We start from the raw sequence: 72,089 nt of genomic DNA on the forward strand, positions 1-72,089 counted from the left end.
ATTCCACAATAGGGATGGGGTATGCTTTGCTCTGTTTATGTATCCCAGTCCCTGCAAGTTTCCACTACTGTGGTAGACACTCAGTAAATAAATGAATAGATGGCTGGCTGGATAGATGAACAGAAAACCATATGGCCACTTCTGTCATTTACATTTATTTCAAAGGTAAAGTAGACCAAATTTATCTAAATTCAGGCCTTGCACAGACAGATGCATTCAACTCTGTCATTCTTGTTTTCCGGCTGCCTCTAACACTCTAGTTCTTTTATGTGTATCTCATAGACTTCAACAGTTAGGAAGCCTTGCTGATAACTGGTTATTATCAATGACAGCAATGACCAACACAATTAGAATGTAGTCAGATAAAGAGACAATCAGCAGCCAGGCCTCCTGCTTTGGGCAGGCCTGTAATCCTGGCTACTTAGGAAGGAGGATCAAAAGTTCAAGGCCAGCCTGTGTAGAGAGTGAACTTAAGGTTAGACTGGGCAACTCAGCAAGATCCTGTCTCAAAACAAAAGAGAAAGAGGACTGGGGATGTAGCTTAGTGGTAGAACACTTTGCTGCCACGCAGCAGACCCTGGGTTCAGGCCCCAGCACCACAGAAAGGAAGGGCAACCAGCGAGAAGGGGGCTGCAGTGTAGAAGCAGAGCAATTGCGATCCAGGCAGCAGCCACCAAAGCTCCCATGTTGCCACTCAGGACATCTAGCTCAGGAGGTGTATCACAGGGTGTACTGGGAATGGCATCAGTGACACAGGCTTTTAAATCACAGTTCTAGCTAGCCTGGAATCTCTAACCATCAGCCTGTTCTGGACCAGAACTGAGGCAGGGTATATCATGTTGGTGGAATATCAAAACAGGTGGACGTTAGTTTTTGTTTTGTTTTGCTTTGTTTTTTGTTTCTCTGTTTAATAGCTCTGGCTATCCTGGAACTTGCTTTGTAGACCATTCTGGCCTTGGACTGACAAAGATTCACCTGCCTCTGCTGAAAATAAAGGCATGCACCACCATGGCCCGGCTTAAACATTTGTAGTAGGAAGGTTCCCTGTGTCCCACCTGGTTCCACAACCACTCAGTCCCAAGTAAACATACAGAGTCTTGCCAGGCGGTGGTGGTGCATGCCTTTAATCCCAGCACTGGGGAGGCAGAGCCAGGCAGATCTCTGTGAGTTTGAGGGCAGCCTGGGCTACAGAGCGAGATCCAGGAAAGGCACAAAGCTACACAGAGAAACCCTGTTTCAGAAAACAAACAAACAAACAAAAAGTCAGGGTACTACATAGCCCTGGCTGTCCTGGAACCTGTCCTGGAACTCACTATGCAGACCAGGCTGGCTTTAAACTCACAGAGATCCACCTGCCTCTGCCCCCTGAGTGCTGGGATTAAAGACGTGTGCCACCACATCTGACACCCATTAAGTTTTTAATGTATTGACCCATGAAAGTTTAAACACGGGTGCCAGCTTCAGCTGGTTTGTGGCTGCTAAACAAGAATGACAGTTGATCCTAAACACACAATGTAGAGGACAGGGGAGAGGACTCCATTGGTAAAGAGCTTTCCAGGCATCAGAAGGGCCTGAGTTTGATCCTCCAGAACTCACACTTAAAAGTTGGGTTTTGAGCCGGGCGGTGGTGGTGCACGCCTTTAATCCCAGCACTCGGGAGGCAGAGCCAGGTGGATCTCTGTGAGTTCGAGGGCAGCCTGGGCTACCAAGTGAGTTCCAGGAGAGGCGCAAAGCTACACAGAGAAACCCTGTCTCGAAAAACCAAAAAAAAAAAAAAAAGTTGGGTTTTGGTGGTGCACACATGCTAATTCCAGCAGGGTGGTGGAGACAGGAGGGTCCCTGGGGCTTGCTGGCCAGCCAGTCTAGCCAAATAAGAGAGCTCTAGGTTCAGTGAGAGACCCTGTGCCAAAATATAAGGTGGAGAGTGCCCGAGAAAGACACTGTGTGTTGACCTTCATACATGCACACACACTGTGTGCATACCTATACACACATGACACAAACTGGATTTTAAATGTACAAATTTAATAACCAAGGCATCATTTCAAGCACCAGTGACTGTAAAAATCCCTTTTGGGGCACAAGGTCCTGGTCATCAGCTAATACCCAGGGAACAGCAGGTATCCAAGTCAACCTGGCCTAGAAACTCACCCAGAGCACTTGTCCCTGGGACACATAGGGAGGCACTACACAGTGGCATGTAGAGGTTTTTCTCCACTTCTCTCTGCTGCCAGGGTGGTGGTCTGGCACAGTAGTGAGATGAGCAGGTCTGCACTTTAGACAGAGCAGAAGCAGGAGAGTGCCCTGAACACTGAAAGCCTAATGGGGCCAGTGAAAGACAGGGCTACTGCAGAAGTTCCTGCTAACCTGTGAGGGGAGGCCATGTGGGACTCTGTTGGGCCCCTGCATGTGACGATTTTTAAAAATACTTCCAAGTTGATCATCAGGAAGATGGACTCTTCGCGGTGGATAGTTTTGACAAAGGTGGTGTGTGTAACCTCACATCTATGGATCGTTTTGACAAAGGTGGCGTGTATAACCTCACATCTATGCTACCCCAAAAGGACATCATGCTAACCCCCGAGCCAGACTTCAGACAGCTAGGATCTGCTTTCCTTCCGTCCTTAAATGGTATCATTTGGAACGCAGCCTTTTGAGTCCGGCCTCTCAGCACAATGCATGTGAGAGGAACCTTGTGTTAAGAGCCCGAGAAAGAGAAACTGCATTCTGGGAAAAACAGCTCATCCTCTCCACCTTCTGGCCCTCTGGCCATGTGTCTGCCGGCACACACATAATAAAACACCCCCCCCCCCGCCCCCACCATGCCCAATTCCCCTATCCCATCATGCACGCACACACATAATAAAATTTTGAAAGGGAAAGTTGACATATACCCCTTTAAAAAGTAATTTTTCTCCTATATACACCCCATCTACAAATGCAGAGCAGATCTGCTCATTCAGCAATTCTGAAAAACTAGAAACAGTCCAGAGTTTCTGAAGGAATTAACTGTGGCACACCACACAGTGGAGCACCATGAAGCCAAGGAGAGAGGTGAGGCAGATGCATACATGCTGAATGTGAGTTTCACTCTCAACTGGAGAGATTTTAGCAAAAGAATGTATCATTTTCTTACATTTGCATCATCACTAAGTTTTAGGTGATAGTAAAGGGTATACAGAAACATGAAAAACAGGTCAACCTGAGTAACGGTTAATATGGCTCGGAGGGGCTTTACCTATTAACTTTTGATAACATTTGAACTGTGTACCACAAGCACAGTCACTTGTCTACAGATGCTGGCGGGGTCCTCTGACGGCCCATGTGTGCTGTGGATGGGCTCCATGGATCCTCAGGTTAGCAGGCTCCATGTCATTGTCTCAGAGTGAAAAGCCCTCCTTCCCTTTCCTCTCCAGCCACCCCCAAACCCAGGCATATCTGACAGGCCTGTCATTTCTGAAAGTCAGGACTTCTACACTGGGAAGTGAAGGAGAGCTGGTTAAAAAGTGGGGGAAACCAGGAACTAAGCTAGCTTTCCCAGTTCTTCACGAGCATTAACGGATCCCCATGCCCCTACCTGTGGATCTGTCCAGCAGAGACCCTCCACAGCTGCACAGGGCTGTAACTGAAGACAGGTCTGTGGAGACAGCACATATCCACTGTATACAACACCAGAGCATGTGAATGAGCTATTGATGCTGGAATACCAACGCAATTTCTAGAGCCTTGAATTGAAAAGGGCTCCAGGAAACGCTTGAGAACTTTAGGCCAGTGGTGGGATGAGAAACCAAGGCAAGGTGCTTATAGCCCACTGGCTTTTTAGTCTATGGCCAGTGGCCTGGAGGGCACTTGCTGGTGTCCAGTGGTGGGGTAGGGTGGGATGTGTTAAGCTCTCATACCTGGAGAACTGAATGGATCTGACGTGTGTCCAAAGGACATTGACACCATGGTGGCCCGGTAGGGGCCTGTTATATTCTTTCCTCATAATCACTTTAATACTGAGAGTGTTCACACTTGGATTCACATGGCCATTCAAAACAAGAGGCTGAAGGGGGCAGGGCAAGTGGCCCTTGTGAAGAGCAAGCCTGAACCCCAACCCACTGCCTGCTTCAAACCTGCCCATGACTCTGAGCTCTACAGGCAGTGGCTAGAGGCCGGCCACAGACCTCAGCTGTTTACTTCCTCTGCACAGCTGTTCTGGGATCAGAGGGCTGAGGACATTGAAAAGCACTATAAACTGGCTTTGTTTCCTGTTAACAATGGCTGTTCCACTGAAGCTTCTACGTGTGAGTGCGCACACGTGCGTGCGCTTTCCCTACCTTTCCTGGGGGTCCCAGGACAGGATGAGAAAGAAGCCTCTTTGGGGCTTGATCCCTTCCCTCCCATTGGATAGCAGACTCAACCTGTCTCCAGGACTGAAGCTTTTCTTCAGAAGGGAGTGGGTCTGACCGAGTGCCAAAGTGCTGAGGCATGAGGAAAGGAACAGCAAAGGGTGGCCTCCAGCATCTTCCTGAAGTCACCACAGGAGCATTTAAACCCCTCAGATACTGAGCCACTCCTCATTTGGAAGAGGCAAGGTTGAACAAGTGACGGGAACTGCATCAAGATAAGGCCCAGCTCTGCCCGCCTACGCAGCGAGACACAACGGCATCCTGGCCCTGCTTCCCTCTAGTGAGAGCCTGGCACAAGTGCACCGGCCATTCAGTCCTCTCTGGCCACAGGTCTCCGTCAATGGCCCCTTCCATACTGAAAACTCTCCATCCACTTCTTTTAAAACGTTTTATTCAATAATATATACTTTTAAAATAATATGTAACTGCCCATCATGCCATACACTGCCCCGATCCCGTCTGTGGAGTCTGTGGTCAGCCAGTCCTTGGGATTTGCTGGAGCAACAAGGCAGCCATGGGACAGGGCAAGGGCACGGGGGCAACAGTAACCAACAACCATTTTTGCATACCCTTCACATTTCCCATGCTTTCTGGGTCGGGAGGAAGTCAACAGGAAGCCAAAGGCATGTGAACCTTTTACATTCGGAAGTGAGGTCTGATATACGGTGGTGGGCTGCCCTTCAGGTGGTCTAGTTCGTGCTCGCCAAGCCTGCCACCATTTTGTGTCTGCTCTCGGGACGTGATCTCGCTACACGCGTTAAGACGTTTGATTTGGTTCTTGTTCTGCTTATGGAAAAGTGTGAGGAACCGCAACAGACCTGGGGAGAGATGGGAGGAGGGGAAAGAGGGCATTAATCAATCTGAGCCAGAGTGAGGCAGGCCACCAGGGACAGGGTGCAAGCTTGTCTTCTCCACGTCACTCCATGGGACATGAGCACAGGCCTTCAAGTGTCCTCTTCCTGCTCTTTGACCCCAACAGAGGCAGCCATTGGCCTGCCTTCTGGAGAGGAACTCTGGCCACATCATGCCACCATCAATTCTCTTGCCCTGACCTTCAAGTTCAGGTGCTGATGCAAATGCCTTGACCATTCTGGCAAGCCAGACAATAGGTCCAGCTCCAAGGTCTCTCAGACCTGACATTTCCTGAGGGTGTCTTGAGTCTATTTACTCAGGGAAAGGGCTGAATCCACTAATCACTGAAGGGCAGCAGGCGGGCTCAAAATTGTTTTCAACCTGCCCCTGAAAAGAGCTAGCTGTCTGGCATGACCTCCTTCCATAACGATCACGGAAAAGCAGGTGATTGACAGGCCAGTGACTAGATTCTAGATGTGGAAAGTACTTGGCATCCAGTAAGCTGTCTCAGTCACTTTGTGGAAACTTCCCTTGGGGACAGGGTTCTTTCTACTGCTTATGAGAAAAGCTGCCCATGCACGTTAATTACATTGCATCCAAGCTCTTCAGCTATTGTCCAAGGGTCCAATGCAGAGGTATTAGTGAGGGATAAAAGCACATTCACCCAAGACCCCCACCATCAGCCAAATGATGGCACAGGCCCACATTCACATGCGTTTGCTGCAAGGAGTGGTGGGGAGAGATGATCACAAATGCCCAAGCCTGGGTCCTAAGGTTAGTCATGTAACAAGTCAGTCCTGAGAAACAGGGGTCTTGAGTGCCGCCACTGAGAAACAAGTAGAGAACATGTCCACCATGACACTCCAGTCCCACTCCTAAAGAAGTCGTCACACACAAGTGATGGCCTTAGCCACCACGTAGATCTTCGAAGCTCCAGGTTTATGCCTGCGCTCCCCACCTCCCCCAAGATAGGGAATGCAAGCTAAGGTCCCCAGCAACTGATTTGTCTCCTAGTTGGGAAGGTCAGGCATCGTCAACATACATTTTTATTTAGGAAAACCGGATTTTACATGGCACCCCATGTCAATCATCTAGGGCTACACCATGGAACTGGGTCTGTAGCGTTCACTTGGAAAGGGATCACAACACAGGCAGTGTTGTTCTCCTGCAGACAGAAGGCTCCCTGGTTCTTGAAGATTATCCAAGCTTGCCTCTGGATATCAAGATTTCTGTCCAAAACTTAAGTCACCATTTACAGCAAGAAGAGCCAGCAAGTGAAAAACTTAAATTTATTGATTCAAAGTTTGTTTTTTAATCCCCCAATACATGCAGTTCAGGGTTAAGTGTCACATTTGTAGCACATTGTTGAGTACTGACACAAAAGTATGCATCAGCTGCATAATCCAACCTTGCCAGCTTCTACAACCAAGACTCCCCATCCCCCCACAGCACAAAAGCAAGTGCTCTCGGCCACCTCCCTTCCCCATCATGCCCACACTGGGATTCAGTTTTTAAAGCAGGACACACTTCAGTTTTAATTTATTAAACTCCCCGACCAACTCAGGTTATGTGTTCACAAGATCTGCTTGCTTTTGCTTTCAGAAGGGCTCGCATTCTGCAACCACCTCTCCCCAGCTCTTACCCACTCACTCATGTGCGAGAGGGAGATGCCCTTTCCTGTGGGTGTCTGGGAATCTGAACTGGTATTAAAGCAAACAGTTAACTGGCCCCTACATTATTTCAATGCACACAGAAACTCTTCCTATTGTCCCTGTCCCCAGCCTCTGCTGACACAGCAGCATGCTCCTGGAGAAACTAGGTTGTTTCCCTGAGTAGGCACAGACCCTAAGGCCCTCGGCAACTACCTCTCAAGGACCACTGGACCCAAGCCAGGGGCAGTGTCCTCTCCAGGTACATCTGTGACAGCAGCGTAGTGTCCCCTAAGTGCTCCTTCATTCTCAGGAGTCCGAGCTCTTCAAGGCTTCCCTTTACAACATTTTTCTTACTGGGTTCTTTCCTGTCACCCGTCCCTCCCCAGCCACCCTCTCTAAGCATCCCGGACTCCCAGCTCCTTTCTCTCAGCAGTCAGCCAGAGAATGCTTTCCTTTCCACAAGAGGACCCATGTGCCCTAAGCCAGGTGGGCATGGACATGTTAGAGGAAGGTGCACGAGGAGGCCTGGCTGGAACTCTGCTCCACAGCAAGCCTCAGTAACAAGTGTTCTCATTAGACAGGCAATGGCTTCTACCCAGCCACCCATAACAGCGGCAGGAGCGGGGTCAGCTGACTGGAACCTGAAAAGAACAAACTGCCACCAACACACTTCTAAGTAGCATTCTCAGCATGGCTTTCTTAGCCCAGGCAACCTTGATGTCATGCTCCTTGTGGATACCAAGGAGAGCCACTGATCTGGAGTCAGCCCTGGAGCCTCTGCTCAGCACACCAGGTGCAGGTTCTTGAACACAGGTAGTACCTGAGATGATAGTGCAACACTACCCTGGTCCCCACGGTTTGTTTTTGTTTTTGCTCTTCATTAGGAAATAATCAAGTTCTTGTCATAGGCACTTTTAACTTGTTATAAGGTAATGAAGCAAACAAATGAAAATTACTGAGATGAGTTTAAGAAGTATATATTCACTGTAAAGGATACTGAGTGGGTAAATTTACCAGTTTAGTTTGAATAGAAAACTAGACTGTCACCCCTACACACACACACACACACACACACACACACACACACACACACACACACTTTAAAACTCTCCAAACCCGCCGGGCGGTGGTGGCTCACGCCTTTAATCCCAGCACTCGGGAGGCAGAGCCAGGCGGATCTCTGTGAGTTCAAGGCCAGCCTGGGCTACCAAGTGAGTCCCAGGAAAGGCGCAAAGCTACACAGAGAAACCCTGTCTCAAAAAAACCAAAAAAAAAAAAAAAAAACAAAAAACAAACAAACAAAAAAAAACAAAAAAAAACAACAACTCTCCAAACCCAAGTAAAATCTCCAGGGGGCTAGACCCAGGCACACCTGGCCCCAAGGTAGATTTGGAGACAGGCAAAAGAGGTCTACTAGATTTACTGCAACTTGGGAAAGACCAGCCTAGGAAGAGTCCAGATTCAAATGGAGCAAGCATTAAGCCCAAGTATGCTCCACAGCTAAGGGGAAGAGAGGTAAAGGTACAGGTACTGCTGCATACGAAGGACATCTCGCTGAGCTGTCACTCAAGGACCTCTGTCCTAGAGCATGCCAAAGGGGAGGGTCAGGGGAACATGGCCAACTCTCCTCCCACACCTTTTTAGTGTCTCTGGATGACCCAGGGCAAAGAGGTGGGGCCACTGCTCAATGGAGACCATCCAAGGGGCTCTCAACAACTTAAAAAGAGAAAGAACAAAGAGAAGCATGGGTGATCAAGGAGATGAGGTTAGAAAACAGAAAAGACATATGGTGATTGATACATCCCCCTGACAACCAAGGGCACACGAGAAGGTCGATGGTAATCCCCGACACTCGAGGTTTGCTACTTGACATGTTAACCCAGGTTCAGTCGCATCCATATCATGTTTCTGAGTCTCGGGAAGAACAAATGTTTACATCGAACAGAAGGTGCAATGCAAGGAGGCAGGATCTGTACGAAAACCTTAACTGCATGTCAATGTTCTGGCTTTATAAAGGATCTTAAAGAAGGTTTTTAAAACTTTATTTATTGTTGTGTGTGTTTACATGCCACAGCACACATGTGGGAAGAGGACAACTCATGAGAGTAGGTTCTCCCCCCACCACCACGTAGGTTTCGGGGACTGAACTCTGGTCATCAGTCTTTGCAGCAAATGCCTTTACCTGCTATATCACTGGCCCAAGATCTTACTTTTTAACCTAGGAACTCAACTCCACACTATCAAGAGAAGAGTTACATTTGCCTTTTAAGTTCCCACAGACCAAACGACAAAATAGAATCTGCATTTAGAGATGGACCTGCTACCAATACCAATACAAGTTTATTGGAATTTGGAATGTAAACAGGTGTTTCAAACAAACAATCTAACCTTATAAAAATGTATGGCATTATTAAATAGTTAATGAAGAAACCCTAAGTGTGATGTGGTAGATACCCCAAGCATGTTAGGTCCCCAGAGCTGAGGCATGGCTCTGCAGACAAGGAGAGGGGACTGGCTGGCAAACCACGTCAGTGACCAGTCCCCCAAATGAAATCAGCCCTATAAAAAACAAAAACAAAAAACCCCCAACAAAATCTAACTCTTTGCTCACACAAAGGTCAGCATAGTGGATGGATAAAGCTTTGACACTTGCTCCAGGAGCCCCACTTCCTCCCCCAAGCCCTGGCCATCCCTCTCCAGTCAGCTGCAGGAGTCACAGGACAGCCTTGCCCACAAGCCAGCGCCTCCATGCCAGAGACTTCTCTGCCATCACATTCATGTATGACCTATCAGAGCTGTAAATGCCCATCAGCCCGAGTGCAGCCAGACCTGCTTGTCATGGGGTTAAAAAGAGAGATGATGGCGGGTATGCCTTCTACACGTGAGGGCTTTCCTGAATAAATCCTAATAGAACAATTCCCTCCCTCTTTGACCTGCCTGAAGACAACTTTCCAGCTGCAGCTATGGTTGTGAACAAAAAAAGTCTTTGTTTTCAAGTGGTATATTAAAGCAGGTGCCCACACAAAGATGTGCTGAGAAATGGTGAGGTTTTTCCTTATAAGGCAGGGATTTAAAACAAAAAACAAACAAAAAAAAAAAAAACCTAAAAAAAGCAACAAGATTCAATAGTTAGGCAAATCAATAAAGGTGAGCCCCAAGTTATGCACACAGCATGGAACTATTCATGAGCCTGGGACCTGTTCATGGCATCTCAAGATTTACAGTGCCATCTTCTGACACTACAGAGGACGTGGTGAGAGCGACTGCAGTTTGCTTCCAAATGAATACACTTCGAAGAAAACTGCAGGAATGAGGTACATTTCCTGGAGAGCTCATGTCATAAAAAAATACATAACACATGAATTTGTAAAAGAGCTTAAAAAAAATACTGTCACTGTTTTAATCTTTTTTTTTCCTTTTTCTTTTCTTTTTTTTTTTTTTTTTTTGTAAATGAGGCTGGTGTGTCAGAATAGACTGCTGACTTTTGCTAAAACTCGAGCCTGAATTCTCACAGAAGAAAACCAGACCACAATGGAATAGATAGGAAGTCAGATATTCAGAGCTTGTTGACCGAACGGGTTAATTCAACAGTGGTATCCTGTTAAACGCAGGTACACGTACAACAACTCCGAGCTTCTCATCTCCCATGCATTCCAAAGGGAGAGTCCCTTCCGATCCTGAACTACGCGCACTGCCACACTGCACAGCGCAGCTCCCTGCAGACTAGTACGGGGAGTTTCTTGCTTTTGACAGGCTTTAGGTCTTTACTCTTCTTTGCCTTTAGAAGGAATGATTAGAATTTCTTTTTATCACACTGTAGTTTCCTTCAAGTTTTTGTTTGGTTGGTTGGTTTTATTGGCAAGCATCAGTGCCGCATTACCGTCGATTCCCCAGGCTTCATCGTGCTGCGGTGAGACCACTGGAAAGCACGGTGTTCTCTGCGCAAGGCTGGGACTGCTCCTTCACCACAGGGTCTGCAAGAGAAGAGCCCAGGTCGCCACATCAGCACCGGCTTTGAGGGTATAGTGGGAATGCCACAGCCAACCTGCCTTTCCTCTTCTCTATGCACCGAGACAGACATTTATGTGGAACTCAGGTCCCATAAGAACAGGCACCAAGACAGGATCAGGAAAGAACTCCTTTCTTTTTGCCCTCAAGGCAGGGAATAGAACCCAGTGTCATACATGCTGGGCAATCAATCTTCCACTAAGTCATACCCTCAGCTCCTTCTGAAAACTGTATTTTGTTGCTCAGACTAGCACTGAACTCCCGTTCTTCTTCAGCTTTATCCTCTAGCTCAGCCAGGGTGGCCATCATGCCCTCTGGGGAATTACTTGGAGATAGTTTTTCTACTTCCTTGGAATACAGACCCAGCTGCTGAAAGGCACAGAAACCCTAACTTCCACTGTTCAAAATTCACACTATTCTTTGTGATTTCTTCTCTGAGTACTAACATCATATCTAGCCCCTAAATTCTTTAAAGCATGAACAATAAGCATATTATAAAAAGGGTGAAGAAAAGAGCCAGTGACAGTCTATCAATTTTAAGCAGCAGTGAAATATGCAGTTTGTTTAGAAAGTAAACAAACAGCAAACTATCTGAACTATCCATCAGGTTGTTTTTGTCAGTATTTCTGAGGCAGGGTCTAACTATATACTCTAGATGGCATCAAATCTGCAATCCTTATGCATTTGCATCATGAGTTTACACCAGTATTGCTTTTTACTTTATTGGGTTTTGTTTGCTTGCTTGCTTGTTTTTTGAGACAGGGTTTCTCTGTGCAGCTTAGGCTCTCATGGAACTCACTCTGTAGTCCAGGCTGGACTTGAACTCAGTGATCCACCTGCCTCTGCCTTCTCAGTCCTGGGATTAAAGGTATACATCACCACACCTGGCTATTTTTGTTGTTTTTTAAGACAGTCTTACTATGTATCCCAGTCTGGCCTCAAACTCACAAAGATCTGACTGTCTCTCCCTCTGCGTGCTTGGTTTAAAGGTGTGTACCACTACCTGGGGTGACACCGGTATCCTTAAAGTGGCCTAACTTGAAGGGTAAAAACAGCTTTCTGTGTTGGAAATTAGAAAGCAGACAATGGAATGTCAGCTGTCTAGGGCCCAGAAGGCTGAAAGAGAAGACCCTTTCAATTTTTTGTCGCCTTAAACTTTTGCCCTAGGTTTAAGAGCATAGCAATCAGTCCTTCATATCCGTTAATATTATTAGGAATCAGTTAAACTCCGAAGGACAAAAGGAAAGGAAAAGAGCACCATAGTCAAACAACACACAGAAACTTCAAGGCTTTAAGGACAGAGTCCACCTTGATTTGGAGTGCAGTCAGCCAAGTCACTACTCAGCCTCTTCCTCTGCCAGCCTCTTCCATGCCTGGACTAAGGCACCTCCTCTTTCAACAACACAGGTAAAGTGTATGTGAAACTTTCAATGGGAAGAACTACCCAAACCACATGCAAGTGCAGCAGGAACACATACATGCTCTGGGAGATGTCAGAGGTGAGAATCCAGCTGTCATACCTGCCTGCTTACCTCAGATTCCTCTTACTCACATATTGCCTCCTTTGGAAACACATTAAAATGATCTTACTACCCTTTTTTTTTTTGAGACAGGGTTTTTCTGTATAGCCTTGGCTGTCCTGAAACCTGCTCTGTAGACCAGGCTAGCCTCGAACTCAGAGAATTGCCTACCTCTCTCTGCCTGAAGTGCTAGGATTAAAGATATACACTACCACCGCCTGGCTGATATTACTACTTTTAACTAATTTTTTTTAAAGGAGGAAAAAATAATTGATTAGGTTTTTACACTTGAAAAAAACAAAAAACAAAAAACAAAAAACTTAGAAACCTCCGGTATATAAGCCCATGGTGATGAGAATGGGTAGACAGCCTAGCCTCAGAGGTACCACTAACAGTGAATAAGCAAGCACCTTTGGGACTAATATCATTACCTGTAAAGTGGCCTCAGAGATCCAGAATAATGAATAAAATTTGAAGTCAAATTCCTAGGTTGACCTAATCCAAATACCTAGTTTTCTGACTGACCTCACAGATAAAGGGTGTCATTTTTTGCCTTTTAATAACTCACAGAAGTACGGGTGTTCCATGGCCTCCTTGGCAGTCAGTCTCTGTTGATGGTCGTACCGCAGGAGCTTGTCAAGAAGATCTAGGGCCTCGGGGCTGACAAGGTGTCTATTCTCACTATGGATAAAGTTTTCCCAGCGCTTTCGTGAATGTCTAAAGAAAAAAAAAAAGTGAATCATTAGTATTGAGACTACACAACAAGAAAACTCTTCTAATAGACCTAACATAAACAAACCTTTAGAATACTGCACTTCTTGAAGCAGCTGATCTCATTCTTATCGGTACCTACTTCAAATAGGCTGTATCCCCACACCCTGTTGCCCCCAGTTATAACCATGGCGTACTGACATAAACTGCTCAATCATTAGATGAGCAGAATCTATTTAAAACATCTATACCTGAGTGAGAATTTGTTCAGTATTTCTGGATTATTCTTATGCCTATCTTTTCATCAATTGCAAGTGAGGCCTGGTGGTGACTAATGACGAATTGGTCAGTAGATATATTTAGAAGCTGGCTTTAGAAATAAGTGCTTTCATAAAATAATGTCTGAAGACCACCAGGCAAATATGTACTTGTAATATACTGCACTGAAGCTACAATCCTAGCACCCAGATTGAGGCCAGCCAGAGCTACACAGCAAGATTTTGTCAAACAAACAAACAAAACAACCCACAAAAAAACAAAACAACAACAAACAAAAACTAACCAACCAACCAAACAAACAAACAAAAAACCTAAACCATGAAAACCAGCAGAGTACCTGAAAATTCAGCATGCCTTAATATTTATTATATATAAAACTGACTTCAAAAATAAGCTATTCATTTCTTATTTGAAGAAGCATAGTTTTCTAAAGATTTTCCATCAAAATAAGCATATGCAGGGTGGGGAGATGGCTCAGTGGTTAAGAGCACTGGCTGCTCTTCCAGTGAACTCAGGTTCAGTTCCCAGCAACCACATGGTGGCACTTAACTATCTGTAACTCCAGGTCCAAAGGATCCCTTTTTTGGCTCTGCAGACACCAAAACATACACGGTGCATATACATGCACATAGGCAAATCATGCTTACATATAAAATAAAAAGAAATAATTTTTTTAAAAAGGACATGCTTTGACCAAATAAACATTTTTTTCTATAACATTATGATTTTGTTTTCCATTTGCTTCCACAGGATCTCATGATTCCCAGGCCAGCTTCAAACTCAATGATCCTTCTGCCGCAGCCTCCCAAGTGTTGTGATTAGAAACATGCACATCCACACATGGCTTATTTTCCATTTTTCTGTTGATAAATAGGCCAAGGCAGGTAGATCTCTGTGAGTTCAAGACTCGTCCTGGTCTACATTGCAAGTGAGATCCCACCTCAATAAATAAATGAGTAAATAAATAAATAAATATCAATACTGATGTTAGAAAAGGGAAAGAAATTGGATCTTGTCCAATCGTCCCACTTCTGAAATAGAGCAAAGTGCTTGCCCCTCCCTCCCTCCCTCCCTCCCTCCCTTTCCTTTCTTACTTACTGTCCCAAGATATCATTGAAGTGCGGATCTAGGTCTATGTGGTACTTCTTCAGATACCCATACAGTTCATCTGTCCCCAGAACCTTGGCAATTCGAACAAGCTGAAACACAAAACAAACTGACCAAACCACCAAGCACAGAGCTTCCCATGAGCTTGTGAGGACACTGTGCCTGGGAATCAGGAAATTCCACGCTGAGCACTCAAATCTCTAGGGACCGAACAGAGACCTGAGTCTAGGATAATCAAAGAGACTCAAGGACACAATGCTCACATGAGTGCAAGTTTCTGAACTGCTTTTAAAGGGTTAACCTAATTTAGATGCTAACGTCTTTGGGGACACTGACCAAACAACTGGAGTCTGATTTTGTTAGACAAAGAGGAGCCTTACCTTTTAGACCCATCTTGAAAGTTCACCATAGACAGCACTGTCTGTCTCTGCATGCTTGGAGCCCTCATGCCCATACACACACTCAATGCCTCCTTCCTGTCCCAGAAGCTATTTCCCTAGTGACGAAGAAGCAGGGCTGAGTCTGCTCACCTGGTCATAGTTGTCCTGCCCATGGAAGAACGGCTCCTTTCGAAATATCATGCTTGCTAACATACAGCCCAAGCTCCACATGTCCAAGCTGTAATCATACATCTGAAGGCAGCGAGGACGGTCAATCAGTCAAGGATGGTTAGAAACCCTGGTTCTCATCATATTCACCTGACTTCTGAAGATTAGCCCTGACTTTTAAGGCACTAGATTTTAGAGCCTTATACATATTAGGCAAGCATCTACTATCAAGCTCCATCCTCAGCCTTTCCATAGTTATTTTAGAAATAAAAGTCATTCCTTTCCCTTAAAAAGAAAAGCCATCAAGAGACTCAGTTGGTAAAGGCTGTCAAGCCTACTAACCTAAGTTTGGTTCCAAGAACCAATACGGCAGCGAGAACAAGCTCCTGAAAGTTGTCTTCTGACCCCACATGGGCTGTGGCACAAGTGTGCTCATATATATATATACACACACACATAAAGAATTTTTTTTTAATGTAGCTGAGAAAAACCTTTAGAATAGAAGAATAACTGGGGTTTGAATGCATCCAAATTGACTACAGAGCAACCAGGAAAACTCCTAAGAGAATATAAAAATAGCTCAGAGCAGCTTCACCAACAAGTTCACCTGATAGTCCACAAGGAGCTCTGGTCCCTTGAAGTACCTCGAGGCCACTCGAACATTGTACTCCTGAGCAGGATGATAGAACTCCGCCAGACCCCAATCAATCAGTCGGAGCTATGAGAAAGACAAGACCAAACAGAATGCAAAAGGGCACTTCAAGATGCCCACGCCTATGATGAGGCCACACCACATTTCTACAACAGGTAGCTGGCCACACATAGTATACCCATGAAAAACTACACTTTAGAAACTGCAGATGAAGTCATTTCTGGAGCAGAGTACTTGGAACGGTTTTTACTCTCCAGATCAAAAGCATTCAACCGTTTTCCGTCAACCCCCCATCATTCATAGCTCTTAACATCAGCTCCAGGCACTACTGAAGGACTTATGGTGCATACCCCACTCCAGAAGAGGAGCACTGCTCTAGCTGGTCATTAAGCTAACCCTGGCTATGACAACCAGAGGTGGAGAGACCCAAATGTACTTTTCTTAGGGCTGGTCAGATTGCTCTAATGGTCGTGAAGAAGCAAGGCAGAAACCGCTGCTGTCGTTTCTTCCTGAGACCCTTTGAACACTAAAACCAAGATAAAACCAGTGACCACAGTCAAGGTCACTGTGCACTTCCTGGAGCCTAGAGGAGTCACAGTAACGCAGTCTACTGAAGCGATCAGTGGTGGTCTGCAGACACCACAATGCTATTAGACAATGTTTAGGTTTTCCCTAAGCCTTCAGCAAAGATTTGGTGCTGCCTGGCTGGATTGGTACCTTTTTCTGTTGGTGATCTATCATGACATTGTGAGGTTTCACATCCCTGTGCATGATTCCCTTGCTGTGGCAGTAATCCAGAGCCTAGTAGGTAAGAAAGCACAGAGAAAAGTAAGCAAACCCTCTACCACCTCCAACGCAAACACATTTTTATTATCTGTGACACTTTAATTTGAATAGTCTCAAAAAGGGTAGCTAACTGCCTTTAAGGAGAGAGAAAAAAGATGCTCTCCGTGGACACCACAGCTGGCAGCCAGTAGGAAGGGGGCTGTCGATGATCATGCTGAATGAAGGTTGCTTTAAAAAGGGAATGAGAGGCCAGAGTGTGGGACCTCAGAATCCACGTGGGCATGAAGAATGACATCTTAACGTATCTTTTAACAAGGCAGACTTAAGCTATGTGGGCCATGTGAGTTTTCTAGATTAAGAAGCATTTACATTTTCGTTAAATATAAAACCTGAGCCAGCATTCAAGAATTATCATTACTACTCTGAGAGAATTACTTCCTGAAATATAATCAACATAAAAGGATTTAAGTGTTGAAAGCCAAAGGTCTTTAGTAAACTGAGAGCTGTGTAACCACTGCCACCATGTTTTGGAACTTTCTAGTATCTCCACAGTTCCCTGGAGCTCATTCTTAGTTAATGCCCACACCAAGCTACTCCCAGCCACTGGTGAATCTGCTGTCTGTTCTGGAGATTTCTTTCTGCTGGACATTCCTAACAGCACAGTACTTTGTCCACTTTTCTCACTGAGTTTATTTATTTTTGAGACCGAATCAATTACGAACTTACTAGTTTGCTGACTTGGGTTGTTTCTACTTTTAGCTGTTGACAACACCGCTGTACTGAACAGTCATATGTAGGTTTTGGGGAGGTATGCATCTATTTATCTTGGGTACATTTTTTAGGGGCAGAAGTGCCTTGTTGTACGGTAACTTTACAATTTCTAAGGAACTGTCTGCTTTCTCAAATCCAACACATAATGGTTCCAGTCTCTCTACATTCTCGCCAACATTTGTCACTTTTTTTTTTGTTGTTTTTTCGAGACAGGGTTTCTCTGTGTTGCCCTGGCTGTCCTGTAACTCACTGTGTAGACCAGGCTGGCCTCAACTTAGAGAGATTCACCTGCCTCTGCCTCCTGAGTACTGGAATTAAAGGCATGTACTACCACTGCCTGGCTGTCATTGTTACTTTTTTCTTTTAGTTTCTCAAGACAGGGTTCTCTGTGTGACTGCTATGGCTGTCCTGGATCTCACTCTGTAGACCAGGCTGGCCTCAAACTCACAGGGATCCGCCTGCCTCTGCCTCCCAAATGCAGGGATCAAAGGCGTATGCCACCACTGCCCAGTCACTATTCCTTTTTTAATTCCAGCTATTCAGGTAGGTTAAAGTAGTAGCTCAATGTGTTTCTGGTTTGTATTTTCTTATTAGTGATGAAAAAATTATGTGTCATGTGTTTATTGATCACTATATATTTATATTGCCTTTGAAGAAATGTTGATTTAAATTTTTCTCTTTAAGTTTGGATTAATAAGCCTTTTTCCTTTTTACTGTTTACACAGCTCAGTCAGGCTGCCCTTTACTCTCTCTGTACCCAGACTGGCCTCAAAGTCAATATCCTACCTCAGACTCCTGAGTGTTGGGATTACAGGCATGCTCACCACATCCAGCTTTTCTTTTCTTTTTTTTTCCTACTACACCCCCGACCCATACACTCACAGCTCTTAAGTCTTCTTTCCCATACACACCATGCGCCACCTTTGTGAACCCCACAGTTAAACCCTTTGGCTTAAAAAGCACTGGAAAGCTTCAATAAGCCAGAAAACCCTTCACACGGGGGTTATCCTGTATTCAAGAATGTTCAGCACAACACCTGGCGTCTCCTTAGCCTAAGTGTCCGTTGTGCCACTCAGGCTGTGACTAGACACCCAGTACCTCCTGGCTGGGGAACAGTGGCAGACTAAGGACACATGCCAGGAATCTTTATGCTGGAGGTGTATTTAAGGAGGGGAGGGCGGACCGTAGTGGCGGCGCACGCCTTTAAATCTCAGGACTTGGGATGCAGAGCCAGGCAGATCTCTGAGTTCAAGGCCAGCCTGGTCTACAGAGGGAAATCCTGGACAGCCAGGGCTACACAGAGAAACCCTGCCTTGAAAAACTAAAAAGAGAGAGAGAGAGAGAGGAAGACTATCAGCATATCAGCATGCACAAAATGCTCCCTGGTCTGTAGCAACAATAACATACAAGGTTTGATGCTTTTAATTTGAATTTGGAGAGTGGGCAATACAAAACCTGGGGATAGAGGTGAGATATAATCTCCAAGGAAGGGAATACTAGAGGGAAGGGGCCTAAGAGCACTTTCTGGACATGCAGAATTTCCTCTACCAGCCTTGTCCATCATTCTCTGCAGCAAAGGTAGCAATCTGTAGCTGTGGTGTGTTGCAGAGTAGCTGCTAGCTACAAAAGGCCACTAAGCACTTGGCATGCGACTAGTATCACATGGGTAGAGAACAGAATTCTTAGGTTTTGCTTAAACGTCTAACACAGATCTAAGGACACTTGGCTGAAGGCTTACACATAGAAAGTCTAGTATCATGGAAACTCAAACTTTACTTTACAACAGCTGTAGCAAGATTCCATTGTGTGGTTGTGCCTTCTTTCAACTAGCATTTTGTTTAAGCAGTATTTCACCGTTCCCACCCAAATCCCATCTCAGCAGTTTTCTTATGAAACTAGGGTCCATGAGGGCACATCCCCATGAATCTGAATCAGATCACATAAAGCCCTGGGGGTGGGGGAGGTCACTGAGCAGTCACACACAGCCTTCAGCCTCAATTTCCTTTACATTTGCTGTGAGGTTAAATATTTCCTACTTCCTACTTCCATCTCTTCTTCTCTAAAATAGAAAATGTTGATTTCTGCCATTTTACCTAGTCTTTGTCAAAGATCTAATCCAGACAATACCTGGGAAGTGAGAAATACACGAAGGCCAAGGCTGAGGGAAAAAAGCAGTAGTGATTAATTCTTGGCAGTGTTCACTGGCCAGACACCCTGTGGCGCTCCTAACATACTTTAAATTCCCTGAAGAGATACTTCAGTTATAAAATCTGCTACAGCTTCTGATCATTCATTAGCAGGAAGAAAGAATACTGCTACCACTAGACAGTAGCATGGCCCTCAGCACTGAGGACAGATGTGCTAGGTTCTGTCTTTATCCAGCTGGTACTTGCTAAAATCTACAAACCTGAACACTGACTTCAGTGAGCACTGTGAGAAATGGGCAGTGGCTCTCAAGGGTACATGTATGTGGCTTTCTGGGATGAGCCTCTAGGAAACACAGCTTGCTGTTCAGAGCACTGCAGACCTCTTCCTACTGGACTTCTAGTGTGGAGAAGACACAGTAAAGGCGGACCACATCAAGCTCTAGTCTACCCTTACCAACCAAAAGGAAGCTCAACAGACATGGTGTGAATCCCAAGCCCACCACTCTGACTCCAGCAACAGGCAGATCATTCAAGTACAAGTCTAAGGAGAAGCATTCATTTCATGGAGCCAGTTCTTCAAATTTCACTCCCGAAGTCCAGCCTTGCTTCAACCTGGTATTTTGTTCAAGCAATGTTTCACAGTTCCCACACAAACCCCATCTCAGCAATTTCCTTAACTGAGATCTACAACAACTAACGCCCCCCTCCCCAAATTTTTACAATACTCTGTATTTAGTTATTTCTTTTTCTTGGAGATAAAGGTCTCACTTTGTAGCTCTGGCTGGCCTGGAACCAGGCTTGTCTTGAACTCAAGAGATCCTCCTGCCTCGATCTCCCCAGTGCTGGGATTTAAAGTCATATGCCGCCATACCTAGTCAATTCTTTATTTATAAAGCACTTCTGGGGGTAGTTCACGGTTCTTACTAGGTTCTTAGTGATTCATTACTCTAAAAGGTACATGTAGCATTTTCAGAATGCTTTATTTATGTAAGTGTTTTCTTAGACAAATGAAAACATTCCTCCATCAACTGATAATGCTTCAAATTTTTTTTTATTACTTGGTATTTATAAGCCACTTAGAAGGTCCACCCATCATTTCTCTCGGGATTAAGTGCTAGTCAGTGCCTAGGAATAAGGGGTATATATTCTCATATAGAAAGAGGTAGTAAGACAGTTTGAAAAGAAATGGCTGCCAATTCCGTAGACATCCCTCTACATGATTTTCCCATTGGGAAATAATAACCATTTTATACCCTTTGAGGTCAAGGGCTGGCCACAAGATTGACTTTTGCCAACAGGGTACTGGCAAACCAGCACAGGCCAAGTTGAATTGTTTACACATTGAGGTCTCCATTCTTACTGCTATTTGAAAGACAGGACCTCAACTAGTCCAGCAACTCCAGCCTATATCACAGATACATGAATGAGGCTAACACAGATCATTCTGTCTCAGTCAGGCAGACTTGAATCTAAAAAAGTTACCAGACTAAATCCTGAGATTATGAGCAATAAAAAGCCATTTTAAAGTCTTTAAGTCTGAGGTGACTTTCTATACAGAAAACACTAGGATTAATTAACTGGCAAAGAAAAAACTCAACTGTCACAAAGAGCCCAGAGGGTCGTGAGCTTTGTATAATGGCCCTGTACCCCTTCTGGCCAGTCGTCTAAGTTTACTGAAAATCTGTGAGGTCTCACAACAGAATTCTTATCAGAAGTTAAGTCTCACTAGATTCTCTGGGTATCAGGAAATATTCTGCTTGAATTCCGTCTTTTCAAAAACTTCTTAAAGGAATGAGCCTGAAAAAAAAATGCTACTTACTTTAAGTAGTTCATACATATAAAACCGGATATCAAAGTCAGTCAGGATCTGGTAGAGTTGCTGAAACAGATTTCAGAAAATAGGAAGTTAATTTAGTCTGACTGTATTTGCTATTCTAAACATGGGCATTTCTCCGCAAACTTAACTACAATGGACACCCACGCCTTCATGGCCTGACCTAGAACAGCAAAGACGAGGAGTGCGCCATTCCACCTTGAGTAGAGAGGGAAACACTTCAGCCAACCTGATCCTTACTACTTACTATCCCACAATTCTAACAGCCACTGCCACACTGCTGTGAAGTCTACACTGTCTAGCTGTCCACATCTAGTTGAGCCCACCCAGCACATAGCACACCTGAAGACCTTCCCGCTGATGTGGACTAGTGTCAGGGGAATGAAGTGGTTTGTAAAGGGACAGAAGGAAAATGAGGGACATTTGGAGACACCAAGACTTCAAAAACCTATGTCCTCTGTTCCCCACCAAACAATTCCAGGCTGAAAAAGATTTCAGAGGCAACAACTGACTTTTTTTTTTTTTTTAAAGGAATAGTAGAATAAGGCATTAAAAATAAAAAGGCAGGAGTGTCAAATACAATCACAAGACAAGCTAACATACTCATGGAAACTTTCATTACTGACAATCCAGAGATCCCCCTCACGGGAGTTTGAAATCAATTTCAATTTCTTAGAGCAGAGTAGCAGGACCATTAAAGCACCACAAGTGTAGTCAGACACTATGCATTGCCTCTGATAGTCAGTCAAGTCCAAGTAAATCTTTCCCTGTCAATCTCGGCAGCATTTTCTATAATTAAAGTTAATTGGAATGACTTTTTTTTTTTTTTTTTTTTTTGGTTTTTCTGAGACAGGGTTTCTCTGTAGCTTTGTGCCTTTCCTGGAACTCACTTGGTAGCCCAGGCTGGCCTCGAACTCACAGAGATCCGCCTGTCTCTGCCTCCCGAGTGCTGGGATTAAAGGCATGCGCCACCACCGCCCGGCTAATTGGAATGACTTTAAACTTTTCCTCTATCAGAAAAAAGAATCACACATCACAGGGATGCTCCAAGGAGCACACAATGGTTACACTGAGATTCTATAGAGAGTAAACTAAAACCACTTATCTGCAAATATGACAAAGAAACTAACAAAAAGCACAGGTCTAGAGGAAGAGGCCATACCTCCCTTCCCCCTTTAGGGAAGAGTAACTTGCCTTTCCAGCTTAGTAGGAATACATAGCTCTATCTAGCAGCCCCAGACAGCTGCTGGCTCAGGTCCACAAGCTGCTGAGTTGCTAGGGGCTGAGCTGTACTCAAGCACCCTTACCCACTATTTCTGCCAAGTAGTTTCAGCTTCCTAAGGACCAAACTCCAGGTTTCTGTCTCCCCAGCCCTGTGCTTCAAGGCAGGTTTCTTAGCTAGCACTTGGTCACAAGTGGCAACCAGAATGTATAGGTCTAAGCTTTAGATACCAACTTGGGTGTGAGAGAGATCAATCACAGAGACTGTGCTAAACACTGAACCATGATGTCAATAAATAGCCCAGAAAAAAGAAAAGATCAAATTCGTAAAACCTCAGAATGCTAGGATTTTTTATTTCTAGAAAATCAATATGGGCTATTTTATTTGAACCTTTATCTATAAAAGGCTTTTCCTCTTGTATCATGTACTAGCTATAGCAATCATCGTGTAAAGGGCCTAAGGTATAAAAATAAATGTCCTTGGACTGTCAACAAAGTATTTCTGACTATTCCCACCAGTACCAATTTTACTGAATATGAAAGACATTACCTACACAACAGTGCTTGGACCTCTTCCATCACAAAGCCCTGAATGGCTGGCCATCACCCAGCCTGACCTCCTTTTTTCACAAGTTCTTTGTGGGATAAGATTAAACTACATCTGGACCAAGTAACCTCCTGGGCTTATGATTAAGGCCTCTCCAGGGGCCAACCTGGTTTCTTCTAATTGTTGTTGCTCCATTCTCCACTGCAGGCTTCAGGAATCACTTTCTTTGAAGACATCAACATGTATGTTCTCAACCATCCTAATGCTGAAGCCCTTTTATACACAGTCATTCATGGTGTGGTGACCCCCAAATATAAAATTATTCCATTGCTACTTCATAGCTGTAATTTTGCTACTGTTATGAATGGTATGTAAATATCTGATATGGGACCCCAAAGGGGTCCCAATCCATAGATGAGAACCACTGCTCTAAGGTGTTAATAGCACAGTGAGACTCTCAGTTGCCCTAAAATTAGCACCAGGTACTAGCAGTGATCTGGAGTTCTGAAGGTAAATCCTCACTATTGTAAACGTGAACTTGCTACCTGCCTAGAGTCCCATACCAATGTTGCCTGAGTACCTTGGCTATGTACATATGAGGGAAACAGCTACCCTCAACTGATGGTCACTACTGTGGTGATTCAGGATCTCTGAACTCTCTCCCCACCTTCCCAAGTGTCATAAATCCATTGCACAGCTGTACCCTACACCCATTTCTCCACCAAGCTCTCAAGCCAAACCCTCATATAGCAGGACAGCAGGTCTAGCTCCTCCACTTGCTTTTATAATGCTCACCAGTTAGTGGAACAAAACAGAACCTATCTTCCAAGAATTAGAGTCCATGTTAAATTTCCTAAGAACCACACTTTCCCTCTAGCTATGTAGAGAATACTATTAAGCAAGCAACTGTAGAATACTGGCAGGAAGTAAGCTTTGCTCACATTTGCATAAGAGACTTATCAAAAACAAACCAAGCTATGTTTCCTGGAAGATTATGGGCTCACAAGTAAAGGTACTTGCTACCACGCCCAACGACCTGAGTTAGATTCCCCTAGGACCCACATGGTACAAAAAAGAACTGCCTCCCACAAGTCTGATTTATACACACACACAAATAAAGATTATGAAGGTAGTAAGGAAGAAACCACTTACCTATTCCAGTTCACCTGCAAGGCTTCATACACACTGGTGTTTCCCTAGAAATCAGTTCTACTACAAGAGTAATCTAAGGAGCCTGGTTGAACATGTCTTTGGCTTTTAAAATAAACCCCAAAACATGTGAAGAGGAGAATGGCAAACAATGCAACTTAATAACCAGGCCTGAGTCTCCTGTGCAAAGTACAGACACCCAAGGAATGGCCACACTCTTAATGCATGCATGCAGAACTTCAAAGATGCTAGGGGCAGGGCAGTGCATCACAGCCAGTCAGATCCCACACAAAGTCCTTGCCCAATGGCTACAATTCAAAAGGACTTCATTTTCTATGGACTCTGGCCCAGTACACAAGAGCACAGGTATGAGAGGTATGAGAACACAGAGCAAGCATACACAGCTCAGTCTACAACAAGAAATCTCAGGGCTCAAATGGAGGAAGACCAAAAAAGGAGGAAATACAAAGTGAAAAACAAGTGTTATTTCATGCTGTAGCCACCCATTTAAATACTGCTAACGTGTAACCTTAAGACAGAAAACAAAACAAAACCCCCCAAACCCCAGTGTTTTTGGAAATTTAAGGAACTAGAACACATTTTCAATCTAGCAAATAAATGTTACAACCTGAAAATGTCACAACTCTTACAAGGAAATGATAAAATGTTAATGACTTCTAGCTGCAGTTCACTGGTTCCCCTGATGAGGAACCATCCGGTCTATAAGCCCCACAGGACCAGCCAGTACAGGGTGCTGCTCCTCAAAATATCAAGCTGGGTGAACCACCACCTTCTCAGGAATGAAGCTCAGTTTAGTCTTACCAATCTTCAGTGTTCAAATGATGTCTTTTACTTAAAACTTACGTTCATTTTAATTTATAATCTTTTTTTTTAAATTGTAACATTCTAAATGTATAGATAACTGACATGTCTCAACAGATACCTTTTCCTTTAGACTTGTTCTGAGACATGGTCTTTCTACACAGCTCAGGCTGACCTAGAACTCACTATGTAGCCCAAGTTGGCCTTGAACTTCGATTCTCCTATCTGGTCTCCTAAGCACTGGGAGTACAGGTGTGTGCCACCACATCCAGCTCTCACTTGAGACACTTTCAAGTTGAGGGGTATGCTGTTAAGTGGTCACACTAACTCTCAGAGATGACTTTCCCATTTCTTTTTAAAGTTCTGTCTTTTTAAGGGCCACTACGTTTCTTTTACTGTTTCACACGGACAGACAGAAAACAGCCGGCGGTGGCTTTAAAGGGGAACTGACCAAGCTAGCACCTCTACCGTGAAGTGAGACATAGGGAACAAGAGAAAGGAGCCATCACGGTATGATGACCGTGATCATGACCCACTGGAAGTCACAAAGCTGACGTCAACAGGCTCCAAACAGCCAGCACCATCAGGCTGGGTATCTGCGGTGCTTGGGACCAAAAGTTGTTTGTTTTTCAAGACAGGGTTCTCTGTGTAGCCCTGGCTGTCCTGGAACTCGCCCTGTAGACCAGGCTGGCCTCAGAGATCCCCCTGCCTCTGTTGGGATAAAGGTGGTTGCCACCACCACACTTTGTTTCCAATGTTGGATATGGTATTTTTCAGCTTTTAGAACATTTGCATATAAATAATGATGTATCTTGGTGACAAGACCCAACATAAAATTCATTTATGGTTTTGTTTTGGGGGTATTTTTATTTTTTGAAATAGGGTCTCATGTAGTCCAGGTTGACTTCAAACTCCTAATCTTTCAACTTCTGCCTTCCAAGTGCTAGGATTAGATGTTCCAGCCACATCTGGACAAAATCCAAAATCCATTTGGGTTTCACATACATAGAACGAAGGCAAATCCAAACCTTTTCTTTTCTTTTTTTTTTTTTTAAAAGAGACAAGGACTTACTATGTAGCCCTGGCTGGCCTCAAACTCAGAGAGCTACCTGTCTCTACCTCCCAAGTGTTGAGATTAAAGGCATCTCATGCAGTTCATTCAATATTTTAAATAGTACTGGTCATGAAACAAAACTTTCATGGTGTGCTTCCCATTTTCTACTTTGTGGTGTGATAATGATACTGTGCAGCACTTTGCATTTGAGATTTGTAGACTAGGGATGCACAACCTGGATGTATCCTACTTTCTGGACACAAGTACAATCAAATTAGGAGTCAACGATAAGAGAATTTTTGAAAAGCCCAGTTGATCTTAAACCATATACTCATAAACATATAGCTCTAAAAGTCATGAGGGCAATAGTTACTGAGACAGTTCTGAAAAAGGTCATGGTGTAGATGGATCACAGCGTAAATAACTAAACTTCTTGGATACTGTGGCTAACACAGGAAAATGCTAAGGTTCCATTAACAGCCCATTCAAGAACCAAGCATGATAATATCCAGCTAACTCCAAGATGACTCAGCAAAAAGACAAGCTAGCAATGGGAGGAAGGACAGATGTAACAGCAAGGGTGTCAAAACACCAAATGGCCACTCACAGTGCTGAGAGTTGGCTGATGTGCAAAGTCGGGGAGAAAAACTCCTAATCCAGTTTAAAGTGCACATTTCCTCTCCCCCCCCCCTTTTTTTTTTTTTTTTTTTTTGGTTTTTCAAGACAGGGTTTCTCTGTGTAGTTTTGGGGCCTGTCCTGGATCTCACTCTGTAGACCAGGCTGGCCTCGAAGTCACAGAGATCTGCCTGGCTCTGCCTCCTGAGTGCTGGGATTAAAGGCGTGCGCCAGCACCGCCTGGCTTAAAATGTGCATTTCTAATTAAAAAACTATCATCTAACACTGACAAATGAGAAGTGAGGAGGAGAGCTGCCTAGATTTACACACTGTATATACACTTTCAGAGACTATGATGAGGAAAAGCTGCCCAAACTTATTTTACAAACGTAATATCACCTAGATACCAAAATGAGATGTCTGCATAACGAAAGGAAATTTACTGATCAAAATTGATTTATCAACTGGTCCAAAACAACAATCACTAAGCCATGTGAGCACACAGCACTGCTGCTTTTATTTTGTTGTGTAGTACTGGTGATGGAACCTAAGGCCCTGTGCCATAGGGACATCAGTGCTAGATGAACACACAGACCAAGCCACAACCTAAGCTGAGCTCGTCACGGCTACCACACCACCCTGACAGTCAACCAGGACAGACACTCTCTGGATATACCTTAAAGCCAGTTATTACTGCACTTCACACTAAAAGGGAAAAAGATGAAAAGGAAAAATCAAACTTTCCCATTCAGGCAGACACAGTACAAAGTAAAAAAAATCCTTACGGACATAAAGACCAAGAGACTGCTCATTTGTAACCTGTCATCCTATCCAGAAAAGAAACTAATTATCTAAGCACCATTATTTATCCTTCCAAAAACACACTCTACCTGATATTTAGTGTTCTTTTAGGATGACCAAAATAGCATGGTTCAGTATTGAAAGGGGATTCCCACCCTCTGCTTTGCCTGAAGGTCCTCTAAAGTAAAGCAGTTATAGGCCTGGGAAGGAGAACTCCAGAACGGAGAGAGACCACAGTAGGAAGCCAGAAAATGTGCTCATGGACTTAACAGCCTCCAAAAGCTGGAAATTCAGCCAACAGTGAGGAGCCCATAAGCACAGAGCTTCAAACTAAGAAGCACAGAAAGGCCCAGACATGGACAGTGTCAGCTATGTCTGAAAGAGAGGCAAGCTGGGGACAGCCAGCGTGAGCTGGTGCACAGCACCTCGGAGATCTGCGTGAGATCGCACAGCCCTCTACTGGAGACCCCAAGAGCCCAGAGTGTCCTCAAGACTGCCCTTCAGAGCACTCCTCTAAAACAAGAGCAGCAACTAAGAGAGCCAAACGACAAAATTGTGAAGAAAAAAAAATAGGGGAAAGGCATGGGGAGAAAATGCAATCATCTCTATGAGAAAACAGATATTACATAAAGCATAAGAGAACAGGACACTATTTTTAAAAATTCGGAGACTGAAACGGACTTCTAAACTACAATGAAGTCTAACATCTGAATTATACTCTAGACAGTGAGAAGAAGAGAGGGGCAGATATCAAAGAACACTGACACTACGGAAAGCCGTGAGCTTTCAGATGGAAAAGGCCCAGCAAGAATACAGAATAAAGGATGAAAGGAGCCCACAGGAAGGCACATGTCTGAACATTCAGAAGACTGAGAATGAAGAGAAATTCCTAAACATTCCCAGAAAAAAAAAAAGACATTGGAACACTTCAAAACTGAGGAAATCATGAATTTCAATGTACAATTATACCCCAATGAAGACGTAAGTGAGGATAAAGGATATTCTCAAATACCCAAGTCTCAAAACCACCAATCTCCACAATTCCCTTAAAAAAGCATCCATTAGAGCACCTATGTCTTCAGAATACTTCCTTTAAGGGTTCAGAGAAACAGGTTTCCCAGGATGTTAGAATTCCTGTCAACTCCCCATAGAACCCTGATACAGCACCCGGCAGACACCACTTTTGAGAAACACAAAATGCTGAAGCCACACTCACTTCACCTATAAGGGAATTGTAACAAAAAAGTATTTGTTACATACAGGAAAGAGTGCATTGGGTATAAAACTCACTACTCATTTTAAGTAAATGCATCTTCTTTCCCTAGTTTTCATTAGATACCCTTAGAGAGATTACCCAAGAAAATGACATGTGCAAGTAAGGTTGTTTCACTTCACCTGCAGCATGGATGCTGGAGACCTGCATCTTCAACTGACAAGATGGTTTGATCTCTAGCTTCTAACTCAGCAAACTCCCAAGTGTCTGATTCCTTGCCAGAGGGTTGTATTCACCCTCAAGTCCTCTCATACCCCTGGAAAATCAACATCACTGTTTTGTTTTTTATATATATTGTTTTCAAACTGTGTTCTAAAAAAAGGTTTTCTTTTTGTACAACTTAACACCAGAAACCTCATTAGTAGGTTCATGCTTTCAGTTTCAATAAAATAAATTCATGAACCAAGTTAATGCTGCACATGGCTGCTTACTTCTATAATTCCAGCACTCAGGAGACTGAGGCAGAAAGGCTATGATGAATTCCAGGCAAACCTGGGATAGAGTGTCTCAAAAATCAGACAATATTTAAAACATTCTTTTAAAGGAATGCTTCAGCTGGGAACACTGGCAGACACTTGTAATCTTGGTACTCAGGAGCCTGAGGTAGGAGGATAAAGTCTGAGGCCAACCTGAGTTAAACGCGACACTATCTTAAAAACTTCAGGTTGGGCTGTGGTGGTGCACGCCTTTAATCCCAGCACTTGGGAGGCAGAGCCAGGTGGATTTCTGTGAGTTCGAGGCCAGCCTGGTCTACAGAGTGAGATCCAGGAAAGGCGCAAAGCTACACAGAGAAACCCTGTCTCAAAAAACAAAAACAAAAAACAAAAACAAAAAAAACCCCTTCAGTATATAGCTGGGTGGTGGTGGCACACACGTTTAATCCCAGAACATGGGAGGCAGAGGCAGGCAGCGGATCTCTGAGTTCAAGCCCAGCCTGGTCTATGGAATGAGCTCCAGGACAGCCAGGGATACAAGAGAAACCCAGTCTCCAAAAACCAAGCCAAACAAACAAGAAAAACCTTCAGTATAAAACAGTATATCCTGATCAAAATAAGACAACGTAAGTACCCTAGGACAGGGTTCTTTGATAACAGCAACTCGAAACAGAGTGTGTGAACACATGGTTAGCAGCTGCAATCCAATGACTCCTTCACAGAAGCTCTGTACCCACTTATCTTTTCCTATCAACAATGCAGATCTCAGGAAAATCAAAGTTAATGTCCACTAAACTGTGCTGTATAAAACAGGGATGTTACAGATGAAGCATGACATCTCATATTACAGACGAGAGGACCCCACAGTGCAGCTAACTCCTTAAGAAAGCAAGTCAAAAAGCAATGAGTAACTCCTCAAAATTCAAGAACCCCAACCAAGGTCTGCACTATTTGGGGTCCAAGCTGCCATCTGACTCACCAACATCATCCCCGACTGCTTTGATTTTAAGTTCAAGCAGTACCCGCTCCACCCCCACCCACCCCTCATTAACCCCATGCCAGAAAGAAGCATACACACCTTAAAATCTGTATTATTGATATATTCAAATACCAAAGCTGGTGTCTTTGACTGAAAGAGAGAACAGTGATTCTTTTTAGATACTCAGACAGTAATAAATGCAATTTGTAATGGCCCACCCTCAAACCTCACAGACGAAAAAGTGGGTTCTCTCATTAGGGACAGCCCGGGTTTTTAGATTTGTTATTCATTTACGTGTCTGTGTGTGTCCATCTCTAGAGAGACCACAAGAGGTTATTAGAGCTGGAGCACTAGGACCTGAGCTCAGGCTATGCAGCAAGCCCTCTCGTCTGCTGAGCAATCTCTCTAGCCCTAAAAACCTGTTTTGTTGTTGTTGATGTTTTATTTTGAAGTACTTACGATGTCTGGATTGCTTCAAAATAACTGAGAAAGGGGGAGGCAGAAGAGGGGCAGGGTTACAGGTTGGCATAAAGGTGAATACTGCTCAGTCATAACACAATATGCTCTGTATATATTGTTTATGTCTGTGTATATGTAAAGTTTTAAAAAGGGAGATATTTCCAGAATGACCCAGCAGCAGTCCTGATTAATCTATTAGTAATTTATTAGGATTTACACTCAGCAATATCCCAAGTTGCCATCTGTATTAGGCGCTGCACACTTTCATCTTGGTTTAGCAAACGAGATGCACCTGACACAGTTTTCATACTCTGTTAAGTCTTTTCAGGCTCCTAAAACATTATCTGGGCTCAGAGGTGAACATCTATAATCCAACTTTTGAAAGTACTGTAGCTGAAGAGACTCCTCAGTGGGTAAGAGTCTGCTGCACCCATGCAAAAGCTGGGTGCTGTAATCCCCAAGAGATGGAGACAAGAAGACCCAGAAGCTCGATAAGCAGTCAGTCTAACTGAGAAGACTCTGGCCTCAAAACACATGTACCCCACTCATCTGCACAAGGTACACAGCATATAACATATATGCTCTACACAAAACTCAAGTCACCAGAGTCTTCAATGAAATCAGTACAGTGTTTAGTTCAGTACTTCCTACAGAAGTCTAGAGCTGCAAACGTCAGGGTTACTTAGGAGAAATAACATCATGCTAATTGGCAGAAATAGTGTTTCAAAACTGGGAGAAAAGCATGGGTTTTAAAGGTTATAGAAATAAAAACTCATCTCAAAAATCTTTATTGCTGGGAACTTTAGCACAAGGACAAAGCATAGGTTCTTAGGCAGTGGGTCACAGCCAGTGCGTGTGTGAGAACATGCTCTCGTGTCTCCCCCCACTCAAGCGCGTGCATTTTTACCTGGGCAATAGAGCCCTAGGAGCACTGAGAACAAATGGATCTAACATTGTCCTCAAGAATCTGACCTTTCTACAGACTCAAGTAAGCCTGATCCTCTCAAATCCAGGGACTAAGGTTCCCTTTCTACTTCCACCTACATTATTCAAGAATAGACTTATGAGGCGAATATGTATGTGTCTGCTATGTGCATGTGAGTGCAGTTAATCAGAGGCCAAGTGTCTGTTTCCTCTGGAGCTGGCTCTTGGTCACTTGACACAGATGCTGGGAATAAAACTCAGGTTCTCTGGAAAATAACAACCGCTCTTAACCACTGAGGCATCTCTCAAGCCCTGCTTCAATTTTTTGCTTAACTCATGTTTCACACAAACATGTTAACAAATTACAAATATTAAGTCAGGTATCAGTAAGTTCAGCTAACAGAGGGAGAGAGGAAGAGGCAGGGGATGGGGAGAAAGGGAGGGAAGGAAGAGGGACACATACACCATTTGTCTACCATGTGCAAAGCCCTTAGGTTTAGTCCCTAGTACCATCTTCTGAAGTCTTGTGTCCCAACAGGGGTCTCTAGCTCAGGTTAGCCTTAAATCCCCTATGTAGTTGAGAACAATCTTGAACTTCTTTTTTTTTTTTTTTTTTTCCTTTTTTTTTAAGATTTTATTTATTTATCATGTATATAGTGAGTGTTCAGCCTGCAGGCCAGAAGAGGGCACCATATCTCATTGTAGATGGTTGTGAGCCACCATGTGGTTGCTGGGAATTGAACTCAGGACCTCTGGAAGAACAGCCAGTGCTCCTAACCTCTGAGCCATCTCTCCAGCCCCACAATCTTGAACTTCTGATCATCCTGTTTCCATTTTCTGTGTGCTGGGATTATAGGCAAGCATCACCTTGCCTAGTTTACGCATTTCTAGGGATCAAAACTCAGGGCTCATTCATGCTTGCAAGCACATACCAACTCAGCTATAACCTATTTCACATTTGTGCTCGCTCACTCTCTCTTTCTGTTCTTTAAATGAACAATATCAATTTTTACCTCCAACATTAAGACTATACAGTGTGTGTGTGTGTGTGTGTGTGTGTGTGTGTGTGTGTGTGTGTGTATTCTTAAGTGGACAATACCCATTTTAACCTCAAACATTAAGCAGTTCAAGGCTAGTCACCAATCTGAACTAAGTAGGATGGGATATATTATTTAATGAAATCAGTTATAAACTGGTGCATAATCACCCCTTCTCAGTCTTGATCAGGGTCCAAAAGAAAAATCTTTCCTCATGCTGTATTACTGTGCAGCTGGGCAAATTACTCAGCCTTTGTAGACTTCTGTTTTCATACAGTACAATGTCAACAATAGCAGTACTGATCTCTTGGATCACCGTGGGGATTAAATGGTGTGGTCTGTAGGCCAGGCACTGTGCTAAATACTCAGCACAGTGCCTGGCCTACAGAAGGCTAGCTGTTCTAGTATGAGGACATCCTCAGCATACAGAAGCAAAGACCTGCTTTGTTGCTTCCATAAAACTGCCATAGAGAACAGGGAAATAATCTCAGATAAAGCAGGTGGACAAAAGAAACAGGATACAAGTGGCACCCAAGTGGATTTTGCAAGGATAGAAGCCTAGCCAATCAAAAATACTCTGTCACTTTTCCCTAGGGAAAGGAAACAAAAGTAAACAGCACCCCTAGAATAGGTCAAAATTAAGCATGTTATTTGATATATTTTTAAAAAATTTTATTATTGTGAATGTGTATGTGCATGTGTATATGTTGGCACATGTGCCATGGCACAAATGGAAGTCAGAGGCTAACTCTGTGGAGCAGGTTCTCTCTATCTATCCTAATGTGGTTTCTAAGGATCAAACTCTAGTCACCAGGCCTGTGTGGCAAGTGCCTGTACCTACTGAGCCATCCTGCCCCAAATCAAGCATTTTAGTTGTAAAATATGCATATATTTTGAGTTGTACATATGCAACATAAGGCTCCTTGTGGTGGATGCAGAACTAGAGACAAGTATATGAAACAGCAAAGTTTCTTTCTCAAAGGACTGGTGGTCTGGGACCTGTTTAGTTCTTTACACTAGAATCAACAAAGATTTCTAACATCAGGTAAGTGAGGTAAGATAGCAAACTGGCAGTGAGAAGCTTCAGGGGGCTAAATCAAAGAAACAGGCAATAACAGCTAACAAATCAGGGCAGGGTTCTTCTCTGTACATAGATTGCATTTAGTGGTAGGAGTTAGCTAATCACTGGGCCACGACAGTTGTACGGTTTTTAGACCCACTCAGCAGTCAATACTAGTGCCGTCAGTCCATTATGCAGCACCACACATGGCCCTGGGTGTTAAACAACACCCACCCCAATCCACTAGCACGCTCCCCAGCCACCAGGCACCTACCACAGGGTCCTTTACAGTGTCAATCAGCTTAATGATATTTGTTCCACCACGAAGGTTCTCCAGAATCTTAACCTCTCGTTTTATCTTCTTTTTCTTCACTGGCTTAAATACACAAGAGTAATCAGAAGTGAGACTTCTTTTGAAGTTAACATAATAAATACAACTTTAAACAATGTTAAGGCAACAGCATGGATCGTTTGCTGTGTACTATGTTGTGTTAAAGAATACACTTAAATTAGATGAGAAAAAGTGAGTTTACCCATTGTAAACTTTTAGGTTAAATAATTTGCAGTTTATAGCTTATGTAGCAAGATCTTTAAGTAGTTATATATATAAGTAGGCATTCAGCAAATTTGAACATCCATGTCGTATTTTAAAAATAAATGCATGCTTAATGGATTACTGAAAAATGTGTTACAGCTCTGAACAGCTGTAGATCATGGACAAATAGAAAAACTGAAACACACCGGGCGGTGGTGGCGCACGCCTTTAATCCCAGCACTCGGGAGGCAGAGCCAGGCGGATCTCTGTGAGTTCGAGGCCAGCCTGGGCTACCAAGTGAGTTCCAGGAAAGGTGCAAAGCTACAAGGAGAAACCCTGTCTCGAAAAACCAAAAGAAAAACTGAAACAAAATGGCCAGACACTTGGTCTTCCAATGAGTTACATGTAATTGTGTCTTTAGGGGCAAGAGCCAGTTCACTGACATCAAGTTACAAACTTGTTTCCAAGCTGTTGGCTCCCATTTCCTGTTGACACTCCCACTTCCTTAATATTTAGGATCAAATCAGCTCAGAGCCAGGAACTCTCCCAACAGATCTCATTCCTAGAGAGACAAAGCTGTTGGCTCAGCAAAGGAGAAAACTGATCTCATGACTATTAACTGCTAAGCCACCAACCTACAAGATGGGAAATTATAGGTCTTCTTAGAAAGACTCCATTATATATATATATATATCATTTCCTGTCTGAAATAGGATCTGAAGTCAACAAATTTAAAAGCAGTTCTGAAAAGGCAAGTGTGTCATAATCAATAATCAATGAAGTCACTCAGGACAGTGAGAGACACAAGTTAACTCTCTGACCTAAGTCCATTCACCCTCACGAAGCCTCTAAGCAGGAAGGTCAGCAGCAGAGGAGCTATTGACACAGCTAACAGGAGCAGAAGCAAGAGTCAGGCCAGGCACTCTGCCTGCCTGGCAGTACCCTCTTCACCACTGGATTTTACAAGGAAGAGACTGCTAAGGAAAAGGACTACTTTGTTAAAACACAGAGGCAGAGAGAGAGAGAGAGAGGCCCATAGACTTTCCGTGAAATGATAATACAGTATCTAAAATGCCTTGGGCTGGGAGGACTGCAAGACGGTTCAGTAAGAGTGCTTGCTGTCAAGCCTCATGACCTGAATTCAATCCCTAGAACCCACAGGGTCAGCGGGACCCACTCTCACAATCTGTCCTCTGACCGTCACACAGAGTGTGCTCTCCCTCAATTCAACATACAGCATATAGAAATGTAATTTTTTAAAGCTCAGAGATAATAAATAAATAACCTCTTGGTTACTGAAACATACCCCTGAACAAGAACAGGGAAGGTGAGCTGGCTGGAGACATGGCTCAGCAGCCAAGAGCTGTGCAAGCATGAGGACCTAGGTTCAGATCCCCAGTGCCTATGTAAAAGCCAAGTGTGACTGCAGCTTGTTGGTGGCTAGCCTAGCAGAATGAACAGTGAAAAGAGAGTTTGTCTTAAGGGAGTAAGGTGGCCGCGTAGCAGTGGCGCCCACCTTTAATCCCAGCACTGGGGAGGCAGAGCCAGGCAGATCTCTGTGAGTTCAAGGCCAGCCTGGTCTACAGAGTAAGATCCAAGACAGACACCAAAACTACATAGAGAAACCCTGTCTCGAAAAACACCACCACCACCACCACCACCACCACCACCACCACCACCACCACCACCACCACACACACACACACACACACACACACACACACACACACACACACACGGGAGTAAGGTGGAGGGCCATAGACTAGGACACCAACACTGTCCTCTGACCTCCACCAGGATACACACAAACCGAGAAAGAGAAAGAGGGCACAGCACTACCTGCAACAGTGCATACCCGAGGAGCCTACGGACTGTGTGCTGGCAAGCCAGCTGCCACAACTTCTCCACTCTGCCAGGGTTCCCAGCACACAGATGGCTAGGGTGCCTCTTCCCTATCTCTCCCAGGAACCTTACTTCCTTGGTCTCTGTAAACACTGACCTCAACGTTTGGGGGAAATCAAGTACCATACAACCCGATTAAAAACAGCCAGGGAAGGACACATACATGCAAGTAGCCTCCAGGCCTAAAAAATGACAACGTCGTGAAAATATGGAGCAACTAATTCAGATTTAAAACAGAAAACAACTGAATGTAACACACAAGCTGAGATTTTCCTTACAGTGACAGTGCTATAAAGAAAACTAGCAAACATGAATAAAAACCAGACTAGCCAGGTAGGTGGTGGTGGCGCACGCCTTTAATCCCAGCACTTGGGAGGCAGAGCCAGGTGGATCTCTGTGAGTTCAAGGCCAGCCTGGGCTACCAAGTGAGTTCCAGGAAAGGCGCAAAGCTACACAGAGAAACCCTGTCTCGAAAAAAAAAAACAAAAAACAAAAAACAAAAAACAAAAAAAACCCCATAGACTAGGTAATAGCACTGGCTTAATGTTGATTCTCATTTTTAAACATGATCCTACAGAACTGTGTGAGAAACCAGTTTTAAAGAAAATACTAAAGTACTTAAGGATGACTGTGATTTACTCTCAAAACATGTCAGAAAAAACTATGATAATTATACTATATCTATGTACACACATCTGAACACATATATTTGTCTACATAAATGTGGATTATATGTGTATATATGTGGCATGTGTGGTATATTTATGGGAGGAAAACAAAGAGAGAAGGATAAAGCCAATGTCAGCATTTGAAGAATCTGGTGAAAGATGTCTGGAGTTTGTTGTTGTTTTTTTTTTTTTTTTTTTTTTTTTTTTTTTTTTTTTTTTTGGTTTTTCGAGACAGGGTTTCTCTGTGTAGCTTTGCGCCTTTCCTGGAACTCGCTTTGGAGACCAGGCTGGCCTCGAACTCACAGAGATCCACCTGGCTCTGCCTCCCAAGTGCTGGGATTAAAGGCGTGCGCCACCACCGCCCGGCTTGTTGTTGTTTTAACATACATATTTTGAGACAGGGTCTCTCTATATAGTCCTGGCTGTCCTGGAACTCACTATGTACACCAGGCTGGCTTCCAACCACAGAGCCCCACCTGCTTCTGCTCCCCAGTATTGTAATTAAGGCTATCTGGTGACTCTTATAACTTTGTTAAAAGACAAAAGTTGGCTGGCTATCTTCTATCCATCCAAACTCAGTTAACAGCACTCCTGTTCAAATGCCTGCAGCCCTGTACAGTCAAGACAGCTCTTCTGCTCTTGACAACACCCCCTCAACAGGGACGGCCAGCACACAGTGCCTTCATGTCAATGCCACTTTCTCCAGGCGCGCTGTTCCTCATCAACGCAGGAAGGAGGGCAGCTCCTGGAACCCAGAAAGACTCAACTGTTTTTCATGTCTAAAGGGAACTTACAGTGCAGCTGAAGCACATTCTGATGCCCCCAAACTCCCCAGAGCAGAGTGGGGAACAGCTGAGCAACTCTGAAATGGTCCAGTGGAGCCCATAGCAGCTGGAGTCCTCAGATGCTGTCAGATACCAAGAAGACTCAAAAAAGAAAGTGACCCACAGCCCGGGCCACACCCCTCCAAAGCACTAAGCACCAGGCAGCAAGCAGCTCCATCAGCTTCCATGTACTGCTCTGAGCCTGAGGAAGATTCCAGAAGCTAACTACTGAAGAGCCTGGAGAGTAAAGGAGATCTTTTTAATTCTACAAATGGAACCAGTGAGCAAAAGAACACTTATCAGGGAGGATTACCGACACCTTTAAAAGCTTTGTAAGTTTTATAGAAATACAGATGCTCTGACTTCTGTATAGAGCACATTCCCACTGGCCACAGTTAAACAGCATGCAGAAACCACCTCGAGCATGCTAACAAGGCTCGCACTCATGTGTCTTATTCAGATGGTATCTAGTTCAAAGATTTAAATGGCATTGGTTTAGCTGTTTTCCATATTGAATTTTTTTTTTTATTCAAAGTAGATAAAGCAGCAAAAAAGTGAACTTGCCATCCTCCTGTCACAGTCCCTAGAGCACTGGATCACAGGTGTATACGACCACATACGTTGAGAAAATATTTAAAGGAGAGAAAAACATTAAAAAGTTTTAACTACAAAAACTTATAACATTGAAAATGTTTTAGATGTACACTCCAAAGATATAAAGAGGACCAAGTGTCTGTTCTGAAGGTTTTCCACACGTGAAGGGCAGTGCTGGTCATCTGGAAGACCCTTGTTCAAAGTGGCCCAAGGGTAAAGAATGTCTTGTCTACTTACCCAGATCTAAAAAAATTTATAACAAAAAAATACGTTTGTGACACCCTGCAGAAAAGGAGGCGTTCACAAGACCCATCAACTCCTTACTCATCCCAGAGCTTCGCTCCTTTAGAACCAGTGCTGAGGACAATGACAGTATTAATTGCAATACAGTATTTATTAAGGGCAATTCGTCAACTTTTACTTACAAAGGGGGTGGGAATCAGGACCTCAATCCTTTCCAGTAAGTATCAAAGGCAAAACCTCTTTTAAATTTCTTTCCAAGTTCAACTAGATTGATAAACTCAAGACAGACAGGAATATAGCCACAACTTTCATTCCGCTATCAAACCAATGGCGGCCAAACGAAGGGATTAATCCATCACTTGCAATGAAGAATTTAATCAACAATGGGTGCCAGAAATGAAGAATGAGGAGGGAGGGGAAAAAGCTAGTCGGGCTGACATCTATTTCCTTATTTCCAGACATCTCTGAAAACCACTACATTGGACCTAAATAAATACATTAGCTCAACAATGTTATTCACATAACTCCCTCTAACCTTTCAAGTCTCATTCTAGTCATACTACCAATTCCTTGAGGGGAATTATTCTCAGACCCAAAGAAGAAAAGCAAAGTATCAAATCCAAGTGACAAGATATTAAGAAAACTAAGCCTAATCGCAGCACTCAGGAGGCAGAGCCAGGCGGATCTCTGTGAGTTCAAGGCCAGCCTGGTCTACAGAGACAGGCACCAAACTACACAGAGAAACCCTGTCTCGAAAAACCAAGAGAGAGAGAAAGAAAATTAGCTAGTGTGATGGCACATACCTGTAATCCTGGCACTTGGGAGGCTGAAGCATGGGAAATTACAAGTTCAAGGCCAGCCTGGACTAGCTGGTGAGCCCTCATCTCAAAACAGAAAACAACATGTTGATGAGGACGCACACAAAGAACCCTCACATACTGCTGTTGGCATTTGTCTACTGTGGAAAGTTCCTCAAAAGAGAAAAACTAGTCAGGCATGGTGGCAACAGGCATATAATTCTAGCACTCAGGAGGCTGAGGCAGAAGAATCATCAGTTTGAGGCCAGCCTAGGCAACTTAGAGATGCCATCTATATATAAATAGGGAGATAAATTACCATATAAACCACCAATTGACACTTCTGAATATACACCCAAAAGCAGTAAGGCATAGGCTCAAAGAGGCATTTGCACACCCATGTTCAAAGCAGCTCTGGTCACAATAGTGAACACATGAAAGTAGCTTAGTGTTGGCCATGGAGGAATGGATAAAATCTACTATCCTCTAAAAGGAAATCATTTTTTCTATTTTTAGTTTTCTTTGAAACAGAGTCTTATACTGAAGTCTAGGTTTGCCTTGAATTTAAGATAATCCCCTACCTCAGTTTCTCAAGTGCTGGGATTATAGGCATGAACCATCATGCCTAGCAAAAAGTAAACCGTATTATATGTATAAATACATTGTAGGCAACATGTTAAGTCAAATAAGTCAGTCATAAGACAGAGCTTTATGATTCCACTTATGAGATACCCAAGTAGACCAAACAACTAATAGTGGTTGCTAGGTGCTGGGCAGACAGAGGATTGGGGAATCATCATTTAATGGATATAGTTTTAGTTTTACAAGATGAAAAGAGCTACATAGATAGATGGCTGTAATGGTGCTAACAGCATTATGAATGCATTTAATGCCATGAACCGCATGCTTAAAAACAATTACGATGGTAAGTTCTATGTTTATGAGTAAAAGAGGGGAGAGGCAAAGCATAGAACAGAACCTTTTACTCTCACCAAGTTAATGTTACAACCCCTTTATTGACTCTGCTTCTAAAATTGTTCAATTAGTCCAACTGTAACACTGTTATTACTGTTTCATATTGTTCTCTGAGCACCAAGCTTATTAAGTATATTTAATCTTATGAGATGAATTAATTTTCTTCCTGCAGTATACCCAAATCATCCAATGTCATAGAGCTAACTAAGTATTGGACCTGACATCTAAATTCAGGCAGTCTACTTCCTGGGCACACTCGGGAAAGAAAAACACTGTGGATTATGACAATACTATCACCTACATACCCTTCTATCTTTACTTCATATAATTCTACTTTAACAGATGAGGGAAAAAAAGGTTATAAATGAACAATCTAGAACTCAAAGTCTTCTGCCCTCTTTTTCACATAGCTAACAGTCTACCACTTAGATTATGAAGTGGTAGATCCAGAAATGAGGCTGTCAATGCCACACGGAGCTTTGAGCCATACATAAGGATGGGAACTCTCTATCACTGTATACTTTTCACATTCAGTTCACACTCAGGTTATCTCTAATATATGAAGGGAATTAAACTACACACCCCAAAATCTGGGAAGTAACTGTAATGAAACCTAAAGAACTGTGTGGATCAAAGATGTCTAAAGCAGCAGTTCTCAACCTGTGGGCCATGACCCTTTTAGGGGTCATATATCAGATATTTACATTACAATTCATAATGGTAGAAAAATTAATTATGAAGTAACAATGAAATAATTTTATGGTTGGGGGTCACTACAACATGAACTGTATTAAAGGGGGGTCACTACAACATCAAGAATTGTATTAAAGGGGGTTACATTAAAGGGTCGCAGTATTAGGAAGGTTGAGAAGCACGGGTCTAAAGTACTTGGTAAAGGAGCAGCAAGATGTCTCAGCAGGTAAAAGCACCTGCTGTCAAACCCAGTGAGCTGAGCTCAATCCTGGGGACCACACTGTGGAGGGAGAGAACCAACACCTGCAAGTCACCCTGACTCCACACCTGACCCACGTGTGCCTCCCCACACAAAAATAAATGTGATTTTAAAGTAAAAAACAAACACAACAAAAGCACTAACAAAAAACACCACCAAGGCTTCAAAGCAAGAAAGCAAAGTGAACATTAAGGCTGTGGGTGTGCATATGCTCTGGGGGTACTAACACAGAACCTACTCACTCTGTGTCTGCATCCCTTCAGAAGAGTAACTCCACACATCAGAAGTCATTCCTTTTTACTTCAGTGAGTGCCCTTCCTCTCTTACATGACAATTCAGTATTACCAAGAAGTCAACTATCCAACGTCTCAATTTCCTCTGTGACACATAGATTCCTTCCTAGTCGGTGTCTGCACTAACTCTGTGACCTTAAGAAAATTACATTCTTTCTCTGGGAGCTGCTTCTAATAGATTCTAAGCAAGTACATTCTGTGATTCTGCTTAACACACATTAATCACACTCTACCTATGTCCCTATAATGTCAGTACTACAAACAGCTCTGGCCAGTTTACACATAATTTCTAATACTTTATTTTTAATGTTACTAATATTCCAATACTGTTTTAATAATTACTCTTTATACCATGAGACATTTAATAAAACTAGAATTCACAAAAAATGAAACTACCACTAATGTGCTGCTTTAGGAAGATTGGTATATATGCCTAACTGAAGAGTGAGACCTACGTCAGACAAAGGAGGAGAATTTCATCACATGACACCACCATTTGTATATAACAAAGTCACCAGCTGACCACTAAATCACTAATAAAGAGCAGTAACCAATGCCAATCTTCCTTTTAAAGCTATCTTTTTGGTGTGTTTGTTTTTTTCCGAGACAGGGTTTCTCTGCATAACAGCCCTGGCTGTCCTGGAACTCACTCTGTAGACTAGGCTGGCCTTGAACTCACAGAGATCCACCTGCCTTTGTCCCCCAAGTGCTGGCATTAAAGGCATGTGCCGCCACCACCACCTGACTAAAGCTACCTTTTTGAAAATTCGCTTTTATTTTACGTACGTTGATGTTTTGCCTACAAGCATGTCTGTATGAGGGCATCAGATCCCCTGGAACAGGAGTTACAAACAGCTGTGAGATGCCATGTGGGTGCTAGAAATTGAACTCAGGACCTCTGGAAGAGCAGCCAGTGCTCCTAACCATTGAGCCATCTCTCCAGCCCCTTTAAAGCTATCTTTTAAGAACCCAAAATTTTGCCAGGCAGTGGTGGCACATGCCTTTAATCCCAGCTCTCAGCAAACATAAGTAGGTGGATCTGAGTTCAAGGCTAGCCTGGTCTACAGAGAGAGTTCCTGAACAGCCAGGGCTACACAAAGAAACCCTGTCTCAAAAAAAAAAAAAAGAGAGAGAGAGAGAGAGAGAGAGAGAGAACCCGAAATTTCACTATTCTATTTTGTTTTGTTTGATGTGGGGGAGAGTTGGGGAGCACTACATCTAGGAGCTCTAGCTTGCTAGGCTAGTGCTCTACAACTGAGCAACCACCCCAGTCCCAACAATATAACATCTTCAAAACAATTTAAGACAAATTTTAATACCATCATTGCCTTAATCAAGAATTAATTTTGAGGGGGGAGGGCAATGGGTAGCCAAGCTGTTTATCATACAAAACAATGCTGTTATCAGAAAGTCTTATATGAAGATTTATTTCTAAGCCACTGCAGCACTGGTTCAAAATGCTTTGGATTTTTTTTTTTTTTTTAAAGTATTGCTCTTGACATCTACTTAGGAAACAGTTTAATTGAAAGCTCTCAAGGACCCCAGGAAGTGCTGTGATCCATACACACAGGCAGAGCTCACTAATGCTTTTAGTTCACTTCTGTGTACACCTTTCTAAGTACTATGAAAGAACAGAAGAATTGACTGCTTATGATCAAGATGAAACTTTTGACACTGAAGTAGCTTTCTGCCTTGTTGCATAAACCTTTTTTAAAAAATCATTTCCCCCTTTCTCCTTAACACAATTTCTGACACCACCACTACCCCCCTGGAAAAAAAAAAAAAGAATAAAAGATATGACTTCTCAAGGGGTAGTGGTGATACAATCCTTTAATCCCAGCACTTGGGATGCAGAAGCAGATGGAGGCTCAGCCTGGTCTACAGAGCTAGTTTCAGACTACACAATGACACCCTGTCTGAGACAGGGAGGCGGGGGAGACATGACTTCTCTATTAGGAAGTTTTAACCTCAGACTTTCATACATGTTCACTTTCCCACACATTAATTAAAAAAAAAAAACACTTTAATAAGAGTATTACCTTATTAAAAAAAAAAAAAAAAACCCAAAACTTTCACTAGCAGCTTTTTAAATTTGTAAAGCCCCTGAACAGCCTCAATATACCTTGATGAAGAAAATATTTGAGAGCTTACATACAATTAACTGAAATAAAAGCCCTCCACGATCACTCTACATCCAGCTGTGGTGACTGAATAACAAAGACCGATAGAAGTGTCACTGAGTGCAGGCACCTTGTGTGTGCATTAAGTTCCTTCCTGCAGATTAAATACAGAAGGCTTACGTGAAAAGGAAGCCTTTCCTAGACTGCCCCAAACTGAACAGCTGGCACTATGACCAGATATCACAATAGTAGGTATTAGTTATAACTTCAACTTATTTGAATAAATAATTTGGAATAAAGACCCTTTTCTTTTTGAAAAATAATATTTTGAATCCCTAACAACAAAATAACAATAATATTAGTGGTCTCTTACGCTATCCTTCAAATAGGAATAACACCTAAATGAAATGCCATAGGGCTTTGACAAATGAGTGTAAGGTGCTTCAGGCTGCCCTCTGAGAAAAAACAAATACCTCGTGAACTAGGGCATCAAAAGCTCATGCTGGAACCCTGGAACTTCCCCCGCTCAAAGCTAAGAGCCTATAATCCAATGCTGAAATCAACAGTAAGAGGCATGAAGAAATAGAAAAGAACTCTGGTGAAGGAAGGGTCATTGCAACAGTGATGTCACGTACATCTCTCTGTGTCTAGGTCTACCATCTGTAAAAACAATTTGAAGCAGCTTCCATACGAGACTCACAGATATATGTGAAGCCTCTTCAGAGCAGAAGAAAAACTATCAAGCAACTAACCTGAAATTCTTCACAAGAACGATCGAAGAGCAGTAATACTATGCTTCCCTAAACAAACACACTGGGATTCATACACATACCTGAGTGCTGTTCCCTTTAAAACAGACCACAGTAAACTGCACTTATTCTAAAAATGCTATTGCTCAGACATTTAGACATTTCCCTGGATTGCTTTAGATTTGGCAATTTAATCCTCCAAATGTACAGCAATGGAATTCAGATTATTATGACTACAATTTGTTTTGCTTAGACCTTAAAATTAAAATGTCTGAAGGAACTTCTGTTAAAAACACTTATGTGTATGTTGTAATGAAAGTGTATGGTTTCTAGCAAGTTCCTTGAAAGAAAAATTTCTCTTGCTTACCACCCCGCCCCCATTACAGACCTTTGTGTGCAATTCACATTTAGTAGGGCCAAGCTCCCAACACCATCTCTTACTTCTCACCCAGTGTCTTAGCAGCAGAGGCAGCATCACCTGTCCCTTAGCAACTCTGCTCCTTTATCACTAGGACAGGATGATAATGAGCAAAAGCAGCAGTCGCTTTTCTGAACGATGTTTCACAGAATGCTAAAATCCACACTACAGTTAAACATGGACCGAAGCAGGGCACAAGCTTTCCAATCCCATTTTTGTTCCACGGAACCTCCACTGGGCCACTGCGAAAATCAGGTGAAGTGCTACCGCTTCCCAGTGTTCTGTCCTTCACTAGTGACACACATACATGCTCTAACATGAAGAACTACTCAGATCCTAAGGTGACATGCGTGTGATTAAATGATCTGACAACACAAAGAACCGCTCAGGTCCTAAGGAGCACCTTCCCGTACAGCCTATAAAACATCATTTAATCTTCAATCACCTGTACAGAAACTTGGCTGACTCCTCATGCTCATTAAGATCATGTCTTCATTTGAGTGATAACAGCCTTATTCTTATCAAACTCATAGGGCTGGCTCTGCCATGCAGTTTTGTCCCAGTTATTATTTCAGTGGCTAGAACGGACTCTTCTGTTGTCCCACATCTCTTTCACTGGCTGGCTTGCTGTAGCCAGCCCACCTGGAATTGTATTGCTAAATGAAATGGAGTATCCACTGGGGGAGTTGCTCTGTATTCTAGCCTTTTAACTTATCTCTGAAAGGACTACAGTTGTTTTTTTTTTTTTTTTTGACAATTTTCTTTCTGGAGTAATTCAGAGCAGAGAAGTTCAATGATGAAGGAGCCCTGTACTGACAAATTCTCCACACAAAATCTTTTTTTTTCTTGTGAATACGTATTTATTCTGTATCAAATACAGCCCCTCTCACAAGCTGAGAAGCCCACATCTTACAACTTCAAATGTTCCTGACCTATCAAACTCAAGAGTTTCGACCAATCTGCACATTTCCTCAAAAGTTTAGAGGAACATGTGAAAGCAGTGCTTTGGGGCTATCCTCCAGGAGATATGAGAGAGCTTGGCGTGCTCCTTCTGGAATAGCTGGTCCTTTTGCCCTGTTGGGGAAAATGTTACATGCCACTCATAGGACACTCACCTTGAGAATTTTTACAACCACCCTCTCATTGTTGGTGATGTTAATGGCCTCAAATACTTCACTATACTTGCCCCGACCAAGTTTTCGAACCAGTTGGTAATCATCTTGATTACTGTGAAAGGCAAGAGACACACATAAATGCCAGGATTTGGGAGTACGCAAGCCTATGTTCACCATACATCCGTCTGGCCGATTCCATTAATCAAGCATTTGGAAGTGTCCCTATGTTACGCATCAACTCGTCCCCTAAATGAAAGCCACACAGAAGCTTGGCTCCCTTCACTCTGCAGAGCTCCTAACCTAACTGACTCCTTCTAACCTGGGGAGAAAGGGTAGAGACTGCACCTTACGGTCCACGTTAAGGGGACCGAGCAAAGCATCCGCCCGGTCGGTACTGGGGTGTCCCCCTGCCCTCAGCTCCACAGCACCTGCCTCCCATTTCACACCCTCCAGGGAGCCACACTGCCTGCTTTAGAGAACCTGCCCGTCTTCAAAAATGTTCCTCCCACCCAGCCTCATTTCAGGAAAGTAAATGGGTAGAGATTTTAACAGCTCAAGAGGGCAGCCATGGACTTCCCATCCCGTAAGAACCCCAAAGTGTGAGGAAGAAGGGCGGTCCCCACCCCTGACCCCACGTTTCTCCCCACCGGCTCCTGAGCCGGGGGCCAGGGGAAGCCGGAGACACGTGCGGCCGGGGCCGGGCCTCCCCGCCAGCCCCGAGGCCGAGCGGCCGGCCGGGTGCGGTTCGCGCGAGGGGGCGGCCGGCGGCGGCTTTACCCCCAGCTCGGGACGTGGGCTTCGTAGTCCCAGTACTCGCGGCTCCTCAGGCTGTTCACCTCGGCGTAGACCCGGGCCCGACTGCCCGCGGCCGGGCCGGGCATGGCGGGCGGGACCGGGGGGCGCCGCGGGGCGCCAAGGGCGGCGGCGCGGCGCGGGGCGCGGGGCGGCAGGCGCGGGAGGCGGCGGGGCGCGGGCCGCCCGAGCAGGAGGAGGAGCGCGGCGGCGGCGGCGGGCGTCCGCGCCAGGCCGGGCCCGCGGGGGCGGGCGGGCGGGCGGACGGACGGACGCTCGGGCCGGGGGGCGCGGGGGGCGCCCGCCGAGCCGGCCCGGGGCCTGCGGCGGCCGGCGGGACGGCGGGGCTCGTGCTCCGCGGCGGCCTCCGCTCTGCTCGCGGCCCCTAGAGGCAGCGGCAGCGGCAGCGGCAGCCACCGGCCGGGAGAGGGACAGCGGCGGCGACGGCGGCGAAGAGGGAGGAGGAGGAGGAGGAGGAGGAGGAGGGAACCCGGAAAAGGGGCTGCGCTCGCCAGGAGCGGCCGCCGCCCAGCCCCGGCCCGCCCCGGCCCACAGCGCCCCCTGCAGCGCTGGGGGACCGTGGCCGGCTCCCGTCCCCGCAGCGACCGCGCCACCCGCCCGCCGGGCAGTGTGGTCCTCCGCCGGTCCACCTGCAGGCCACCGCCCAGGAGCCTTCGTCCTCCACGGGCGCCCCTTTCAGCGCAGCCGCATAGTCCAGCCGCCTCGTGTCCACCCACCACGACCTCCCATTACTAGCCCTGGCCTGACCTTCCTGTCACCTAGCTGTTCCCACTCCTCAGTGACTTGCTGATACACCCAAGAACCCTTACCTCAAACTGGCCCCCTCCCTCACTCCTCTTCGCCCTCCGGACCCCACCCTGCCATCCACAGATCCTCGTTAACTCCAAGACTTCTCATTCTCAATATGCAGTACCTGTCTAGCCCTAGACCCACCCTTTCCTCCCAATTCCCTCCAGATTCCTCCCTGATAGACCACGGAGTCATCTCTTGGGTCACTTGGTTAGACTAGAGTGGGCCAGGTGGTTTCCCTGTAAAGTTACTGTTTTCTCCCTTACATTGAACTGGTAATTTGTGGAAGATACTTTGAGACTGTAAATATCCATTTTTTTGTTTGTTTGTTTGTTTGGGAGGAAGGAGAGCTGGGAGGTGAAGAGTCCTGCCTGGAAGGGGAGATTAGGGGTTGAGCATGGTTAGGTGGGCATCCAAGCCTCGGTTACTCTTCTCTTTGATCTTCTGGGGTTCCTGGCTGTCTTGCTTTCCTGTCCATATTCTGTATCGTCAAGAATATCCTCATCCAGCTCAGGTTGCTCTGAGTCTAATTTTTTTTTCATTGTTTTCTAGATGAGACTGTGTTTCTTCTTTGCATTCCTAACTACCTAGGTTCAAGTCCCAGTTCTGTAGCTCACAAGTGATGTGGATTTGAGGCAATGATTCAACAACTCTGTGCTTCAGATTTTGTAGCATACACCCAGCACCTACTCACAGAGCTGTGCAGAGAATTTAACTATGTAAAACAATTGGGACTGTTCAATATTAAGACAGTACATGCCCATACTATTTGTTTGTTAGTTTGGATTTTGGTTTTTTGGTTTTGGTTTGGTTTTTTTTCCAGACAGGGTTTCTCTGTGTAGCTCTGGCTGTCCTGGAACTTACTTTGTAGACCAGGCTGGTCTTAAACTCAGTGATCCTCCTGCCTCTGCCTCTTGAGTGTTTGGATTAAAGGCGTGTGCCACCACCATCAGGCCTCATGCTGTTATTAACTCTATCACCTTTCCTGAAACCAGCACGTGTCTGTCTTTCAATTCTTTCTTCCCTTCAGGCTTGCCCAAGGATACCTCGCCTTCCCACAGCTTGGCTTTCTCTGAAGTTGATACTTTTTTCCATGTCCTTCATAAAACTTCAGCTTGACATGAGTTCTCTCCTGGTCACCATCTGTCCCTTCCTGTGAAAACAACGTGAAAGCATGACAGGGCACTGAGTGCTCACCACCAGGTCACTTAATGTCTGCCATAGCTGGAGGCCTGCTGGTTACAAAGGGGACCCTGAAGGCCACCACATTACCCATGGACCAACTGACCCTTTGTGTGATCCACTGAGAAAGGACTCCTGTCAAAAGAGTTCAACCTGTGTCAAATTAGACACAGCCAAACTGAGGGGTTATTTGGCAAAGCATCTAGTCTGAACTGCCTAAAATGTCAGTGTCACAGCAAAAAGAAAATGTGGGATGCTACTCTAAATTAAAGGAGACTGAGGGCCACCCATGAGGCTGCATACTGTAATCCTACCTGAGGGGTAGACTGTGTGTTCAAAGCCAGCCTGAGCTACATAGTAAGATTCTGGTCTTAGCCGGGCGGTGGTGGCGCACGCCTTTAATCCCAGCTCTCGGGAGGCAGAGCAGGCGGATCTCTGTGAGTTCGAGGCCAGCCTGGGCTACCAAGTGAGTCCCAGGAAAGGCGCAAAGCTACACAGAGAAACCCTGTCTCGGAAAACCAAAAAAAAAAAAAAAAAGATTCTGGTCTTTTGTTGTTGTTGTTTGTTTGTTTGTTTGTTTTTTTGCTTGCAGGGGATGTAGCCAGATGTGGTAGTATAAGTCTGTAACCCCAGTACTTCAGAGGTTAAAGGCAGGAATATCAGGATGCGTTTGAGGCCAGTCTATCTGGACTATGGCATTGAGACCTGTCCAAAACCAAAAGTAAACCATACACATTTTGTTGCTCAGAAGCCTAGAAAGACAGAGCATTTCTACTGCCCTTATCACTCAGAATCAGCAAAGAAGAGCATCCAAAATAAATGGATCAAGCCAGGTTTGGCAGTGCATGCCTGTTATCCTAGCGCTTGGGAGGCTAAGGCAGGAGGGCGGCTTAGGTTCTGTAATGTGTTCAGGCCAGTGTGGGTTATGTAGACCTTATTTAAAAAACAAGAAACAACAAAAAAGCAGGAACATGTGTGTGTGTGTGTGTGTGTGTGTGAGAGAGAGAGAGAGAGAGAGAGAGAGAGAGAGAGAGAGAGAGAGAGAGAGAGAGAGAAGGGGGGCTAAGAATACAGCTAATAGACTCTCATTGGGGTAATTTAAATATGGGATGTATATTATATAATTCTAATGTTTCAATGTTAAATTGGAGAGTATGAGCTTTATATTGGGGTTAAACAAGAAAAGCCCTTCGATTTTAAGAATTTCGAGTGTTGAGGGATGAACTGTTTTAATGTCCACAATGTGTTCTCAAGTGGTTTTGTAGAAGACCAAACAGATAACAATGACATCTGTCCATCCCAAGAACATGGTCATCCATGGAAAGAAGGAACTACTGGTTGACAATAAATGAAATAAGCAAAATACCTGAAAGTGTGCATGCTGATTCCAGCTCTGTGATTCTCGCACTCTGGAGGTGGGCAGGTAGGAGAATCAAGAGTTCGAGGCCCACCTTGGTTTCATAGCAAGAAGACCTTGTCACAAAACAAAAAATTCAAAAAGCCCACAAGTTTGGAACTCTGCACAAATTCAAACACTTTCAGAAACAAAAGCTGAAAGAAAATCAAGCATTTAGAGAATAATGGTCTCTGACCTTTGATTTCAAACCTCTGACCTTTGATTTCAGGCCCACCCAGTCTCTGATTTAGCACATTCTCAAGATCTTAAAGCTGCTCTAAAGTGTTTTTTTTTTTTTTCATTTGTTCATTTTTTCCCCCCTCAGAATTCCCTAAGAACTTGTCCAGATCAGCTAGTCATAATCCTAACCCTTGGGTGGGCTTTCTTAGTTCTAGAAAGCCCGCAATGTTGTACAGAAATTGTAGCTGCTTCAAGCACATGTGCTTTCTTTCCTCGGCTTGCATCAGATTCTCAAAGGAGGCTATGGCCTGTAGAGGATTCTAAACCGCTGCCATTGATCTGAGGACTGTGTCCAAACCCAGCCAGGGCCCCATTCTTTGCCTCCTCCACCCTTGCCCACCTCTGGCCACACCCACACTCCCTGTCCCTGCCCCTCATCCTTCACCACCTAGCCCACACCCATGCCTCATAACCTGATCCCACACCTGTGGCTGCCTGAGGATTCTCCCACACATGGCTCTGGCGCAACACGCTCCAGATTTGGCTGATACTTCATTGGCTCAGCCCTGAAACCTGCAGTCAGCCCTCCCACAGCCAAATGGAAGGTGTTTTTATGGCTTGTTGCAAGGTAGGATGGGTGCCCCACAGAATTGGCAAAGACGCACTTTTTTTTTCTTTATATGGCTAACTTGGCAAGAGTTGGCATGAGGTGTACCCTGGCAGCCTAAGCTGAAGGAATCTGGCTTGCGTTTGTGAAGGACCAAGCAGGTACTTCTGCACAAGTAGGCGGAAGGGCAGGGAGAGAGCCCAGTATTGACTTTTCTTGTCTACTGTGTGCCATTTTACAAGTAAGTGTGATCAGAGTCATATAAAAGGCAATGCAAGAAGATACCTTGAATCAAATCATCCAGCGTTTTCCCACCAACTCCTTCCCAATTCTATCCAAACACTAAAAATGCTTCCCCAAACAAAACCAAAAACATTTTGAAGATCTTAGAGCATTTTCTGTCTATTTTCTCCTGGTTCTGGGGATCAAACCTAGAGTCCCCATTCACCTGTCTTGATAAGGTCCATTTTTAAGACATTTGAGATGTGTACAATCTTTTACCTTTGCATCATTTTTTTTTTTCTTAAAAAGGTACCTTACAAGTTGGATAGGAGTTGTGTATCTGTGATTCTCCATAGTCTTGAGGCTTAGGCAAGACCCTTGAGCCGAGGAGCTAAGACCAGCTCACATAATATAGAAGACCTCATCTCAAAAACAAGACTAGACAAAACAGAAACCTAGCCTAAAAAACATGAAGATTATGAATGATAGTGATGATAGTTTCTGCATTCTACATAGTTGAATTTTTACCAAAAAGAAAAACCCCACAAAACTAAAACCATTGAGTTTCTGCTTTAAATGAGTAGACTATATGATATATGAATTATATCTCAATGAAGCTGTTAAAAAAATCTACAGTTTATCCAGGTGTGGTGGTGGCACACGCCTTTAATCCCAACACTCAGGAAGCAGAAGCAGGTGAGTCTTTATGAGTTCCAGGCCAGCCAAGGCTAAGTAAGTAGTAAGACTCTATATTAAAAAATAAAAACAAAAACAAAACAAAAAAACCCCAATAACAACAATAAAAAAACAGAGAAAGAAAGAAAGGAAAAAAATTATGGTTTAGAGATGCAGACAATACCATACCTTTTCTTTCATGTTCAGAAACTAAAATATGCTTGTGTGTTTAAATATGTGTGTTGTGTGTTTGAAGATCACAGAACCAGAAAGGGAATAGTGAGGGGGAAGAAGAGATTTTTGTTTTCATTTTTATTTTGGGGTGGGGTGTATGGGGTGGGGTGGGGCATGTGCCACAGAATTTGTGCTGGAGGCCAGAAGACAACTTTCAGGAGCCAGTTCGTTCCTACTATGTGTTCAGGGATCAGACTCCGGGTCACCAGGCTTGGTACCAGGCTTGGTAAGTGCTCTTCCCCACTGAGCACCTGCACAGCCTGAGAGAAGACCTCAAGGGCAGTGGGAAGTAGAGAGAAATGGAATATGTGTGCTGACAAAGCACAAGGGAAGACAGAAGGAGGAGGCTCAGCTGGAGGAGAATGTGGGAAGGCAGCGGGGGAGGGGGGCCGGCAGTGAGTCAGAGTGCCTGCCGTCTGCTGTGCAAGCTTGTAGACCCAAGTTCAAATCCCCGGTATCTACATACCTGTGGGTACCTGTAGCCCCAGTAGGAATATGTGTGGGAGCATCTTTCTGGCTGCCAGGATAGCTCCAGGTTTAGTGAGAGACCAGCCCTGTCTCAAGATAAGGTAGAGAGTGATAGAGCAGAACACGACATACACGTGCACATGCACCACATACATATTACACACAAAAAAATTAATAAAAAGTAAAACCCACAGGTTGGAGTTTTGCCATGAGGACTTCCTTTTCTCCAGACGAGGAAACCAAGACCCCCGGTGTCAAGGATAATTTGAGGTAGTCAGTATTTGAACTCACAAAGTTATTTTCCTAACCCCTTTCTGATTCAGTCATCCCTCCCCCAAAGAAATTCATTGTGAAAATCATCTTTTTTTTTAATTTTTATTTTTCGAGACAGGGTTTCTCTGTGTAGTTTTGGAGCCTGTCCTGTATCTCGCTCTGTAGCCCAGGCTGGCCTTGAACTCACAGAGATCCGCCTGGCTCTGCCTCCCGAGTGCTGGGATGAAAGGCATGCACTACTTCGGCCCAGCTAAAAATCATAGTTTTTAATCCTGGGAGTATAAAACAACTTATACGTCAAGCTAAGGGATCAGTTAAAAGAATTATAGCACCTTCCTCTAGTGAAATATTAGACATTTTTAGACATATTAGACCGATAAATGGTGCTTGCGGTGGTGGTGCATGCCTTTAATCCCAGCAGAGGCAGGCGGATCTCTGTGAGTTCAAGGCCAGCCTGGTCTACAGAGTGAGATCCAGGACAGCCTCCAAAGCTACACAGAGAAACCCTGTCTGGAAAAACCAAAAAGGAAAAAAAAATGGTGCTTGCAAGAAATTTTCAGTGATAAGAAGAGTTTTATGATAAAAGGGCTTTTTTTTTATTGTTACAAAAAAGTTACGCCGTTAGTCACAGTAAAAAGAATGGCATGGGACAGTGAGGTGGCTCAGTAAAGTGATTGTCACACAAGCCTTCCGATGACCCGAGTTCAACCCCCAGAACCCATGTAAAGGTGGAAGGAGAGGGGACCTACTTCACAAAGTTGTCCTCTGACACATCGTAATAAATAATATGTAATAAATCATAACGTAATAATAATGTTTAATAATAAAATAAGCCAGGTGTGGTGGCACGGGCCTAATAATTTTAAAATAAAATGAAAATGAAAAGCGGTCATGCCCACTCCCTGCTTTCCAGCTTCTGGAAATGTCACCTTAGACTTTGGGGACTGAGAGATTGTCCTGGGTCATCCAGGTGGGCTCAGGTCATCACACGTGAAGGAGGAAGGGGACAGTCAGAGCAGAAACCGTGATCAGAAGGCTAGAGTTCGGGCTTAGAAGACGAAGAGCCACACCCAGCTGGTGTATGGCCTCCTGAAGCTGGAAAAGCCAAGCCAGTGTTCTCCCCTAAAGCCTCCAAAGTAAAAATGCAGGCCTGTGAGTACCTTGGTTACCAAGGAGACCATTTCAAATCAAGCTGTGTTATGATGTTTGTGGTCATTTGTCAAAGCTGTAGACGGAAACTCTCTGACCAAAGCTTGAATCCGTTTCCGAGTCCCTTCTGAGTAGCCGGGTCAGGAGCTCCCCTCTCTGCTCTCGTTGTTGAGCTGGCGGCGGCTGGGCTCGGGCAGGAGGAGTCGTTTCTCCAGTGGTGTAACTTGGGTGAGCTGCCGGTACCCGGTAAATAACCCCACACCCATGCTCGCGCCAACACTGTAGCTAAGCTCAGTAAGTCATAAAAATCAAAACAAAGAAAGACATGAAAACAAGAGGAAAGACTGCTGGAAAGAAAAAAGGAGGGCAGGAGATGAAAGCGGGTAGAGGACGTAGCAAGGATCCGCAGCGTGGTGTCTTTCTGTTCCTGACGTCTCAGCGCCTCCATCTGTCTTCGGCAATAACGCCCGGGAGTCTGTTTGGCTAGAAACTGCTTACTCTCGATGCTTCCTTCCATACCCACTCGCCCCTACACGTCAGTTACAAATCTCCACTTGTCCTTGCTTGAGTTGAGCCGAAGCCCTCATTCGCTGACACACTCTGGTAGACGGTCCCTATGCCTGTCACACCGAATACAGTTCCACTAAGTAAAGTCTGCTTCTCCATCCTCCACAAGGGACACAAATAAGTCGTTCTTTAAAACGGAACCCGTTACTTTGCCAAAAGGAATTAATGTTTCCTTTAACAGTAACAGACATTTTTTTTTCCCAAAGAATCCAGGAGTCAGTAAGGTAAAAAGCAAAAGCTGTTCTTTGAAGCCTTCTATAATCCCACAGTTTGGTGTATATCCTTCCAGGACTTTCTCCCACAGTAAAAATAAACGATACAACCTAGGCCCTTTCATTTTGCTTGGCTTCATTTCAAAGCAAGATACCCAAATACACGCCTATATTTAGCAGGATGGTTGCAGACAGGTAACAAATGCATAGGGAATGAACTAGAAGGAAATATAGCCAACGCCTCTTGGTCTTAGGATAATGTTCATGTTTATAATCAGAAAAACGTCATCAAAGTATATGGACTTGTCCCCATCCTCACTCAGAAAACTTGACAAGTTGTGGGGACTTTTTTATCAGTCGAGAGGAAGAACAGGGTAAGAAAATGGGATTTTTGAGTTCTCAATTTGATATAAGGAGCCCACAAGTAATGTTGGACTCTCACCTAAGGGTCCCCCTGGGGCTCCAGACAGGTGAATAAGCATGTGAAATAGGGTCCAACTGCTGTCCTGGATCCTTTGCACACACGTTCCTTATGGACATCCTTCTTTTATTCTTTTTTCCCTAATCACCCTTAGAGAGTGACTTGGTGTCCTCCATCCAGACAGTGCCCTACGGGAAGGGCAGAATATGGAACAGCACAGTTAAATTAAAAAAAGGCACAGAAACAGAAATTTTCTGTTAGTTTATCAATGAGGGCCCCTTCCATTCAGCCCATCTGGCTGGGTGGGGATAGGAGCCCTCAAAGTTAATTGGACTCTCCTAATACTCACAAGGAATCATGGATAAAATCATTCAGAGCAAAATGTAAATAAAATGTTGAACATCTATTAATCTAAAATATGGAACAATAAATTCTTCAAATTTCAAAATCTGTGTGTATGTTTGTGTGTGTATATATATGTGTACATGTGTGTATATGTGTGTGTATGTCTGTGTGTGTGTGTATGTGTGTGTGTGTGAACACTAGAGATTAACATCAGGCGTTGCTCCTCAATTCTTCTTCACCTTACATTTTGAGAGTCTCTGTGAATCTGGAGCACACCAATTTCGCTAGACTTGCTGGCCAGCCAACCCCAGGGATCATCCTAGCCTCTTCAGGACTAGGATTATAAGTGGGCCACTACCTCCTGGATTCTATCTATCTATCTATCTATCTATCTATCTATCTATCTATCTATCTATCTATCTATCATCTATCTCTATCCCAACAAATTCATCATCAGCGTCTTCCTCATCACATCCACTACGGCAATCAGCCGCATTTCTCTGCAGATGCCAGCTCACTTCTACCCTCTTGCTAAAGTTGCCTGTCCCTTTACATCGGGACTACTCAGAGCCTTTGCCCCAAATGAAGCCTGCGTCACCTCTGCTGCACAGGCTCAATGCAGAGGTCCTCTCAGCCGCAATCTCTGGGCTTTCAGACTCACCCCATGCCAGGCAAAGTCGTGGCTAGGACTCAGCAGGTTCGTGAACTTGGCCAAAGATTTACATCATCATTCACTAACCTCTATGTAAAATTTAGTATTTCCTTTCATTCTGGATGTAGGGTAAGAAAAAAAAAAAGAGGAAGGAGGGAAGGGAGGAATGAATGAATGAATGAATGAATGAATGAGTCACAGTAATATTAGCAGTACCTGTGACCTTGACACAGATACTTGCTTGTCACATTGCAGTTGGTGTAAATGGGGAGCAAGGTTGTTCTCCAGAAAGGCCAGCTGCCCTGGTTGGTATAAGAAACAGTGTGTGTGTGGGATCCTCCTAGGGCCAGGTGTCTCCTGCATTCCAACCCTCACTCTTTTTCAGTGTAGGACATCCTAGCTGGCCATCAGACTGCCTTTTATGTCTCCTGATGGACACTGGCCGCAGCACCCCTAAGAAGAGAAAACTACAGCATGATACACATCACACTTTCCTGCTTTGCTTTAGGAAGTGCACTGTGTGCATGCTTTTGGGTCTTCACAACTGACTGGAGCATATCTCATGAAAGCCCAGATAGTAGGGATGTGCCCTACGGCTCTGGGGACCTGCCCTCTGGGCTGCCCACCAGAGTAATGTAATACAAAGTGCCAGGGATCCACCCTCAACTCCAGAAAGCACAATCTAAGCCCCTGAAAAAACTCCGAATGACGCACACCCGAGGTGACCAGTCTCTTCATTGAGTCAACGGAGGACACACAGATGGCAGTGGAGAAGGGTGGTGGGCGGGAGACGACACTATTGGAACCACAGTCAACACTGGTGTCATCACTGGAACTAACACTGAGTCAAACAGGACCCAGCCTAATTCTCCAGCAAGTGGAAGCATTGTGTCATCTGCAACCACCTCTACCTCACGACTGTCTAATCCTAACTCTAATGTCCTCTGCTCTGGTCGGGTCCCTCGGAGCACAGGGACACCCTCACGACTGTCTAATCCTAACTCTAATGTCCTCTGCTCCAGTCAGGTCCCTCGGAGCACAGGGACACCCTCATGACTGTCTAATCCTAACTCTAACGTCATCTGCTCAGGTCGGGTCCCTTGGAGCACAGGGACATCCTCCAGGCTCACCTACAGCTTTAGTTGTCAGGTGTCTTTCAGCCTCTGCAGTAGACAACAGTTTCCCCACATCGGTTTGAAGGCTGAAGACGAACTGCAGAACATGCAATGGGAGGTATCTGGCATCTCTTTAGGATTTGGTTCAGGCATCCTGGACACAAACAACACAGAAATAAAAGTCGGGCTGGCCTCTTTCCATCCTACTGTGGTCATTCAATGTCCATTGGTCCACTGCCAGAGACAGTGACTTCGGTCAGTTGATTATCAGGGTACCAATAAGATTTCTCCACTGGAATGTCACCGTTTTACCTTTTAAATGAATACATCTTTTTTGTTTGTTTGTTTGTTTGTTTGTTTTTTGTTGAGACAAGGTTTCTCCATGTTGTTTTGCTGCCCGTCCTGGATCTCACTCTGTAGACCAGGCTGGCCTCGAACTCACAGAGATCTGCCTGCCTCTGCCTCCCGAGTGCTGGGATTAAAGCCGTGTGCCACCACTGCCCAGCAGTGGGGAGGGGGGGGTGTTTTTTGTTTTTTGAAAACTATGTAATTCCTCCTAGTCCTCATCAAACACTGTACTTATTTTTTTCTTATAACATAAAAAAAGGTTATAATTCAAAACTCCAGGGTTATTTGAAAATATTTTCTCTGTAGAAAAATTTTCTACAGAGAAAAATTTTCTCTGTAGAAAATAGTAAAAATGATAACATTTCCCAATAAGCCCTTTTAAGCCAAATAATATCTGAATTATACATAAATATTGATTAGATTTTGGGATACAGAAGACACCTATCTTCATCTGTTCAGAGAGCTATGTTTTACTTAAGTTGTGTAAGTGAGATTCCTATTCATCTTCCCCTTCACTGTTTGATTTACGGCAGACATTTTTCTATAGGCTAATCCATAATCTAAAAAGATTTTAGCCTCCCCTCCTGAAAGTACAGCCAGCATATTCTTTCATCAGCTTGATATGGTACAAATTCTTTTTTTTTTTTTTTTTTTTTTTTTTTTTTGGTTTTTCAAGACAGGGTTTCTCTGTGTAGCTTTACGCCTTTCCTGGAACTCACTTTGTAGACCAGGCTGGCCTCGAACTCACAGAGATCCGCCTGCCTCTGCCTCCTGAGTGCTGGGATTAAAGGCGTGCGCCACCACCGCCCAGCCACAGTACAAATTCTTAATAGTGAAATGTTCCACTAAAGCTTGCCCATTGATTGGGCAAAACCAAAACTTATCATAAGCCGCAGTCATCCTAGGGTCCTTCCTGCTAGGTAGCCTCCCTGGATGTGTGGGTTGCAGTCTGATTGTCCTTTGCTTTATATCTAGTATCCAATTATGAGTGAGTACATACCATGTTTGTCTTTCTGAATCTGGGTTACCTCATTCAGGATGATATTTTCTAGTTCCATCCAGTTGCCTGCAAATTTCATGCTATCATTGTTTTTCTCTACTGAGTAGTACTCCACTGTGTATATATGCCACATTTTCTTAATCCATTCTTCAGTTGACGGGCATCTAGGTTGTTTCCAGGTTCTGGCTATTGTGAATAATACTGCTATGAACATAGTTGAGCATGTATCTTTGTGGTATGATGGAGCATTCCTTGGGTATATGCCCAAGAGTGGTATGGCTGGGTCTTGAGGTAGATAGATTCCCAATTTTCTGAGAAACCGCCATACTGATTTCCACAGTGGTTGTACAAGTTTGCATTCCCACCAACAGTGGAGGAGTGTTCCCCTTGCTCTGCATCCTCTCCAACATAAGCTGTCTTCAGTGTTTTTGATCATGGCCATTCTGACAGGTGTAAGCTGGTATCTCAGAGTTGTTTTGATTTGCATTTCTCTGATGATTAAGGATGTTGAGCAATTCCTTAAATGTCTTTCAGCCATTCAAGATTCTTCTTTTGAGAATTCTCTGTTTAGCTCTGTAGCACATTTTTTAAAATTGGATTGTTCATTATTTTGATGTCTAGTTTCTTGAGTTCTTTACATATTTTGGAGATCAATCCTCTGTCAGATGTGGGGTTGGTGAAGATCTTTTCCCATTCTGTAGGCTGTCTTTTTGTCTTATTGACCATGTGTCTTTTGTCCTACAAAAGCTTCTCAGTTTCAAGAGGTCCTATTTATTAACTGTTGTGCTCAGTGTCTGTGCTACTGGTGTTATATTTAGGAAGTGATCTCCTGTGCCAGTGTATTCAAGAATATTTCCTACTTTCTCTTCTATCAAGTTCAGTATAACTGGATTTATGTTGAGGTCTTTGATCCACTTGGACTTGAGTTTTATACACGGTGACAGATATGAATCTATTTGCAATCTTTTACATGTTGACATCCAGTTATGCCAGCACCATTTGTTGAAAATACTTTCTTTTTTCCATTGTACAGTTTTGGCTTCTTTGTCAAAAATCAGGTGTTCATACGTGCGTGGATTAATATCAGGGTCTTCAATTCGATTCCATTGGTCCGTGTATCGGTTTTTATACCAGTACCAAGCTGTTTTTATTACTGTAGCTCTATAGTAGAGCTTGAGGTCAGGATCGTGATGCCTCCAGAGGTTGCTTTATTGTACAGGATTCTTTTAGCTATCCTGGGTTTTTTGTTTTTCCATATGAAATTGAGTATTGTTTTTTACAAGTCTGTGAAGAATTGAAACACTGTACTTATGAACTCACGGTTTCCAATTTTATTCAGTGAGTTACAGTTGAATATTATGAGGCTGAGGATAGTGGTGTACACATATTATCAACATTATCGTGAATGTTAATGTTAAATTGTTGTGTGTTTGTTTATATGATGTGCGTGTGTGTCTGTGTGTGTGTCATATGTTCTCGAAAGCATGTATACGCCACAGTGCACATGTGGAGGTCAGAGGGTAACTTTTGGAGTCAGTTCTTTCACTCTGCTGTGGGCTGCAGGACTGAACCCAGGTCCCTAAGCTCATACAGCACGCACATTTACCCACTGAGCTGTGTTGTCAACCCATGAATTTTTTTTTTTTTTTTTTTTTGAGACGTGGTTTCTCTGTGTAGTCCTGGCTGTCCTGGAACTTGCTCTGTAGAGCAAGCTAGCCTCGAACTCAGAGAGATCCTCCTGCCTTTGCCTCCTGAGTACTGGGATTAAAGGTGTGTGCCACTACTGCCCAGCAATGAATTACTTTGATGTTCAAACTGTCCATTATTTTACTAGTGAGATTCCCTTCCAACTGGTTCCGGAGTATCTTGTTTGTTTGTTTGTTTGTTTGTTTGTTTGTTTGTAGATAACATTCACTAGGCAACCCAGGCTGGCTTGAACTCCTAGCTTTCTGAAAGATGGAATTACAGGTGTGTGTTACTATTTCCAGCAATGTTTTAGTTATAAAAGATACTCCAGGATCATGATGTCATTTTTCCTGCCCCAGCTCTGCAGTCAACTACTGCTTCAAGGTGTCCTTATTCCTTTTTGTAGAGAGTAGTTTTCAGAAGTCATGATATGGGCATGAAGTGTGTTCACTGTTAACTGCACTCTGCTACCCACAGTACCTCATAATTGCATCAAATCAGCCCCTCTCCCTCTCTCCCTCTCCCTCCTCATGCACACACACACACACACACACACACACACACACACACACATTCCAGTTACTACATTTGTCAATACTGAAAACTATGAGTTTAAAGTGTCCGTTTCCAGCTAAAACCACATTCTAGCTTTGCCTCTTCTGTATTCACACTGCCCCCGACAGTGAGTGGTCTGGCAATGCCGAGCTCCTGAGCTCCTTCGGCTGGAGGAGGGATGTTACAAAAAGCCCCTGCGCGGATGTGAAGGAAGAGCATTTACCACGCAGACTCTGGCATGAAGTGTTGAAGCAGGACTCAGTGTCATCTGCAGTGACTTGTGCAGAAGTGCTCTGTGGGAGAAACAGCAGGAATCCCACAGCTGGGTCAGCAGGTGACAGCAGCTAGGTAACAGGGGGGCAGAGGCCGCCATTTATGGACCTTTGTAAAGAGTCTGAATTTTCAAACGACCATGATAGGAAGCCATCAGAGCAATCCGAATAGGGGAGGGGCACAGTTCTTAAAGGTCTCGTTCCAACTGTGAACGGGAAAGCCAAGGAAACCGGCTGTGAACTAGGTAAATGAATGGGATGGCCCACAGGTGTGAGGATGCTTGGCTCTGAGTGTCTGGTTGGGAGACTAGTCAACTGGGTGGGGTCTGGGCTCGGAGGGTGGTGGTGTCTAGGAGATGAATACCACTAAAAGCCTAGGTACAAGCACTTGCTTGTGTGGTACTTGCTGTCACTGCCTGTCCACTGGTAAAGGATGGAAACCGTGCTTTGCTGTGTCCACCGGCCTCATCTGGTCCTTTGCTGTGTCCTGGAATGTGACAGAGCTATAAGCTTTCAAACTGAGCTCTTCCATATCCTTCCCTACCCTTCTCGGTGAGTCAAAACTGCCACGCTTTCTGAGCCCTGATCCCGCAGGGTGTGGGTCAGCCTCTGATAAGCTAATAAATGATGTTGTATTGACATCTCTTAGGATACCTACCCCTCCCTGAAGGATTCACTGATTCACTTCTTTTTTTTAGGTGACAACTTATTTACCTACTTCTGGGGATGTGCTAATAATGAAGGAGCCCGTTTCATCCTGGGCAGCTCTCAAATGGCACTGTCCTAGTTAGGGTTACTATTGTTATGATGAAACACCATGACCAAAAGCCGGTTGCGGAGGAAAGGGTTTATACGGCTTACACTTCCACATTGTAGTCCATTACTGAAGAAAGTCAGGGCAGGAACTCAAGCAGGGCTGGAGGCAGGAACTGATGCAGAGGCCGTGCAGGGGTGCTGCTTACTGGCTTGCTCCACTAGGCTCGTTCAGCCTGCTTTGTTATAGAACCCAGGACCACCAGCCCAGGGGTGGCACCACACACAATGGGCTGGGCTCTACCACATCAATCACTAATTAAGAAAATGCCCAACAGGCTTGTCTACAGCTCACTCTTATGGCGGCATTTTCTCAACTGAGACTCCCTCCTCTCCGATGACTCAAGCTTGTTTCAAGTTGACATAATACCTGTAGCACATACCTGTAATTCCAGCACTTGGGAGGTGGAGGCAAGGGGTTGAGAAGTTCACAGCCAGCCTTGGCTAGACAGTGAGTTTGAGGCCAGCCTGGGCTACACGAGACCTTATCTCAAAACAAACAAACAAACAAACAAACAAACAAACGCCAAACAAACAAACAAAACACTGAAGAAAACTGACTCTCCCAATCCCAGCAGCCCTCAGTTGCCAGTAACTCCTCAGTTGGGGGTGGGACTCCCTAGCCCCCTCCTCACTCTACGTGGGGTTTTGTCTGGCTGAATTTGCCAGGTCTTGAGGATGCGATGCGGTCACAGCTGCTGTCTGTTCACGTGCACATCTGCCCTGTTGTGCCCAGAAAACACTGTTTCACTGTCATCCTCTACGGCCTCTGGCTCTTACACTCTTCTTGCCTTCACTTCCGGCCCCCGAAATGCTGCACGTGTTACCAGTACTAAGTGGATTCTACCATTGCGTTTTAACTAGAGAATGCATGAAACTGAGAGGAAATAATGGTGGTGAGGTAGGGGAAGAATTGGAAAAGAGGGAATGGGGGCTGGATTTGATCAAAATATATTCTCTGCTTGTAGGAAATTCTCAGTCAAAATAAACTTTAAAAATTAGGAAAAAAATTATGTGAATTTCTAATTAGTCCCTACATTTTTCTTGACCAGAAAAACATGTAAGATTAATGGGTGCGATTTAGCAGTTTAAAAAAATATGAAGAGGTAAATAATTTTCATTAACATTACTCACCCCCATCTCCAGCAACTAAAAGTTAAGTGGTCTACGAGTATTTACAACAGCATTTTTCTTAACAGCCCCATAGGGGGAGGCAACTCACATATGTACTCACTGACTAATGGCTAAGTACAATTCTGTACATCTGCCATTGAACTATTATTTGGTAATAAAAATAATGAATTACTGATATATGCTTCAGCATGAATGAACTATGGAAAACATTATGCCAAGTGAAGGAAACCAGTCACAAAAGACCCACATATTGTATGATTTTATTTATAGAAATCTCTAGAATAGGCAAATCCATAGAGACAGAATGTGGATTACTGGTTGCTAAGGGGTGGGAGGCAATGAGGAGTTACTGCTAATGAGTGTGGGGTTTCTTTTCAGGGTGGTGAGAATGCACAACTGTGTGAATATGTGACAAGGCACTGAACTGTGTGCTTTATATGACTATACGGTATAGGAATCATTTCTCAATAAAAAGTTAGTTTTTTTTTTTTATAAGGAAAACATTTAACTGGGGGCTTGCTTACTATTTCAGAGATTTAATCCATTATCATCATGGCAGGGAACATGGAGCAGTAGCTGAGAGGTACATCCTGATTCAGAGGCCTTAGTTTTTTTTTGTTTGTTTGTTTTGTTTTTAATGCAAGCAAGGAAGGGAGTTCCAGGAAGGAGGGAGGAAGGAGGAAGAATGGGATTGAGGGAGTGAGGAAGAGAGAGAGGAAGAAAGGAAAGGAGGAAAGGAGGGAGAAGGGTGAGAGCAGGCAGGAAGCCAGGTCAGAGCAGTGAGTAAATGACCCCCCCATGTCTCCGGGGACTGGTCTCATCTTGCCGGAGTGTAGATAGACAGGAAGATGAGGGGTGAGAAAGGACCACAGAAACTTTTTTATTTTCCCTTAGGGAAACACTGAGCCCGTGACAATGTGGATTCTCCATTAGAGAACAGAGGCTGTGGGACTGGAGAGATAGCCCAGTTGTTCAGGTCACCTGCTGCTCTTTCAGAGGATTGGAGTTCGGATCCCAGCACCCACACTGGGCAGCTCACAATGGCCTGTAACTCTAGCTCTAGGGGATCTAACACCCTCTTCTGGCCTCCAGGATCACCTGCATTCACATGGCACACATGCATACATGCATACATACATACATACATACATGCATACATACATACTAAAATAGATAAACCTTTTAAAAGCCATGAAGAACGTTAGAGAACTCCCCAAATTGTAAAAACAAAAGAAGCACCACATATTTTTTTGTGCATGTCTAACAGAGTCCTTAGTGTGGCTTCAGTTTTTATTTTTTTAATTTTATTTATTTATTTATTTTGGTTTTTCGAGACAGGGTTTTTTGTTTGTTTGTTTTTTGTTTTTGTTTTTGTTTTTGTTTTTTTTGGTTTTTCAAGACAGGGTTTCTCTGTGTAGCTTTGTGCCTTTCTTGGAACTCACTTGGTAGTCCAGGGTGGCCTCGAACTCACAGAGATCCGCCTGGCTCTGCCTCCCGAGTGCTGGGATTAAAGGTGTGCGTAACCACCACCCAGCTTGGCTTCAGTTTTTAGAGATGTACCTTTGTTTGATTTGAAGCTGACAGTTCACTCAGGCCCAGTGTCTACACAGTTATATGCTAGTTGACAGAATTTCAGTAGTGACACATATAATTTCTGTCTGCTAACAAGGATAACCCCAGCAGGCACATAGTTGACACACATCTGTAATGGGGAGACTGAGGCAGTAGGATTGAGAGTTTGAGGTCAACCCTGGTTACATTGTGAGGACTTGTCACATCCACATAGAAAAGATAGCCCCAAAGGTAATAGTCTCATTGTCCTGCAGGCCATTAATCAATTTTGGTCCTAACCTGGCAGATTGATTTTGTCATTCCTTCTCCTGATAGGCATTCTCCTCTAAGGCATTAGACGGTTCTTTGTACCGTCTAACATTTCCCAATTTACAAATACATCTTGGGTGCATGCTCATTTTAGTAAGAAACTGAAGTTTTGAATATTCTTCAGGTAATAGTTTGATGAGGAACAGGAGTTGTTTTCTGTATTACAAAAGCAATACTGGGGCTAGAGAGATGGCTCAGCAGTTAAGGGCATTTGCTGCTCTTGCAGAGAACCTGGATTCCATTCCCAGCACCCATATTGGCAGCTCACAACCATCTGTAACTCCGGTTCCAGGGTACCTGACACTTTCTTCTGACCTCTGCAGACACCAGGCATGCACATAGTGCATAGTCATACACACAAGCAAAACATTCATACACATAAAGGAAAAGAAGTAAATCTTTAAAAAAAATTTAAAGATTTTATAATTTAAAATTATACTGAAAAGTGATGCCCTTGAATAAAAGACTGTAGATGTAACAGTCTTATTAAATAAGAAACATAGAGCCAAATGCAGAGTTAAAAGCCCAAGAGGTCAGAGCAGTAGCTAAGAGCTGAGACTTAAAACTGCCTTTTTATCCTTCCTGTCGCTGCTGTCCTTCTCCTCAGAAAGAGGCCTACTTCCTGTGTATCTGTCTTTTTATTGACTTTTTGTTTTGTCTTCTTATTGGTTGTAAACCCAACTACATGACCTCCTCGTCACTGCTTGTCTATACAGACCTCCAGGTCTTCTATGGTTGGTATTGAGATTAAAGGCGTGTGTCTCCATGTTGGCTGCATCCCTGAACAAACAGAGATCTGCCTGTCATGTGATCGGGATTAAAGGTGTGCGCCACCACCGCCCAGCTTCTGCTATGTCTTGCTATTAGCTCTGACCCCCAGGCAACTTTATTTATTAACATTCAAATAAAATCACATTCAGTACAAATAAAATATCACCATAAAAGACATCTGAACTTGTACCAGGAAGACCCCCCCCCCCCTTTGCTCTGCACGAATAAAGAGGTATTGCAAAGAATGGGGTATTTAGAGCCAGGGGAGATGTTACAGCATTGCCATATAAAAAAGGGAGTTTGGGGAGAGCGACAGAGAAAGATGTTTTGTTCCGGCCTGACGTACATGCACGTTAGCACCCATACCACATATTTTCATGCACCACACACACACACACACACACACACACACACACACACACACACAAAAAAAAAAAAAAAACCCCACACGAAGAGAGAGGGTATGCTTAAAATTCTTATAAACATATGTATAGGAAGCAGGAAAGAAAACCAAGAAAGTGCTTTTTCCTATTTTTGATACCAGATTTTCGAGGCTTCTACACACACACACACACACACACACACACACACACACACACCATCATTAAGTAACCCTAGCTGGGAATCTTCTAATTTAGTTCCATGCAAACCAGAGCTCGGCCTGGAGACGGAGTCGGACCCTGTAGGTTGAGGGTCCAGCCCCCACTAGGGGTTCTAGTCTCAAGTGCAGACTGTGATCTGTGCTTCCAACCAACTGGGCGCCTTAACTGAGGTCCCTTCAACCCTGCTTGGGGTCAGTCGTTTTGTTAGAACTCAGGGAGTGTTCTAGAGAAGATGTAACAAAGATCATAGATGACAGCAAACGGTGCCAGAGCTGAGGGAAGAGGAGAGAAATGAGTCCCACGCCCCACTGGGTGCTCCTCTCCTGCAGCTTCCGAGAGTTCCCCTGTCTCAAAGCTCTCAGAACTCAGTTCTTCGGGTTTTTGTGGAGATTTCCAAGGTAGACATGATTGGCCTTCAGTTATCACGTTAGCGTTCAGCCTCTCCCCAATCCTTCTCATCACTCTAGAGACTGCAAGGACTTCAGAAGCAGGGGTAGAAACCAAATGCATGTCCTGTGAGCTGAACGTCCCTACTACAAAAATAAGTCTTTTCAATTTAATCCTCCAAATGCCAACCATGCCAGAGCCAAGAAATCCTACTTTATAAAAACAAAGCTACAAGCTGAGCCGTGATGGTGCATGTCTTTAATCCCAGCAGTTGGGAGGCAGAGGCAGGTGGATCTCTGTGAGTTCAAGGCCAGCCTGGTCTACAGAGCGAGGTCCAGGACAAAGAGAGCAACACAGAGAAAACTTGTCTCAAAATAAAACAAAACAAAACCAACCAACCGCCAAACAAACAAAACAACAACACACACAAAACAAACAAACAAACAAACAAACAAACAAGCAAAACCCAAAGCTACAAAGAAAAAGGCAGAACCTAAAGTGTCCGTCCACACTATGCTATGATTAGAATTATGGATCCTGAAGCAATGAACGCCATCCCTTCCCCACCTCCATTGCCCAGTGCCCTCCCCCTGGGGACAGGATAAGGAATGATAAAGGTGAGTTTTGCTATTCTTCTTCTTCTCTTCTTTCTTCTGGAATACAGTTCCTGCCCCTGACTTTGGAACATTCCACAGCTATAATAATGAATGAGGAGGATCTCTATATGTGGACATTGGCAATGTCTAGAATATATTAAGTGAAAAAAGCAAATTGCCAAACCATATGCATAGTACGATCCATTTTTATAAATGTTAAAATTATACAAAGGGATATAAACACTTGCTCATGTGCATAACGAAGCATGCCATAGTGATTATATTGGAGAAAAATGGAAAACGTGGCACTTTCAGCTAAAATCATAGACTGAGAAAATCCTCTGTCTCATCTCCAAGACCAATTTAAAAAAAAACCTCGCAGTATACAGCCCTGGGAGGTTAAACACATAAAAAGCCATCAAAGGATCAGAGAGGGGACACTAGCAGGTGAGAGATGCTACTGGAGGTTTCAGAAGATGGGAAGCAGCTGAACTGACAGAGCTGAAACTGTCTCAGGTGCCAGCAGGCAGCCTGCTCTGCTAGTCTGTGCCAGGTGTGTCCAAGCCACCCCTCACCGGCCACATGCCTCCCAGGTCAGCTACAAAGGTAGCCAAATATGTTGGTGGTAGATGACATCATATCACCATGTCCAAGGCTTAAACATGCCAGGGCCTAGTCATTATGTGAAGAAGAAATGGCTAAAGCTCTCGCAGGGGCATAACTTCCATGGGAGGAGAATTGGCATCATTTGGTGCCCCGGACATTGTACTGATGTCTGCTGAGAAATGATCACCATCGATGGACCATGTTGGCAATATCTACCCGGTAAATTGCCCCTATAAATGTGGGTTTGCTGTGTATTCTTGGCTTGCATACACTCACATGGGAAGCCTTCCTAAGAAGTAGAAGGGTCCATGAGTGGCAGCCCCAAAATGCTAGGAATTGGGTCAGAATGATACATCAGAGTTGGAGCGGAACTGCACATAGACGTGTGACTAGGCTTCCCATACAAAAAGCAATGAGATCACAGCTTGGATTCCATCTTCCAAAATGGCCAGTGTCTCCTGTTTCATGTGCTGCCCCACAACATAACTGAGACCTCCATCCTATTGAGAGATGGAGTCTGTGTTCCTTTTCCTTCAATGGGGGTGGCATTCGATTCATGACTCATTCATGACAACAGAATTCAGTAGAAGTGCCACTTCCCAGGCTGGAACTCTTATACTGGAAGCTTAAACCTCCATGTCAGCAGTTTGACTTCCCTGAGACCACCAAACTTCAAAGTAGCCTATGTGGGGAAGCACAGGGAGAAGCCCCGAGACTGCAGAGAGACAGACAGAAGTCTAGTCAGCTCCCTGTCGTCTAGCTGACTGGAACTGCATGGGAGATCCCAAGCCGGAAGCCCTCGCTGAGTCCTCCCCCAATTCTCCACCCACAGAAACAGACTGTAAAATGAATGCTGTTGTTTTCATTACTTTGGGGCGATACTTCTCAAGTCAGTTATCCTCGGAGTTAACCTCCCAGAGGTCCTTTCAAATGTGACATGGCAATATCTATTCCTTTGGACCCTAGTACAGGTTTGCTCTACAAACCAGGGAAACTCCCAACCTAAGGACACAGGGCAGGGCTAAAGACTGGAAGAAATGTGATTCTAAAACCAGAGGTAATGAGCGAAAGTCCATGAGAACCCCACCCTTCTGGCCACTTGGCTCTGAGGATTTCTGCCACTCAGGCACATGTCTCCCACAGGATGACACTGGACAGTCACCACTGGAGAAACTCAGGAAACTAGCGTGTAGCCATGGTGAGCCAGGTTAAGTATTCAACTTAAGAGTGAGTCCTCCAGTAAAACATTAGGGGGCCCGAGAGATGGTCTAGCTGGCAAAGGTACCTGCTGCGAAGACTGATGACCTGAATTCAGTTCCCACGATCCTCATGGCAGAAGGAGAACCAGTTCACAACTTGTCCTCTGGCCTCCCACGCATGCTGTGGCCTGTGTGTGAGCACTCTCCCCATACTCAATAAATAAAAATGCGATTTAAAATTTTTGTTAATGCTAAGGTTGCGGTGCAACCCGGTGGTAGAGCATTTGCCTAGCCCTGGACCTGATCCTCAACACCACAAAAAATAAAGGCAGATAATGCCAGAAAATACCGACTGAGGATTGGGGAAGTAAGACTGGGAAGGAAGCAAGCCGATAAACAGATGTGTGATTAAGCCAGTGCAGTGTGGTCAATTGGAGCTTGACCGTACTGGGGACCTCGGGGGAGAGTGTGCAGAAAGAACATGGCTCAGAAGTGTTCCATCCAGTGGGCAAGGGTCCATCAACTGCTTCCGAGTGAGTGGAGCATTGTTTCTTGTAGCTTTTCCTGCACTCAGAATGAGCATATGACCTGGAAGAAAATCGCCCTTGGGAAGAGTCATAGACATTTATAGTCAACAGCTCTTTAACATAATACTCCAGAAAGCTAATTTGGAAATAATTTAGAAAATTAATTTTGAAATTAAGGATGCTAAACCAAGCAAAGATTCAATCTATCAGATTTGAAGACAGAATAAAAATATTCATATATTCCCATGGACCCTATCTTGGAAACTACTAGAGTGTTGAACCACCAAAAGAAAGCAAGCCCTTCCAAAGAATGACTCAGGATCCAGGATGCAGGGAATGTGGCATAGACATGCAGAGAGTGTGTGATGGGCCACACAGGCACACTGAGTGGAGTGGGGGGCAGGGTGTGAGACCTCTAGAAGGTTCTAGTTGGGAATGGGACCTACAGGTTATCTGTTGTGGTTGGCAGGGTAGACAATGGCTTTCAGAGGGTTTTTTACAGTTCTGTTGGAGAGGAAGGAAGGAAGGAAGGAAAAAGAAAAGAAAACGGAGGATGAACTTTCTCCCAGTGGGAAATCCTGAACAGGGTAAATGATGCATTCACTGTACTTGGCTTGGGAATAGTAGTTCTTACTCTTGGCTAAATATCAGTAGCACTTGGGAAGCATCAAAAAGTCCCAATGGCTGCTCCCTGCTCTCAGCCCGGTGTAAGAGATTTGAACACAACCTGGGCTTTGTGGTCCCTGAGTTATTTAGTGTGCAATTAAGGTTGCGAGCCTTATCTTGGCAGGAGAAAGACTTCACTGATCACAATAATGTAAAAACGGAATAGGACTTAATCAGAAATTTGTCATACAATTCTATGGGAAGAATGGAGAGAGGAGGCATGTGGGTGGGCATAGCAGTCAGTCTAGAGTCAAGAGATCAAGGCATCACAAGGGAGCAGCTTATTCAGAAATAAGGAGGTAGATGCCAGGAGAGACAGATGTAAGAGTGGCCTTTTCTTAGAGAATCAGAACTCACAGATGGAAACTGTGTGTGTGTAGGCAGGAAATGAGGACATTACTTATTTTGTCTAGAAATAGTATTTGACTTACTAATACCACCAGTGTGCATGAATTTGACCAAAGAAAGGAAGGAAGGAAGGGAGGAAGGAAGGAAGGAAGAAAAGAAGAGAGAGGGAGAGAGAAAGAATGAAAGAAAAAAAGAGAGAAAGAAAGGAAAATTATCTTGATAAAGAACAAAATAAACAGTTGAGAGGCTGGAGAGATGGCTCAGCAGTTAAGCTCACAGGCTACTTTTCCAGAGGACCTGGGTTTGATTCCCGTCACCCACATAGAGGCTCACAGCCATCAGTTACTCCAGTCCTAGGGGATCTGAGGCCCTCTTCTGGCCTCCCTGAGCACCTGTCTCGAATGTGGTACACAGACACACATGCAGACAAAATACTCAAACACAGAGAATAAATAAAATGTAAAAAAAAGAAAAAAAATGAGAATAACCCAAATGTCCACGAAAAGGAAATAAGTTGTGCTGTATTCATCTACGAGAGTGCAGCACCTCAGAAGGAGGGCCCTGACTTGTTCAATGTGTGTGTGCTAGGATGACAGTGACTAGTGAACAGTAGCTATGATACATCAGTATTTATAGAAACCACAGGCATAAAAACGGAGCTGCGTATCTCTCAGGCGAACACAAACAGGGAAGTGGGAGAAGAGTCACCTGGTGTGCTGAGAGGGAGGAATGGTCTCAGATTGCAATGAAGGTCACAGGGGGTTTATTCTGTTTCTTTTTACTTGTCAAAGAAGATAAATTTCTGGATTATTATTATTGTTGTTGTTGTTGTTGTGTGTGTATGTGTTTGCACACTGGGAATCAAGCCCAGGGCCTTGTGCATGCTAGGCAAGTGCTCCACCACTGAGCTACATTCCCAGCTCCTTTCTATTTCTTGTAAAATTAAAAACTAATTAAAAAATGAACATGCAGAGATGAAATCTAGACTATTCCACACCAAGCCGTTAGTAACAGTTTTCTTTGAGTTGTGGGCCTGGCTAAAGAGGAAGGGAAAGGTTTCTGTGTTTACTCTAGCCATCCAATAATAATCATTGTCTACAGCGACCTCTGGGAGACTTTTGACCAGGAAGGGGTCTGGGAATTCCGGGAGTTTTGGCCTGGCACGTGTCCTGCTTCTGAATTGTGGGGAGGGCAAAGGGCGAAGGGTCTGGCTTGGCAGGGGCAAGGGCCGGCCCCATCGCCAGCGGATCTGGTAAAACCAGCTGCAGCTGAGCTGTGGAAAGGGCATGTTGACAGGGTGACTCACCGATGAGGAGGGTGGAGGTGGCCCGCCCCTCCCCTTCTCGCCCCTCCCCTTCCCGCTTAGCCACCACGCAGCTGGAGCTCACCCAGCGGTCTCTGCGACCCTTTCCAAACCCGGAGAAACAAGGGACCGTTTGACTTAGGTCATGCACGAGGGTTTCTTGGAGCCAGCCTGGGCGGGTGGAGCCAGGTTCATTGATTTACTACACACGAGGGGAAACTGGGCAAGAGCCATGAAATCCAGGACCCTTGGGCCTGTGTGTACGGAAGTTGGGATA

At 44.3% G+C, this 72,089-nt stretch overlaps 1 protein-coding gene and 1 long non-coding RNA gene across 2 annotated transcripts; both read right to left on the bottom strand.

Annotated features, from left to right (window-relative positions):
• Positions 1–4,765: 4,765 nt before the first annotated feature.
• Positions 4,766–46,736, bottom strand: Csnk2a2 (casein kinase 2 alpha 2). Its single transcript, XM_059264603.1, has 12 exons — positions 46,596–46,736; positions 45,819–45,930; positions 33,908–34,009; positions 30,253–30,303; positions 21,244–21,303; positions 16,438–16,521; positions 15,676–15,786; positions 15,051–15,152; positions 14,512–14,612; positions 12,992–13,140; positions 10,776–10,869; positions 4,766–5,209 (listed from the first exon to the last, which is right to left on the bottom strand). The coding sequence occupies exons 1-11, from the start codon at positions 46,697–46,699 to the stop codon at positions 10,793–10,795; spliced, it is 1,053 nt and encodes a 350-aa protein (XP_059120586.1). The 5' UTR covers positions 46,700–46,736; the 3' UTR covers positions 4,766–5,209; positions 10,776–10,792.
• A 6,718-nt stretch (positions 46,737–53,454) lies between these two features.
• LOC131910828 (uncharacterized) lies at positions 53,455–54,540 on the bottom strand. The gene is made up of 2 exons (XR_009379225.1): positions 53,905–54,540; positions 53,455–53,786 (listed from the first exon to the last, which is right to left on the bottom strand). It is a non-coding gene; the product is annotated as an uncharacterized LOC131910828 (long non-coding RNA).
• Between the last annotated feature and the right edge of the window lie 17,549 nt (positions 54,541–72,089).

Source organism: Peromyscus eremicus, chromosome 5 (genome assembly GCF_949786415.1).
Source record: "Peromyscus eremicus chromosome 5, PerEre_H2_v1, whole genome shotgun sequence".
Lineage (NCBI taxonomy): Eukaryota > Metazoa > Chordata > Mammalia > Rodentia > Cricetidae > Peromyscus > Peromyscus eremicus.

Coding starts and splice junctions, on each gene's coding strand:
- Csnk2a2 (XM_059264603.1), bottom strand. CDS start 46,699: ATGCCCGGCCCGGCCGCGGGCAGTCGGGCCCGGGTCTACGCCGAGGTG. Junction 34,010..45,818: donor TGGTTGTAAAAATTCTCAAG/GTGAGTGTCCTA, acceptor TGTGTATTTAAG/CCAGTGAAGAAAAAGAAGAT. Junction 10,870..12,991: donor CATGGAACACCCGTACTTCT/GTGAGTTATTAA, acceptor CTTCTCTTGCAG/ACCCTGTGGTGAAGGAGCAG.